Source organism: Camellia sinensis, chromosome 15, assembly GCF_055761805.1.
Source record: "Camellia sinensis isolate YWXY chromosome 15, ASM5576180v1, whole genome shotgun sequence".
Lineage (NCBI taxonomy): Eukaryota > Viridiplantae > Streptophyta > Magnoliopsida > Ericales > Theaceae > Camellia > Camellia sinensis.
Genome location: NC_138975.1, coordinates 143,051,319 through 143,123,407, shown reverse-complemented (window position 1 = coordinate 143,123,407; position 72,089 = coordinate 143,051,319). Strand labels below are relative to the sequence as shown.

General features: G+C 34.1%; 4 protein-coding genes, 2 long non-coding RNA genes and 1 pseudogene across 18 annotated transcripts in view; 3 read left to right on the top strand and 4 right to left on the bottom strand.

Annotated features, from left to right (window-relative positions):
* The window catches only part of LOC145812688 (uncharacterized), a 16,347-nt gene extending 5,332 nt beyond the window's left edge, over positions 1 to 11,015 (top strand). The window contains exons 2-5 of the mRNA XM_082907695.1: positions 9,343 to 9,485; positions 9,820 to 10,001; positions 10,414 to 10,527; positions 10,645 to 11,015. Of these exons, the coding sequence (XP_082763821.1) occupies positions 9,343 to 9,485; positions 9,820 to 10,001; positions 10,414 to 10,527; positions 10,645 to 10,772 (567 nt within the window). The 3' untranslated portion in view covers positions 10,773 to 11,015. The remainder of the gene's footprint in view (positions 1 to 9,342; positions 9,486 to 9,819; positions 10,002 to 10,413; positions 10,528 to 10,644) is intronic.
* Positions 11,016 to 11,259: 244 nt separating this feature from the next.
* LOC145812689 (NDR1/HIN1-like protein 6 pseudogene) lies at positions 11,260 to 12,412 on the top strand (annotated as a pseudogene).
* Positions 12,413 to 12,454: 42 nt separating this feature from the next.
* LOC145812687 (uncharacterized) lies at positions 12,455 to 16,940 on the bottom strand. Its single transcript, XM_082907694.1, has 3 exons — positions 15,547 to 16,940; positions 13,896 to 14,062; positions 12,455 to 12,846 (listed from the first exon to the last, which is right to left on the bottom strand). The coding sequence occupies exons 1-3, from the start codon at positions 16,822 to 16,824 to the stop codon at positions 12,639 to 12,641; spliced, it is 1,653 nt and encodes a 550-aa protein (XP_082763820.1). The 5' UTR covers positions 16,825 to 16,940; the 3' UTR covers positions 12,455 to 12,638.
* A 4,235-nt stretch (positions 16,941 to 21,175) lies between these two features.
* Positions 21,176 to 39,878, bottom strand: LOC145788573 (uncharacterized). Of its 12 annotated transcripts, none has more exons than XM_082907683.1 (13): positions 39,517 to 39,878; positions 38,732 to 38,786; positions 38,039 to 38,310; positions 37,886 to 37,960; positions 37,743 to 37,801; positions 37,499 to 37,634; positions 37,084 to 37,180; positions 36,920 to 36,986; positions 33,218 to 33,316; positions 28,420 to 28,509; positions 26,832 to 26,986; positions 22,601 to 22,702; positions 21,176 to 21,768 (listed from the first exon to the last, which is right to left on the bottom strand). In XM_082907683.1, exons 3-13 carry the CDS (start codon positions 38,289 to 38,291, stop codon positions 21,615 to 21,617), a joined length of 1,287 nt encoding a protein of 428 aa, XP_082763809.1. In that variant the 5' UTR covers positions 38,292 to 38,310; positions 38,732 to 38,786; positions 39,517 to 39,878; the 3' UTR covers positions 21,176 to 21,614. The 12 variants fall into 12 exon arrangements, with proteins under 12 accessions (XP_082763809.1, XP_082763810.1, XP_082763814.1 ...); XM_082907684.1 differs by having other exon boundaries at positions 38,737 to 38,786; positions 39,517 to 39,854; XM_082907688.1 differs by having other exon boundaries at positions 39,601 to 39,853.
* Positions 39,879 to 50,490: 10,612 nt separating this feature from the next.
* On the top strand, positions 50,491 to 52,210 carry LOC114316595 (uncharacterized). Its single transcript, XR_014356134.1, has 3 exons — positions 50,491 to 51,026; positions 51,757 to 51,882; positions 52,036 to 52,210. It is a non-coding gene; the product is annotated as an uncharacterized LOC114316595 (long non-coding RNA).
* A 2,973-nt stretch (positions 52,211 to 55,183) lies between these two features.
* Positions 55,184 to 60,617, bottom strand: LOC145813625 (uncharacterized). Its single transcript, XM_082909303.1, has 3 exons — positions 60,273 to 60,617; positions 56,995 to 57,105; positions 55,184 to 55,270 (listed from the first exon to the last, which is right to left on the bottom strand). The coding sequence occupies exons 1-3, from the start codon at positions 60,470 to 60,472 to the stop codon at positions 55,228 to 55,230; spliced, it is 354 nt and encodes a 117-aa protein (XP_082765429.1). The 5' UTR covers positions 60,473 to 60,617; the 3' UTR covers positions 55,184 to 55,227.
* A 1,162-nt stretch (positions 60,618 to 61,779) lies between these two features.
* Positions 61,780 to 65,066, bottom strand: LOC114316594 (uncharacterized). 2 transcript variants are annotated; one of them, XR_014356133.1, is made up of 3 exons: positions 65,049 to 65,066; positions 62,357 to 62,467; positions 61,780 to 62,093 (listed from the first exon to the last, which is right to left on the bottom strand). It is a non-coding gene; the product is annotated as an uncharacterized LOC114316594 (long non-coding RNA). The 2 variants fall into 2 exon arrangements; XR_014356132.1 differs by lacking the exon at positions 65,049 to 65,066 and having other exon boundaries at positions 62,357 to 62,485.
* Positions 65,067 to 72,089: the final 7,023 nt, after the last annotated feature.

Here is a 72,089-nt window from a genome sequence, read left to right as displayed (position 1 = left end):
TGAGAGATTTCACAAATATTATTTTTAATGCTTAATGGTTTTCTATTATAGAAAAATATGTTCATCAAGCAGTTTAGTTCTCTTTTTAATTTTGATATTTAATTTTAATTTGTAGGTTGGATCCTTTAACCATAATTATAAAAATAAAAAAATAAAAAATTATCAGCGTACCACAGCCGTACTTGTATCATACTTTTTTTTTGAGTTTTGCCGTATCGGCGTACCCGCACTTGTACCCCCACCATACTCTTATCCGCACCCCCCGTGCTTCATAGCTAGAGATGCATCGTTCTTTGAATATGTTTTCTAATAAAACTGGACAAGATATTAGTACTAGTCATGATCAAGAAAAAGATCAAGTACAAAAGCAAGAGATAGATCAAAATGAAGAAGAGGAACCTAGGCATAGTAAACGTGTTAGAACCTCAAAATCTTTTGATCCAAATTTTCTGACCTTTTTGTTAGAAAATGAGCCTTTAACTTTTAAAAAAGTTATGTCCAGTCCTAAGGCTCCTTTATAGAAAGAGGCTATAATCCATCTTGCAAAATCACATATAGGAATTAGTGGATTTGCCACCAGGTTGTAAACCTCTTGGATACGAGTGGATTTTCAAAAGGAAAATGAAAGCAAATGGATCAATTGACAAATATAAGGTAAGACTTGTGGTCAAAGGACATAGACAAAAAGAAAGTCTTGATTACTTTGACACATATTCACTAGTTGCTTGAACAACATCCATTAGAATATTAATTGCCATTGCATCTTTATACAAATTAGAAATTCATCAAATAGATGTGAAAATAACTTTCTTAAATGGTGAGTTACATGAAGAAATCTACATGGAACAATCAAAAGGATTTTCTGTTCTAGGGAAAGAAAAGAAAGTGTGTAAATTGGTTAAATCATTATATAATTTAAAACAAGAACCAAAGCAATGGCATGAGAAGTTTGACAAGACAATGATGTCAAATGGATTTAAAATTAATGAATGTGACAAATGTGTTTATGTAAAAAACACAAATGTTATGTTATAGTATGTCTTTATATTGATGATATGTTCATCATAGGTAATAATAACGACATAAAGAAAATGTTGAATGAACATTTTGACATGGACATGGGAATTGCTGAGGTAATTCTTGGTATGAAAATTACCAAAATATCAGAAGGATATGCTTTGTCACAGTCACATTACATTGAGAAAATACTTGACAAATTTAGCAAAGATGATAATCATCTTGCTAGAACACCTATGAATGTTAATTTGTTTCTTTCTAAGTATGTACAGGAAAGTATTTATCAGTTAGAGTATGCCCAAATTATTGGAAGCTTAATGTACTTGATGAACTGCACTCTCTCAAATATAGCTTATGCAATAAGTAAATTAAGTAGATATACGAGTAATCCAAGAGTAAAATACTAGAAAGCTATTATAAGGGTTCTAAGATATCTCAGATTTACTCGTACCATTGGGCTAAACCATACTAAATATTTAGCTGTACTTGAAGGATACTGTGATGCAAACTGGATATCGGATACTAGAGACTCAAAATCCACTGGTGGGTATGTCTTTACTCTTAAGTGGTGCGGCTGTATTTTGGAAATCTTCCAAACAGACTTACATTGCTAGGTCTACTATGGAATCAAAGTTTGGAGCATTAGATAAAGCTGGGAAAGAAGCAGAATGGCTTTGTCACTTCCTTGAAGATATTCTAATATGGCCAAAACCTGTGTCTGCTATATGTATACATTGTGATAGTCAATCGGCAATAGGTAGAGCACAAAGTCATATGTATAATGGTCAGTCACAACACATTCGTCGTCGACATAATACTGTGAGACAACTACTCTTTAATGGAATTATTTCTATTGAATATGTGAAGTCTGAAGATAGCATAGCGGATCCACTTACCAAAGCATTAGCAAGAGAGTTAGTTAAGAATTCATCGAGGGGAATGGGACTTAAGCCTATTTAATAAGAGTTACCACAACGGCAATTCAATCTAGTTGACTGGAGATCCCAAGACTAGGTTCAAAGGGACAACTGAGTTGTGTATGACTTATAAGGATCACCGGAGAGTCGAACTCTTACCATTTTTATGATGAAATAGTGATGTTTGCAGCGTGTGAGGATAAGCAATGTTTTTAATGATTCTTATATCTAGGAAAACCTAGTAGAGTATGACAGGATACTTTTCATAAAAATCACCTATATGAGTGTGAACTGGGCTGGTTCTATGAGTTTTGTAAGGGTTACAATTCTCTAGAGCACTCATGAAGTACCAGGTTGTTCAAGGCCAAAATGAACACAATCGTGAGAACCAAACTGTGTCTAGAAATATGTTGTGTGAGTTCTATTGTCTTGGTTTACACAAATAGTTGAACAGTTCAAGACATCACGTTCGTTGATTAGCTAGTAAATCCGATAGTCTCACAAGGGAAGGTTGAAAGTCAAAAGCTACCTATCCTTTGCAGAATATCTCCGATTTCTGTACTCTCTTTAGAAACATCATGTTGCATTTTCTCTCTGTCAATTCCATTCATGTGGGGGATTGTTGGAAATTTTGGTTTTGTAAGCTAATTTTGGGCCATCTTTGTGCCTAAATTTCAGTGGCGTCCACATGTCGTTTGAGGTGGGTCTAAGTGGTGACGTGTTCTTTGTCGCATGGCAAGTCACACGGTAAAGACGGATCGTCAAAACCATTTATGAGTGAATAGAAAGTTGACGTCGTTTCGATTTTGTGAAATGGAAAATTGAAGAGTCAAATGTGAGTTACCTTGTTTTGGGTGTCCCATGTAGAAACAATAAGAGAACTTATATGAGTATATAAGCTTTAAGTTGACATACTTGGGATGGGCCCTAAGAGGCACTCCAAGTTTTGTAAGGAGAGTAGTTATGGACAAAGCGAGTTTGACCCAAATCCACCACATGCACGCACCACCGCGTCCATCCAGCCGGGCTGGGCGGGGTTGCGGGTCGAGTCCTAGCTTTAATTTTTTGGACAAAATTCGTTTGACTTTTTTTAAAATTCTTGCGGGAAAATTTGAAATCTTAACAGATTAATTCAAACTGTTGCGTCAAAATTAGAATTCGAATTTTTTTGCTTCCCGGAACAGTGCCTCTCCGGTCGCCTCTCTTCATTCGGTAGTTCCAGGTTTCACACCTGTTTGAAGGTTTTTGCCCTTCCGAACAAACACCTCTTGGCCTATAAATACAGGATCCTCCAGCAGATTCAATTCATTCCATTGTTTCCTTTCCCATTTTCCTTATGTGCTGCATTATTCTTCATACTAGTTCTTAGAGGTTTAAGAGAGTTTCAGAACTCAGGTTCTGGTTCGCCAGAACAGATTGTTTGTAGTGCTACTACAATCTGTGTGAGTGATTATTGTATCCTGGGAGATAGACGCCGATAATCCGTAAACACCTGTGTGACGGCGAATCTATCTTAACAACAGAGTGTCACACACTCGACTTGATTGTATTTTGCTATTCTTTCCGATACAAGAACTTCCTGTAAGTAATTTATTTACTTTGTTTCAGTTTTTTATTTTTTACAAATAAGATTGTTCCAACAAAAAGCTATCCACTGCGCAAAGTCCATTAATGTCAATTAAGTCTTGCTCTAGTTTCTACACACTTTCATTATCAAGAAAATGAAATAATGTAAAAAATAAACTGATGTATTATTGATTGATATCTTATTGTTGTTATTAGTACAAATGTGAGAGGCTCCTTATATAGGAGATATAGGTGTAGTAGGTGAAGTGGAGGTGGTAGTGGTGTAGGTGAAGTGGAGGTGGTAGTGGTGTAGTGGGTTAGGTTTAGTGGAGTAGGTGAGGTGAAGGTAAATTCTAACAGCCCCCCGCAAACTCAAGGAGGATAGAAACTAACCAACTTGAGTTTGGAGAGAGGAATAAAACAAGAAAATGCATAAAAATAAAAAAGGATAGGAGACACTGTATGGTCGTGTCAGACCGTTGGTGAAGACACTGTATGGGGTGTCATAACGTTGTAGAGGACACTGTATGGTGGTGTCAGACCGATGTAGAAGACAGTTTATGGGGTCATGTCGGACCGTTGTAGAAGACAGTTTATGGGGTCATGTCGGACCGTTGTAGAAGACAGTTTATGGGGTCATGTCGGACCGTTGTAGAAGACAATGTTGTGACAGTTTACGGAGTCTTGCTGGACCCTTGTAGAAACTAACCGGAATCTATGTCGGGACAGTTTACAGAGTCTTGTCGGACCCATAAAGGAGCTAACCGGAATCAATGTCGGGACAGTTTACAGAGTCTTGTCGGACCCATAAAGGAGCTAACCGGAATCAATGTCGGGACAGTTTACAGAGTCTTGTCGGACCCATAAAAAGTTGCACCCTCAAAAGGTGTGCCCAATTTTGTCAAAAGGCGTGCCATCAAAAGGCGTGCCATCAAAAAGGCGTGTCCACTTTGTCAAAAGATGTGCCATGAAAAGGCGTGCCAGTTTGTCGGGCGGCAAGAGGCGCGCGATACGCGTGGCTGCCTCGGCTATTTAACCAAGACGAAGGCTGAGGCTGAGGCATATCATTCTGAAACCTCTGAAACCAACCCTTCGCTGAAAAAAACTCTGCCTCTGCGGAGAGAGAAACTGTGGAACTCTTTGTTGCCATTCTGTCACCAACCCTTCCGAACATTACCAGTCTGAAATTGCTATTTCGCTGAAACACTTAGCAATCCAAAAACATGGCCTCTTCTTCCCGTCCAGCTACCCAGAACCTGCTCACGCTCTTTCCAGAACTGAACGAGCCCACAAGAGAAATAACTGGTGCGGTGGCCAGTGAACCTCAACCAAACACCTCTGGTTTTGCTCCATTGAACTTTCCGATGCGGTCGGTGGAGCAAAAAATGGCGGTGCAAACTGATATTGAGGCTAATCAGTATACTCTGAAGTCATGCGTGGAAACCATGACGGCGGTCACAAATTTGTCGAACCGGCTGCAGAGTAGGACAAATGAGGTGCAGCATTTAAATTCCCAGCTGGCTCTGCTCCAACGCATGTATAAGGATGCGCGAGCAGAGATCAGTGTGCTAAAGGCAGAAAATAAGGAACTGAAGCGGAAGGCCACCGTGATGTTCCGATTTGGAGGGCCGCCATATGCTGCAGTGGAGGAGCAGGGAGTAGTTATCATGCCCAGTGGAGTGGGAAATATGGAGACAACACCGGCAAGGGCTGCACAGGACGGAGGCAAGAAGAAGAGACCTGCAGTAGAGTAGAGAGAAAAAATCCCACTGTTCCGATATGTGTTGGTTTTGATTGTTTGTTTGTTTTTTTTTTTTTTTTTTTTTTTGTGGGAAAATTGTGATCGGGGTTGATCCCTGAGATGAATAAAATATGGTGGTGTGCAAAGTTATATGGTATGAATGAAATTTGAAAAAAAAGTAAAAATAATGTGAAAGAAAAATAAAGAAAGAAATAATAAGAATAAAGTTGAAATCAAAACGAAAGATAGGGGAAATAAGGAAAGTGGTTCACGGGGTTTATTGGCCCAGTTTTTTTTTTTTTTTTTTATTTTTATTTTATTTTTATTTTTTTTTAATAAAAAATGGAAGAGAAAAAGAAAAGAAAAGAAAAGAGAACCAACTATTGATGATGAAAAAGTGAGAACCAACCACGTGAGTGCAAAAGGTGAAGATGGGTTTAAAAAATAAAAAAAAAAAATTAGTGGATGATGGCATGCTATCAAATTGCAGATTTATGAGAACCAACCCACGTGGGTGGCTTTGGTTTTTTTTTTTTTTTTTTTTTTTTTTTTAATAAAATAAAATAAAATAATAAAATAAAGAAAGTTTCATAAAAGGGATGCACATGGTTCTGAGGTGGTTCATAATAAGAATAAGAATAAACGGAAGTGGGAATAAAAGGGAAATATCGTGGGGGGCATGTGGGGGCATATGGGTTGATTATTAGAGAGAGAGAGAGAGAGACCAGAGAGTTTATTGGCCCAGTTTTTTTTTTTTATTTTTATTTTTATTTTATTTTTATTTTTTTTTTAATAAAAAATGGAAGAGAAAAAGAAAAGAAAAGAAAAGAGAACCAACTATTGATGATGAAAAAGTGAGAACCAACCACGTGAGTGCAAAAGGTGAAGATGGGTTTAAAAAATAAAAAAAAAAAATTAGTGGATGATGGCATGCTATCAAATTGCAGATTTATGAGAACCAACCCACGTGGGTGGCTTTGGTTTTTTTTTTTTTTTTTTTTTTTTTTTTTTTTTAATAAAATAAAATAAAATAATAAAATAAAGAAAGTTTCATAAAAGGGATGCACATGGTTCTGAGGTGGTTCATAATAAGAATAAGAATAAACGGAAGTGGGAATAAAAGGGAAATATCGTGGGGGGCATGTGGGGGCATATGGGTTGATTATTAGAGAGAGAGAGAGAGAGACCAGAGAAGACTTCTGCTTCATCTCCTTTCCCATCTGCCTCCACCTTTAGATTATCCTCAACTAAGCCATCCATTTCCCTCGTTCACAGCTCCTAATCGGAGGACCCTCTCAGACGAAGCTGAGACTCCCAAATGGAGACTGGAGTTGACGATGATTCCGGCGAGATTCTCCAAGACAAGTCCAGCAGAGGCGGGACGTGGGGGATGAAATGCCTCTCATCGGCAGGTAGAGTTGCGGCCCGGTGTCGTTGATCTTGTGATAAATCGACCTCCTCGGCAGTCCAGAACGATGCTGCGGCCTTCTTGTACATCTCCCAGATTTGTGGGTACTGGATTGGAAATATACAGAAGCGATCTGGGTTGGCTTTGAATGTGATCTTCAACATCTACAACAAAAAAAAAAAAAATACTAAATTCTTTTCCTTTTCCATGGCTTACTTCGACTCTATCTCTCGCTTGTGGATCTCTCATGATGTTGATCTCTTGGGCTACCAGACTAGCCGAAGCACCAAAGACTGATTTCGAGTTCTGGAAAACCCTCTTTCCTGTTGCTGTGGCGCATACAATTGGGCATGTGGCTGCGACAGTGAGTATTGCAGTGTCGTTTACTCACATCATCAAGAGTGGTGAGCCTGCTTTCAGTGTGTTGGTGTCGAGGTTTCTCTTGGGGGAGATTGTGCATCCAGAGGTACATGAAGACAGTGATGAGACCTAGGCCTCTCTGATTTCGATGTTGATGATTGGATCGGATCGGATCGGAATGAAAGATCAGACTTTAGGACAGAGAAGAGTGAAGGTATGTGTAGAAAATTTTAGTGGATTAGGTTGAGGTCCGGCGGGCGGCCAAGGTGAGGTTGCCGCCCGCCGGGAAGCGAAAATAGTAGGTTCTAAACCTGCTCTGATACCATGTAAAAAATAAACTGATGTATTATTGATTGATATCTTATTGTTGTTATTAGTACAAATGTGAGAGGCTCCTTATATAGGAGATATAGGTGTAGTAGGTGAAGTGGAGGTGGTAGTGGTGTAGGTGAAGTGGAGGTGGTAGTGGTGTAGTGGGTTAGGTTTAGTGGAGTAGGTGAGGTGAAGGTAAATTCTAACAAATAATAATAATTGTTCTCTAAGATTTTCAAATTTCTTTGCTTATGCTCCCTTCCATTTTTCTTTCATCTTCTAAATTTCTACCCATTGATCAACATGAAATGTTTTTCGAATTTGTTTAGTCATGGCCCTTTCCAATAATCTTTAATGGGTACTATTTGGGAGTTGTTTTTTTAGAAGCAACATAGGGTAGGGTTGCTATAGCAATTTTATATTATATCAATCAAGACGAAAGCTTAGCTTTGCTCTGTTCAAGTGATTTTGTCAAAGCCATAGAAAGGGGAAGTGCTTTTTCAGCAGGCTGATAAATGAATGTGAATGGCATCATGGAAAGTTATTTAAATTCTTCTTCCAAAGAATCTTTAATGGGCAACAAGTTAGATTTCAATTCTTTTAAAAATATACATATCTCATGAAATTATTGCCACTCGGTCATTTATTTATTTATTTATTTTGCTATTGCTAAATTACTTTTGCGTACGAGTCAACGTAGTAATTGTTTTAGAGTGTTTATAAATCATACCCTTCTTGTGAAAAAAAAATAATTTTTTCAATAAAAGATAATGCAATTCAGTGTCAGTAAAAACATGCTTAAACTGTAAAGCATAACAATAAAAATGCTTTTCATAGTTAAAGTGAAGCGCATGTACAAAAGTGAGTTTTTTTGTGTTCTTTTATTTTGTTTAATAAGATGTAATTTATTAGTTTTAATATAATAGTATTGAATGGGCCCTTGATAGTCATTATGCTAAAAAACTTGACAAAGCTTGACAAAAAGAGATTTCCAAGGATATTTTACTGGAATGGAAATACAAGCTTCATTACAATACTGCAACTAAGTCTCATCTGGAAAATAGCATCAAACATCAATTTCAATACTAATCTTAGCAAAACTGAGCCTTTTACTGAGGTCAGCATACAAAAGGGCTTCACGTTTTCCGTGCTGCATCACTCTTTTGTGAACTATAAATCCTATAATCCTTAGTTTTTGAGGGGAAAGATCTTAAAAGCATTTGGGAAATGATTTCTTTTGGCCTCTTTGATTGTACATGGCTCCTCCTTTTAGATGATTTTCTTTTTTAATTTTAATTTTCTAGGGAATGGAGAGCCTTGTGTAGAATGTGAATTTCTTTTTATTTGGATAGTTTTTCATGTTCTGTCCTTTTTTATTTTAATAAATTTATTTTGCGTTGTTTCCGATAAAAAAAAAGACGGTAAAATATGGGTCATAAATTCATAATGCTCTTACAGAAATGTGTTGTTACATGATTAATTCAAAAATAAATAAATAAATAAATAAAATAAATAAAAAAATCTGTGCTCTATTTGATGTCTAATTGTTAAAAACAAATTGCTCTAGAAATATCTTAAATTCTATTATTATAATCAATACAAGTCTACTCTTATCATAACATGTTCCTGGCCCATTCGATGGACTTGAACAATCCACGTTCCAAGTAATGTAGGTTTAAAGTCAAGAAACTTATACAAATACTGCTAGAGCTGCCAAGACTAAACTGCCAAGCATCCTGTATTGGCACCACCACCACTGAGTAATGGCTTTTTCTTTTTTATACTGTACAATTTTTTGTACCATTTGCTGATAAATAAGAATTTGCAGTGGGTGAAAGGATATTTGGGTTGACTGACCTATGGAGTTGAATGGTTATCAGAACTTTGTAAAGCAGCGATAGTTGATTTGGCTAATGGCTTCCTCATTTGGACCATCTTTTCACTTTGTTTATATTCTAGTTATGGTCATTTTTAGATCTTTGATTTTTTTTTTTTATTTGTTTTTCTTTTTATAACTTTAGGGAACTCCTGGAGTAACAGGATCAGTGCTTTGGGACAGTGGAGTTGTATTGGGGAAGTTCTTAGAGCATGCTGTGGAATCAGGGATGATGCTTCTTCAAGGCAAGAAGGTTGTTGAATTGGGATCTGGCTGTGGATTAGTTGGGTAATAATAACAACTATTTTTAAGTTCCATCTTTGTCATTATACCATACCATATGAACAAACTGAGTAAGTTTATTTTCCAGTTGGTGAAATGGCTTTCAAATGAGGGAAGCAAAAAAATAAAAATAAAATTACATGGTCAATAAACCTTATAAAATAGGACTTTTATTAGAATTCTAAGCTGATGAGATGGTAGACCATGTCTACGAATGATTAGTAAGTGCGTAGCATGAGGAGTGGAATTTTCACTCTGATTTTTTTATATTTATTTTGCTAATTTTATATGAAAGTAATTGCTTCTCTTAAATTATGATTTTCTTCTGTTGTGTTTCCAGCTGCATTGCTGCCCTTTTGGGTGCTGAAGTTATTCTTACTGATTTGCCAGATAGATTAAGGCTGCTGAGGAAGAACGTTGGAACTAATCTGTACGGAAATGTTCGTGGTTCTGCAGCAGTGAGTCAATTCGTTTGGGGAGAGGAGCCTGATTTAGAATTGATTCAACCATTACCTGATTATGGTACAAAGATCTTATATCTTCTCTTCCACATAACAAAGGTTTTAAAAATTGGTTGTTTCTATAACCAAGTAGGTGTAATGGGTGTTACAACTCCGTTAAGTGCCTGTTACGGTGCCGTTACAAATTTAATGGCTATTGTAATCAATTTTCCTAAGAACCAATACCAGCTCTTGGTTGTTGGATGTTGCACCCGGACCTTCCACATGGCGTGTCTTGACCTACGAATTTAGTCCCATGCTCCATATGCATTGTCATCAAATTACCAAGTATTCCTTTAATGCTTCTGGGCCAAGTTCTGATCTTTTATGAGTTGTTTTGGTGCTCATTTAAAGTTTCTGAATTTTAGAGTTTTTTTTTTCCCTTAATTTTATATAGTCTTATTGTGTTATTCTCTTATTTTGGATGAAAAAAGTGTTGGGGTCAGATGTAATTTATGGTGAGGATGCGGTGATGGATTTATTGGCCACACTACTAGAACTTTGTGGCACCCAAACAACAATTATTTTGGCTGGAGAACTTCGCAATGGTACAAAAAATTTTAAGTTTGCTTTGTTCTGCCCTATTGTTCTCTCTCTCTCTCTCTCTCTCTCTCTCTATATATATATATATATATATACATATAAATATTTGTTTTTCTGTGCAGATGCTATCCTTGAATACTTCTTAGAATCTGCATCAAAGGAGTTCATCATTGGGCGTGTGGACCAAACTCAGTGGCATCCAGAATATTGCAGCCCACGAGTAGTGATTTATGTCTTAGTGAAGAAGTGAAATAAGAGAAAATGATGATTATCATTCAGCAATGAGTCATTATGTCATGCATCACATTTGTTTTGTGCTATTTTTCTTGGATGGCAAGACATTTCCTTTGCCGTGACATGCTGCTGTTTGAAGCATGGAAATAATCTACTATGTTGGGGTGGGTCTTTGGCTGAAGATGTTTGATTGCTTTAAGGAATGGTCCTTTTTTAAATATATATATATATATATATATGACGAGACTTCATGAATTTAGTGCTATGTTGTTGACCTACTTCAAAGTTATATGTTGCTGACCTACTTTAATTGACTTTGATTTTGTATATTTTGCAATTAGGCGAGGATGGTGAGGATTTTCCAACCAAAAAATCCCCCTCCTCCAACAGACAAATCAGCACACTCGCAATGAGATTATACCATACACACAAGCTTACACTCACACAGCTGTCAGTCAAATAAGGAGGGCATCAGTTGGATCTTATATAAATGGTGTCTGTCCCTTCACTCAGTACTCTTTGCTTTTGCATTGATTGACTGATAGAAGAATCAGTTTAAGAGAGGTGTCCCAGCACCAATCTAGGGTTGCCATTCCACACACAGGTTAGAACAAATAAAGCTGAGATAAAAAAGATCCCATATTATGGCAGATCATCAGAAAAGTCATCCGGTCGTGGCGGATGGGGAAGCACAGCCAACACTGCCTAGAGTGGAAGCACAACCAACGACACTGCCTTTAGTGTCGCGTGGTTTATCAAATTCAGAAAAAGGAGATAATCCAGTAGTGCAGCATCCCCGTCCCCTTCCTCCATTCAATGTTCCAGTAGTACCAATCCACTCAAATAATCCACCAAAGAAGCCGAGAAGCAGCTGTTGTTGCTGCAAATGCTTGTGTTGGACGATTAGCCTTCTTGTCCTATTATTGATAGTTGTAGGAATCACCTGTGGCATCCTTTACCTTGTGTTCCGCCCAAAACTTCCCAACTATTCAGTTGATAGCCTGAGTATATCTGATTTACGGCTGATCAACTTTGGTATGAGCCTCTATGCCAAATTTGATGTGAAGATCACTGCCACGAACTCAAACAAGAAAATTGGAATCTATTATGAAAAAGGGAGTCAGCTAAGTGTGTGGTACTCTGACACCAATCTATGCCAAGGAACGCTCCCAAAATTCTACCAAGGTCACCAGAATACCACACACCTCGACGTGGCTCTAACCGGTCAAACCCAATATGCGAGCACTTTGATGACAGCATTGCAGCAGCAGCAGCAGACTGGAAGAATCCCTTTAGATCTCAAGATAGATGTGCCTGTCAGCGTTAAACTTGGCAAGTTGAAATTGAGGAAGGTAAGGGTTTTGGGCACTTGCCTCCTCGTAGTTGATAGCCTATCTGCCAACAGTTTGATCAGCATTAAAGCGAGCACTTGTAAGTTTGGGCTCAAGCTCTGAGACTTTGCCATCCTTGTACAAGCTCATAGTCATGGATCTCTCTTCTTCTTCTTCTTCTTCTTCTTCTTCTTCTTCTCGAATTATTATCATTATTATTTTTCATCGGTTTTGAAATTGAGCCGACGAGATTCTCTTTTCCCTTCACTTGTCACATTATCACTTTCATTTTTAATTATTATTATTATTATTATTATTATTATTATTTTTTGTTTTTCCATCACAAACGGTTTATACTCAGAATCCGTACAACTGTAACAGCAACAATTTGATGAATATTTGATGAGTGTACAAATAGATCCTGACCGTCTAACTAACTGGTAACAAAAAAGGGCTTCTATCAACAGTAATGCCGTCCATCTCCATGAAAACAGGAAAATTGACTAGACTGTACTGTATCAGTACCCATTAATTACACTATAAAGCACTAATCACTCACCAGTTAAAGCACGTGGCCTATGCTCTATTGTAAACAGAGACATTCCGGTTTGTGAAATAGCTCTCACAAAAGCCATGTTTGCAGTTAAAGTTGGAGCTCGCCATTGATCTCCTGTGCCAAAAACAACCTTGTTCTTGTAGGCCAACTTTCTGGTGGTTGGGAGACTCATCATGCGTGCTGACGGACTGTCACCCACAACCCTGCACCAATAATTACTTACTTCATAAGCATAAAGAAAATTCGATTAGAGTATGATCCACATTGAATCAATGTGCTTTCTAATATTACTATTTTTACAATATAAAATCAGTGATGACGCTAAAAAATTACTTACTTCATAAGCATAAAGAAAATTCAATTAGAGTATGATCCACATTGAATCAATGTGCTTTCTAATTTTACTATTTTTACAATATAAAATCAGTGGCGATGCTAGAAAATTAGTCTTGTGTTGTATAGTTTCCTTGCATATATATCCACATCAAATTTTACTTCTGTAAATTGTTGAAAACTGGAGGGAAAGGGGGAAAACAGAAAAGAAAGAAAAAACAAGAAAAACAAACAAACATTAAACAAAAGGGAAGGAAAAAAAAACGTTCCATATACCACTGGCACAGCCCTTGACTGGTTAGAGACCCATTTGGAAGCTTAAGGTGAAGACCATGGGTCCAATGCAAAGGCTCGGGCTTAATGGAATTGTTCAATTGCACAATTCTTTGGGTATTTTGGTTAGAAAGGAATGCAAGGAATGAGAATTTTTTAAGATAAGTTTGATGAATTGGGAGTCTTGTGGGATAGGATTTATTACCTATTTTCATTTTGGTAGTCAGTTTCTCCTCCTAAGGAGATCCTTTTATTTTAGATAGGTAGAGAGATTGGAAAGTAGTGTGCAATTTTCTACTTTTTGTTTCTCTTCTTTTCTTTTTTAATCTTCTTGGTGGATCTCTGGTCCTCCTCCTATTGTAATAGTTTTGCTTAATTAATTTTTTTTCCCTGTTGTTGATAAAAAAGAAAAAAAAAAAAGAAGAAGAAGAAGCATTGTTATGAACAACTCGCTGATAATAATCAAAGCAAAACCTAAATTGGATTCTATAATAATGCATATATGAATAGAAATTTGTTAACATTATCAGGTTATGTCATCCAGTCTAACATTTCTTTTAGTCATAAATAATAAACCATTTAAAAGGAAAATACGCAAATTAAACCTAGTTGTTGTAATAAAGGATAAACTGATCATAAAACTCACATGAGGCATTTTAGCAAGTGATCAGCCCTTGACTTCTCATTTGGCCCCCCACACATTGACACTAACTCTTTAAACTCCGAACAAACACTTTCACATATCATGCCTCTCTTTCCAAATAGCACACCACCAAGTTCCATGTGGATTGGATTCTGAATTTCAGACATTACCTGGCAAGATGTATAGATCAATTTCCATCACACATGGACATGGCGAGTATGATTAATGCATGAACACTTCAAAAATGCCACAAATATACCAGAGATTCCATGTGATAGTTATCCCCACGTAGAAAAGAGAACTGACGCCATTATTAAATGTGCAGTTGGACTTTGAAATCAATACTAAATAACTGAATGATCTCTAAGTATTACTAAAGTTTCGACAGATTAATACTATGAATGATTCCATTTTTTCTACAAAATTATTAAAATTGTAAGTTCCTTTTTTCATATTATGAAAGTCTTAATATATGTACAAAATAATACCTATTTGTATCAATAGATGCATGTTAAACAAATTATGTGTGTGTGTGGTTCAAAGTAACATTCTAATAAATGACATATCTTCAAGGAATGAAACTCTTAACCAATCAATTTCATTAGTAAATACCAATCCCATTCATATTTAAGCTAATAATAACCTTACTTGATAAAGATTAGGAGCTCTTTTGTTGACAAAATATGCAAATCTGTGAAAAATATCACCAATTTTATTTATTTTTTTGCTTTTTACTTTTTCGGGCTGAAGAAAGAACCACCATTAACAAACTTGAATAGTGTTTTTTGAACTAAAACCAAAAAGCTCCTCCGAGGTCTACTGCTAAATAGTAACTATGCAACCTATTCCTTTGGAATGACATACTTTCATCATGAAGCCTCATTGACCTGGATAATGAATACCTTTGTTCAATCTTGAAATCTCTATCTTGATCTTTATATTCTCATTGTTAAGGTTTAAAATTCTCCACATCTGAGTCCAATACAGCAATGAGACAAAATGCACAAGAAGAAATAATGAAGGGAGAAACAAACTTGTACGGGAAAGTGGACATAAACCAGCAACAATAGGAGAAGAAAAAAGGTGAATAAAAATACATAAGATTAAAGGATAGTGAAAGAAGTTGGTGATACAGAAAAGGAAAGGAAGATAAAGAGAGAACAGATGTACAATGAAATGCAAAGACACAGAAGAAGAAATCAGCCAAGATGAAAGAACCAGAAATGAATCAGAAATCAAGGCATAATTGAAAGAAAATGAACTAGCAGAAATCATAGGAGAGAGAGTTTCCTGTCATCATATATCCACAGTCAGCCTTTAGTTGCAAAAAAAATTTCCACTAGTAGTGTACACTGTACCCACAGTTGTTTAATATAAATTTAGCTGATGACAGTGTTCAATGCTAAAATGGAGGGGAAAAAAATATCCACTCAAACTATCCTAGGTCTCATAGCTAGCTATATTCAAGGAGATGCCTGAAATACAAGTAGCCAAAATTGGAAAGAATAAGCCTTCTTGATCAGCTTTATATGTTCACTGCACGTAGAATTGGCAGAAAAGATAACTAGTCTAATGCATACAATAAACACAGGATGATGCTCAAGATTATGATGTGGATGGCACAGCGCATGCACTTGAAATATAAAATATATACCTGGGCAATCACAAACTCATAGTTGCTCTTAAAGCGCTTCCTTAATTCGCTCTCGGATTTAGCCAGAATATTGTGTGTACTGCCATTACTGATTCCCGATATAAGAGCAATCAAAGCAGTAGTATCAAAATTTATGAGATCAGCTTGAAGCGACAAGTCCTTTTGTGGAGCAAATTCAGCGTCATTGACATTGACATCCAAGGGGCCTAATTTCATTCTAGAAATGAGAGAGAAGAAAGAGGTAGCCAAGTTGAAAGGAATGCAGTCTTCTCTGGTGGGGGTTGCAGCAGCAGCAGCAGACAGGAGCAGGAGTGAATCCTTTAACCCCCCACATTCTATCTGTGGAATGGGATCCCTATCCCTACCCCTTGAAAGATCAATCTTTATTTGAAGGACACACAGAGACGGAGGAGGAAGAGGAGGTGGAGGTGGATATATCCAGTCACCACCACCACCACCACCCTCTAATTCCTTAGAAAGATGGAAATGGGGAAAGTGGAAACCCAAGTCAGAGGAGGCTCCAAATTCATGTTCAAGCTTAGAGCGAATAGTGTCATCAAGTCCATTTGAGAAGAAAAGGATGATTGAACAAGGTTTAGTTGATGGGGGGGAGTGGGAAGCCGCATCAAGAAGTTGTTGAATTCGAGTTCTTAAAAAGAAGGTCTTCTTCTTCTTCTTCTTCTTCTTCTTCTTCAAGTTATTAGTATTAGTATTATTATTATTATTATTTGCACAAGAAGAGGCATTATAATTGTTATTATTCCAAAAGATATAGTTGGGATTTCTAGCAGAAACAAGGAACCAGACTGGGTTTCCATTGAGACTGCATACTATATCAACATGTATTTTTGAATTTTTATTGAGGAGATTCGAAGAAGAAGAAGAAGGAGGCAAAGGTGGGAGAGGAATGGGCTTACAAACACGAGACACCCCTTTCACAAATGGCTGCTGGAGGATGTGGACCACTGCCTCAAGATGACCAATGTTCAAACTGCGTGAATTCAAATTCAAATTCAAATTGGGAAGAATGGGTAAACGAGAAAGGAAAGAGAGCTCGGACTGGGCAAGTCTGAGAAGGGTTCGGTTGCAGGAGGAGGAGGAGGAAAGAGATGAGCATGAGGATGAGCTGAGTATTCGAATTCGATCTATAACAAGTCTGCATCTTTGCTTAGCCCTTTCTATTTCTATTCCTATTTCTATTTCATCTCCTCCGCTCAAACCCACCACCGCCTCCTCCCTCTCCATCTTTGTCTTCATCCTTGTCCCCCAATCCACCATTTTCTTTTTTATACTCCCTCATTTTATCCTTTATTTATTTTTATTTTTTTATATTTTGAGTTACATTTTTTTTAAGTGACAACAATACAAAATTAAATATTTGAAGCATTTACAAAAAAAAAAAAAAAAAAAAAAAAGAAAAAAAAAAAAGAAAGAAAGGTTGACTAAAAAATAATAAACTAACTTTTTAATACTTTTTCAATAAAATTTAATTTATTTTTGCTTGTAGTTACTTAAAGAACTTTTAACAGTGTCTAATACTCATTTGTATAAACATACTTAAAAAAAAAAAAAAAAAAAAAAAAAAAAAAAAAAAAAAAACTTACTTAAAGTTGAAAAAAGTCCAATAAATTTTGAGCCGTGAATGGCAACTTTGTTAGATAATGTCTCAATGGGACCACATAATTAAATGTGGTGTTATCATTTATAAGAAACCTACAATTTAAGTGATTCAATTTAGTTAATAGGTTTAAGGGTATATGTGTTATGGACCTAATGTGTAGATACTGGTTGTATAATTTCTATTTCTATGAGGGGCAGAAATAGAAATTAAAACATATTGGTTAAAGTTAGTTTTCATTCCTTTTGAACTTCCACAACCTTTCAGTTTTGAAAACCAATAAATAGAAATTAAAACCAATAATGGTTAAAGTTGGTTTTCATTCATTTTGAACTTCCACAACCTTTCAGTTTTGAAAACCAATTACAACCTTTAAGAGGTTATGGTCCCTATTCCTTCCCAAGTGGAAATAAGAACACTGCCATTTTTTTTCTAAATCCTCTCAAGGAAAAACATAAGGCACCAAAGGGGAAAGGATTAGAAGGCAATAACATAATCAATAACAAAGAGTTCATTGATAATCACGCTTCCGTTTAACCGTTCATCAATGGATTCAGGTATGTCATTTTATCTTGATTTCTTGATAATACACATGGTAAATGATCCAAAGTGTAAGGTTTATGTTCTGAAATTTATGTTAACAATTGGTATCAGAGCAGCATATCATGTGTCTTATCAAAATTGATATGCTTTATTCATTCTATTTAGTTTCCTAGAATCAGATTTGTAAAATTTTTTTTTTTGGACCCGTCAATTCTATTTATATATGTATATATATAATTGGAATTGCTTCAGATTATATAACATATACGGGGTCACAAATTTAGAAATCTTTAAATTTAATGTAATTTCATACAACGTCTACAGAAATTTAATTTTCTAACATTCTCAATATAAGTCAATTCAAACAAGATGTCACAAAAGTGATCTCTCTTGTCTAGATTGTTTTATATAGAATGTTTTGAAGTTCATGTCTGTGTATCTCATGCGGGTATTTATCGGTCCAAAGACATGATTAAGACTTGGCAAAATTACACACACATTTTGTGGTGATAAACATGTGCCAATTGTCAAGAAAACCTAATGTGAATAATAAATCCATCAAAAAATAGATTTGTTATTTGACATAACTTATTGTCAATGTTTGATCATTACAACAAGAATACCACTTACAGTTAATATCACTACCCAAAGGCTTGGTATTAATGTTGTGCTAGGTATCTTGAGATGTTGTCATTAAATTAATTTATTTAGAGATTATCTGTTTGGTAACTTAATGTGAGCATAATTGTTTATTCCTTTTATTTTCTTTTCTATTAAGCTTTAATGTCGACTACTTCAATCTCTGCCAACATGAACAATGTTCCAATGTTAAATGGAACAAACTTTAAGGACTGGAAAGAGAATACATTGATTGTTCTCGGCTGCATGGACATAGACTTGGCATTAAGGGTGCCAAAACCGAATGCTCTCACTGCACAAAATACTCCTAAGGAAACTGTGTACTTTGAAAAGTGGGATCGTTCTAACAGGCTAAGTCTTATGATCATGAAGCGTGGGATTCCAGAAGTTTTTCGGGGTGCAATAACAGAGGATGTTACCATTGCCGGTGAATTTCTTTCAGAAATTCAAAAGCGTTTTGCTAAAAACGATAAGGCTGAAACAAGCACGCTTTTAACAAGCTTGATTTCAATAAAGTTTGGGAACTTGTCTCATTACCAGTTGGTGCGAAACCCGTAGGTTGTAAATGGATATTTAAAACCAAAAGGGATTCAAATGGTAATGTGGAGAGGTATAAGGCACTGCAAGACCACTTAAGTTATATTGTGACAATAAGTCTGCAGTTTTATATTCCAATAACAACAGGAGCTCGACAAAATCAAAGCATATTGATATCAAGTTCCTAGTTGTAAAAGAAAGAGTGCAGAGTGGACAGATTTCCATAGAGCACATTGGGACAAACTCCATGATAGCGGATCCACTTACGAAGGGACTACCACCCAAGGTCTTTCATGAGCACACTGCTCAGATGGGTGTTGTTCTATTTGAGAACATTCTGGTTTAGTGGGAGTTTATATTTATATTACTGCTTTATGTCAGCCTTGAGTTTTATCTATGTAATTAGATTAATTTCTGCAGAAATGAAATATTCAGTTTATTACGCTCTGTTACGTATTGTGAAGTATTGATCTCAATAAAGTTAAGTAGGACCAGTTGGAAATAGGCATGTATGGATCACATCACATGTAATTTCCATGCTACGCATCCATGATTGATCTATGTCATTTAGCTGTATTAGTATACGTGACCATTGGTGGGTCGAGTTACGATTGATGTAACGAAGACCGCTTTGATCCTATATTAATATAGTTAATAGACAAGATTGTTTGGATACCCTCAAGTTATAATAACAAATTTCTGAGCTCACTAAAGTTAAGCACATTTTTCAAGATACATATGTGGTCCAGTGGGAGATTGTTAGATAATGTCTCAATGGGACCACATAATTAAATGTGGTGTTATCATTTATAAGAAGCCTACAATTTAAGTGATTCAATTTAGTTAATAGGCTTAAGGGTATATGTGTTATGGACCTAATGTGTAGATACTAGTTGTATAATTTCTATTTCTATGAGGGGCAGAAATAGAAATTAAAACATATTGGTTAAAGTTGGTTTTCATTCATTTTGAACTTCCACAACCTTTCAGTTTTGAAAACCAATAAATAGAAATTAAAACCAATAATGGTTAAAGTTGGTTTTCATTCATTTTGAACTTCCACAACCTTTCAGTTTTGAAAACCAATTACAACCTTTAAAAGGTTATGGTCCCTATTCCTTCCCAAGTGGAAATAAGAACACTGCCATTTTTTTTCTAAATCCTCTCAAGGAAAAACATAAGGCACCAAAGGGGAAAGGATTAGAAGGCAATAACATAATCAATAACAAAGAGTTCATTGATAATCACGCTTCCGTTTAACCGTTCATCAATAGATTCAGGTATGTCATTTTGTCTTGATTTCTTGATAATACACATGGTAAATGATCCAAAGTGTAAAGTTTATGTTCTGAAATTTATGTTAACAAACTTGCCTAAATTTACTACACTAATTTGATATGTAGTAAATTAATCATTTTGTAAATGAGAATGAGAAGGTGAATAAAGTGAGATTTTTTTCTCTCTAAGTCACAATAGTTAAGAGATACGTTTAATCAAAATAATCTCAAATTTATATGGTGCAACTTTATTGAATTGGAAAAAGTATACATTATTATGCTGTGTTTGGTTGGGAGATTTGAGGAGGGATTTGAAAATGAAAAGGGAAAAGGTGTGTGAAACTAGGTGAAATTTAGGCATGTTTTATTCACATTTCACCTACATTTTCTATTTCCCTTTCCAAATCCCTCCTCAAATCCTCCAACCAAACACAGCATTAGTGTATTTATCCATTGTAGGGTTTTTTTGTCCCTACATTATTAATTAACCTGTCAGTTTCAAAAGCCCAACACCATAAAATTTCATTTTCTTAAAACATTTAATATATGACATGGGATATTTCAGTATGATGTCATTAGGTCCTAAGTTTCTCCATTGACAACAAAATGAAATGAATGCTTTTGGTGACAAAATAAATAAATAAGTAGACACAAGTGAAAGAAGGATCAGATAGAGCCAACCACTTCCTAGTTCTGTACATTTTGGACTATTAGATAAAAAGAATGCTATTATGGTGTGGTGTGGGCATATACGCAGTCACTAATAAATCACTTTCAAACACTAATATCAATCATCATCTTCATTCCCAAGGCTCAAAGGCAAAGCTTATAAAAATCACCAATCTTATGTTGGCCTTGCCATCCTTTCCATGGCCAAAGAAATTATGTGAATGTTAAAAGCTCCATTGGCAAATGCCAACCAGCATATGCCCATGCATGCACAAACAAACATAGACACAAAATCAGAGAGAGAGAGAGACAGAGAGAAAGAGCATAATTTGCAGGAAAAAAGGAATACCGACCAAGAAAATTATCACGCCTTCATTTAAATAGTCAATTTTACACAACAGGACATGTGCAACGCTTTTCTATCAAACAAATGGACAATTGAGCTCGCTTCCATTTAATGAGAAGGAAAAAAAAAAAAATAAGAAGAAGAAAAAAGCACACATTAGTTGAGAATTGGAAGGATAAAATTATTCCTTTTCCTGGAATAGTAAGTTTACACACAACAGGGACTTGTACAAAGCTCTTTTACATGTGAGACAAGAACCTCTCAAGGAAAAAGGACCAAAAGATATCTGTAAAAAGAAAACAGCAATGTAGACCTTTTTGGTAAAACAGTAACTGAAGAATTATTTTCATTGTCGCAAGTCGCCAATTCCTTGCTTGCAATTATCCCATCCCTGTACGGCGGCGGCCACATACGACAGGAGAACGCTACCATAAATGGCTTATGTTCTATCACCCTTGAGCGTGTTTGAGCTGTTTTGCCCCTTACTACTTATGTTCTCATCATTCCAAGATACATGCACTGGGGGAAGTTGATAATCATCGGGTTTCAGGGCCAAAGCAAAATCAGGTAATGTAGGAGCTGTCTCCATGATTCTGTAATCAACAATTACGATGTAAGTAATTCTAGCAAAGAGGCAAATCCTGCTCAAATGTATTTTAATTATGCATGAGATCATCTGCAGTGCCATGCATATATACCAAATATAGCAATAATGGTAAAGACCAAGTGATGGCACAACTCTAAATTGGATAGAGGTCCATCATCAGATTTGGAAACCTAGGGTGAAGCCTGCGGGTCCATTGCATAGACTGAAAAGTTTTTGGTCTAATAAATGTAATTAGTAGATTATTATTATAAATATCTTAGTTAGGATTTAAATAATTATTAGTTAGGGTATTTTGATTATGTAATCAAATATTATTAGGGTTTTAATTTCCTATTTTTATTAGGATTATTACTTATTAGCCTACAAATTGAAATTTGGTTTAATAATATTGCGGGTGTTTATATGGTTGTAGCCTCTTGAGTGTTTCTTCGCTCTTTCTCCTACGACATTCTACACCACTTTTTTTTTTTTGTTTTGTTGGGGGGGAGGGGGTGGTGTTCTTTTTATTTAAAAGAGCAGCCTGAATGGAGATTCCTACTGCATTTTGCACAAATTGAAGCCCAGTATTGCCACTTAAGACTGAAGAGAACCCAGTCATAAAGTACAGTGCACAAAAGATATCTGTGCCAGTGACTGGGAATCCATGTGAATTGACCAAATATAAGAGCGCAAAAAAAGTTCATTGATGGAAACCCATGACGCTATTCTCCATGGGATAGTACTGATTATTTAATCATTATCCACATTACAATCAGTAACTGAAACTAGAAGGAATTGCAATCCGATATCAAGCTTAATACACAAAAGCAAAGACTTACTTCTCATAGGAATACAGATCCCGGTTTATTCGCACCTTACTTGATGTATCCTTTGGAATCTTCTCAGAGAGATACTTCATGGTTCCCCAAAGAGGGGGATTTCTGCACCAAAAATGGCAATTAGGAGGTTTGTATAATGCAATATCATCTACGGTACAAGGTGAAGCATTCCCATCTCCACCCTTGCTGGCGAAGTAAGTAGACAGTAAATGAGAACAATTACTTCTTCAGAAAGTAAATTTTGCATTGCAACGATCAAAAGGTTAAGTCAAATGACAGAGGTTCAATGAGCAGTAACAGCAAATTGACACAATACAGTAACAGCACGTTCAACATGTTAAGGTATCTGTGAGAGGGATTTACAATGTAAATTGACCAAAAACTGATTATGAAATTCTCTTTATATACCATCATAACATTGTTAAAACAACATCGGTACAGCGACTTAAATATATCACTTGTTTTTTCACCGTTTTATATCACCAGAATACATGTCAAGATATCATTTTCTTTCAGTAATTACTTAGTAATTATCTCAAAACAAGAGAACCAATCATGAGTACCCATGTGGGAGGTGATACAAATTGGTGACAAAAAATCAGTGACATAGCAATTCTCTACTGATCTTTGCTTCCAAACAGCAAGAAAAGAGCAATGTGCCACTTGCCGAACTTAAATACTAGATAGAATCTATGGATTTGACGCTCCCTTAGTGAAATAGAGGGGAAATCGTCGGATCATTGGCTGGGAGGCTAGTAGGATTTGAAATCGAACTCCGAATCCTAGAGTCCAGAGAAGTCAAGAAATTGCAACTAGGTTCATCTGATTATATCAGATCGCAAAGAAAATGAAACCACTGAAAAAATGGGGTTTCCTAAACTTCTAAAAGTAGAACAAGCAGGAGCTTTGCATGGTTTTCTCTAACTTGATTCAATGGTCTACAAGAAGGGAGTATAATTTTTTTGATATCAAAGAAAAGCAAAGTATACATCATCAGAATTAGTATTTAAGAAGATTACTAAATATTGTATTAAGAAAAAAAGGGATCTTGTGAACATATTCTAGTAAATCCAGAAGGCAAGAACAATTCTGAATTTAGCAGTGCTATTAATCAGGCCATGATTTAGGCACCAATTTCCAACTGTATTTCTCGTTCACAAAGAATGGCCTTAAAAGCCAAAGCTGACGGAGATGGTAAAGTAAAGTGTTATATTTTAAATTGTGAACACACCCCTTCACATGTCACGAAACTCCAGGACTGGGAGGTGTTGGGATTCAGAAGCAGGATCTGCATACTCCAGTATTATGTTAACAACCAACTGCTCCAAAAGTTTTAAGTGAATAGAAAGGATATACTTGCATGTTCTGCATACTCCAGTATTATGTTAACAACCAACTGCTCCAAAAGTTTTAAGTGCATAGAAAGGATATACTTGATGTCTTTTTATTTTTTATTTATTTATGTAAGGCTCATAAGCAAATCAGATTTCCTGACATCTTCAACACCCAAGATGTTGTTCTAACTGTATCTGTGAATCTGCAGAATGCATTTAAGGAACCAAAGAGGAAGGAAAACCATAACTGGAAAGACAAGAGCTTTCGCAAACATCATACCTAGAAACTTGTTCATCTGCCCGAATCCAAGTATTTCTAATAAAGCAGATAGCCACAAATGCCCAGTGGAGAAATACAAAGACAGATTCATAGCAGAGGGTTCCACTCCAATACATGGAACTTATTATGCAAAAAACTTTTTGACTGGCCTTTTGAAAAGTTTATATGTGCAGATGCTAAAGTTCGAACATGAAGATGTCCCCTGATTGGAATCTTTACACAAAATACAAATGTGAATTTGAACCTTGCTTGATGCCTGCAGAAGATGTCATCAAGGCAAAAAAAAGATCCATTATGGAGAAAATTCCAATTAGGATGTATGCTGGATGGAGGCAGGGTACCTAAGCCAGAATGAGCAGCAAAGAGGAGCTTTATGATGGCTGTGGAGTAGACATAGGGGGAAAAAAGAGACAAAGATCCTCTTCTTGTAGATATTGAAATCAGCTAATGTTGTTTGTTCCATTGGGAAGTACTACCACACTCATGGCAGCGGACATGAAGGTGGTCAACTCACTCATCAAGTCAGTGTTGTCTACACTAGTCCGTCCCTCTTTTTGGCTCCCTTCTAAGGGGTTAACTACTCTTGACAACTGGCAGTTAATATGTGATTTGAAAGCACAGGATGTTATCTCTTGGGGACATTTTATTTATTTATTTTTTTTTTTCTTTCCAGTGCAACACAGGAAAGCACCCTCTTTTTGTCATCCCTGCAGCTTTCCAGATTTGTATTGAACCCGTGGCGTAGCTAGGACCCTCATGTTTGAGCCTATGCTCAAACCCACCTTCTATTTGAGTAAGACTGGAAAGAATGCCCGCCAAATTCAAATAAGGAAATCCTTCCCCCAATCATTCAAGGAAAAGCTCGATGAAGGGAGGGAGATGCGGTGGGGTAAGAAAAATGCTTTTGGAAATCAAGATATGATTTGTTTACATAAAAAAATGAAGAAGGTCAAGTATGTCCTAGGGTGCGTGTTATCTAAAGGGCCATTTTGGCTTCTGCTTATATATATATATATATATATATATATATATGTATTTACTCAAATTTTGAAAATTGAACATAATTTTCCTTGTGTAGCTGTAACTTGTAAGTTTTATGTAGTGTTTACTTGAAGATATGAATTATATAATTTTAGTTTGTTTAATCAAATAAATGGATGGTTTTATTTTTATTATTTATTTATTTAACATATGTAACATGGAAGTTTGAAACACAACACTAATAACAGAATAAATAATAATAAAGTGATGTATTATGAATTTATGACACATGAAATCATTAAGAAAATTCCTTTTCAAAGCTACTTAAATATAGTACAAAATTTAGCACATATATTGGACCATGTAAAAATATACAAAATCCACAAAAATTTTGAAATAAAAATATTTGTATCAGTAAGTTTATGTGAAGTCATGTGGAAAAATAATTTCACAGCTCTGATTGCCACAACCATTATGCTACACCCATTACTTCCCTACTTTGTGTCACTGCCTCCATCATTATTGCAGATACCACAACCGTTACTTGAAACCTTGTTTCAAATGTAGGGACTAATTTAATAGCTAAAAGATGATTTTACGGCTGAAAATAGTGGCTTCTAAGATCTGGTCAGAGAATATGTTGGAAATTACTTGAAGAAGAAGAAGATGCGCTCTAAGGGGCTTACTCTCACAAGAGCTAAGAAAACCATATACATAACACACTAAATAATTCTCCAAAACTCAATTCTTATTGCATAGAAAGATTATACAGGTATATAGGGGATAGAGTCCAACTTACTCCAACCATGACTAGAACTTCAAAATAGGAAACCTTTGACTTTCTTGACTTCTAAAGTACTTTAGATCTAGCAAACCCATATATAACAACTCATTTAATAACTTGACCCAAAACAAGATCCACATATCCATATCACAACCCAAGTCCAACAAACATTTTTTGGAAATAAAACTGCCTCTCTCATTCAGGCCCCGGGAATCCCTTGCTTTTGGCGACGGTCTTTATTTACCTTTTTTTTACCACTCCCCCCTATCACAACAAGGCCGGAAGAAAGTTTTGATTTCCCAGAGTTATTTACCAAGCTTGGGACTAGTGGAACATTTTAGGAATTTGAGGTATCGCTTGAAGTAAGGATGAAGTCTCATTCATATAGTTATGTCCCTAGATTGCGCCCCAACATTTCACATATAAAATGTTGTAGTTATTTGAAAGTTAAGAGCATAATTGAAATTGAAGATGACACTCAAGCTGACCCCAGCAAATCATAACATACCGTGCTTCAAAAAACAAATCCCACACGTTGAGTGAAAACCACAATAGAAAATTGACCCATTGGTTTTGCCAACAGAAATTTCAACAGATAACATATGTAAAGTTACAACAAATATAGCAAAGGGAAAGGTGTTACATGTTCTATTTTGTCTGTCTCCATACTATGTTGCCTGACACAGTTTGTCTGAAGTGAGGGGGGCAAACAACCTCTTAAATTAACCCTAGTCCTATAGATTTCTCATCCAGCACTTTTCAAATAGTCTTCAATCATGAGGGGGAAAAAAGATAACTGATAAATAAAATTAATTCCCGGTAGCAAAGAAAATAGGGATTTCAGCAGATTACCGTGAAAGAGGAGGAACTGTGTTGAAAGCTTCAGATGCCTTCTTACTCTCTTTGAGATACTCATCTGCCGCTTGCAAAGCAGCTACAGCCATCCCATGGGATTTCTCTGTGTTTCCCTCATCAAGGATCAAACCGTGATAATAATATGCTGCAGCCTGGGGACAAAAGTATAAAAACTATGCATCACTCTAAACAAGAATAGCAAAAAATATATAATTAGGAATTGATGGAAATTCTAAATACTAAAAAACAAAATGAACAGAAGAGACCATGTTCTGTTATAAAGGTGCTCCAATTCCAAAGAATGCTGGTGGCCTTTTGTTTACCCATTCCCTATGCTACTGTGTGTCAATCTGCAACAACTAATGCCGGTGTGATTTGTACTCCCTTTGAGAGAACTGGAGATCAACTAGCAAACATCTCAACTAAAAGAGTATCTACTATCTACTATTCTGTTTTACCCAGTTCCTGACAAACTAGGTATTCAAAATATCTTTGTTCCAGCTTGAGGGAGGGAGGGTGGGTCGACTATGCTTTAACTTGCTTACCATTCCTCCTTGTATTAGTCAAGAGGGCATTTTAGTAATTTTGCCAGCTGGTATAAATACAAGGGATTAAGGCAGAGAACAGTAATTTTAGTTCTCTCCTTTTTCTCAACATGTGCCTATTCTCTCTATTTTCTTGTTTTTCCTCCATAATCAACTTAAGTTCCGTTTTGATTAAAGTTTTAGTATGATGTTCACGACCGAGCTACATTTTGATCAATTATGATTTGTCAAAAGACTTAATGCATTGATAGTTTGGGTTATCCATTGATGAGACCTATACTTGTTCTTTGTTGATTTTCTTGTGTTTCACTTCTTGAGTGATGAAATGGTTGTTGTTTGTGAGCCAATAATATATTTATATTTCTTAATCCCATCATTTCATAGTGGAAGATTGATTTGGAGTTTGACCAATGTAGTATGTAGGCCCATTGCCAAACCATGTAAATTTGGTGTCTTGTGCTTACTTTTATTTGCTTTGAATTTCAGCACCTTGTTGTTATTGGTATATTTGCTCGTTCTCTATTCACATAGAGGGAAAATATAGTAGTTTCTCCCTGTGGAGCGAAATCCCAAATTGCCTGAATACTAAAGTAATGTTAAGCATATAAGCGTGAGGGCACTCTCACCTCAATAGCTAGTTTTTGGAATTGAATTCTACCCAATACCATGTAACATGATATCAGAGCCAAAGTACTCAAGGATGGGTAAGGTGCACGTCTCTGACGTGCACGTGAGGGAGGGTGTGAAGCGAAGTCCCACATCTGAGTGCTAAAGTGATGTTAAGCATATAAGCGTAAGGGCGCCCTCACATCAACAGATAGCTTTTGAGGTTGAGCTCTACCTAATACCGTGTAACACTCCCAACATGACGGACTTGGCTCAAGCCCAATTGGGACAAGCCAGGCCAGGCAGCCAAATTTACATGCCTAGAGTCTACATACAGCTTCAACATACATAAACAAAGAAACTAGACTAATAACTGAAACTGAATGATAAAAAGAATAAACAACAAAGAAAGCAACAAAACAATCAAAAGATACCTTTGCTTCGATGTATTTCCACTTAACAAAGAGCCGATGCTTTTCTCCCCAACCATTTGATAGTGGAAGGTTCATTATGTTATCTTGAGCCTACAACATGAGAAGCAAAGACAAAGCAACACATGTTTTAGGTGCATCTCTATATTTGTCAACAGACAACATAAAAACAGTATGATTAATGCACAAGGTCCATGATGGATAATCAATAGCATGTACGTGTATGACAGACAAAAACAGGTTAATAACTTTGTTAAAATTGATGTATTATTGATTGATTGATTGTTGTATTTACAATGAGTCCTATATATAGAAGATTAGAGGAGGTAGGTATGTAATAGGTGGAGTAGTAGATGGAGTAGGTGAAGTGGGTGGAGTAGGTGTAGTGGTAGGTTTTGGTACATTTTAACAAACTTGTTGTTAGAGAAATTTTTTTGACAAATTAATGATGCCAGAACAAATAAAATCATTATTCCCTTTGTCCCAACCAATGTTTCCAGAACTGCACTCTTTGACCAACCCACAGATGGGATTGGTCACAAGCCAGCTATTCAATAGTCGGTTTGTGTGACAAACGCATGATATCATCCCATGAAAAGAAATAATAGAATTATGTACAATCCTAAATTTATGGAGAGTTTTGGTTTCTACAATTAGCTATAGCCTTCACTTGCCCATTTTCCTACCAGTTAAAGATCCCAAAAAGCCAAAACCTTATAAATCATCAGATCATTGACAGTAACACAATATGAGCATCCATACTTAAGAAAGACAAAATTGTGGGGCGCCATGCGCAAACCGCTCTTCAATCTCCTGGTGAGTTGGATGGGAACAAGACACAGTGGGTTATCTATGAAGCAAGAGATAGATAACGTGTGCAGCGGCGGTCAGCAAGATAGAAACGGCAGTATTTATCGAAAGGAGGTAGACTAATGTTGATTAAGAGTGTTCTATCCAACATTCTGACTTACTTTATGTCCGTCCATGTGATTCTGGTGGCAGTGGCAAAGCGGATTGAGAAATTGCAAAGGGATTTCTTGTGGGGTAGTGGGGGGGAGGGTTTTCATTATCACTTGGTGGCTTGGGATCGAATTTGTCATCCCAAGGTGAATGGGGGTTTGGGGATTCGAAGGTTGGTCTTGTTCAGTGTGGCCCTGTTAGGGAAGTGGTTGTGGCGTTTTGTGGAGGAGCGGGATCGTCTCTGGAGAAGGGTGGTGGTAGCGAAGTTTGGTGTAGAGAGGGGAGGGTGGTGTTCAGGGCGGGTGGGGCAATCTCATGGTCATGGTCTATAGAAAGGGATTTGGCTGGGATGGGAAAAGTTTTGGAAGAGAGTGAAGCTAAAGATAGGGGTGTGAGATAGAGTTCGGTTTTGGCATGATAGGTGGTGTCATGACCTCACTTTAGAATTGCGGTTCCCCTTGATTTTTGGTATTGCCAATGACACTGAGGTGATGTGGGTGTTGTGCGGTCTGGCCAAGGGGTTTCGACTGTTTGGAATGTGCGCCTGCACCGTAATGTACAGGATTGGGAGCAAGATTAGTTGGTGGAGCTATTGGGTTGTTTATATGAGTTACGAGTAGGGGAGGTTGGGCAGGATTCTTTAGGGTTGGTTTGGCATAAACTAAATAATACAAAAAGTTAAAAAGTCACTATCCTATTTAAATCACATCACCTCTCTAACACATCACATCAAACCCAACCCAAACCCAACCCATATAAGCCAATAAGTCAAAAAGTGTACTTTTTTAGAACATCCCAAACCAACCCTTAGTATGGGAATGTCCTGGGGACGTTTTCTGTATCTTCTTATTATGGTGTGCTTGCTCATGAGGAGGCGGTTGCTTTCCTTGGAAGTGTGTCTGGGTCTCGGGTACGCCATCTAAGGTGGCCTTTTTTGTGTGGATGGCCATGTTGGGGCATATCTTGACTATGGATAATTTAATTCGTCGGGGCCACATATCGGTTAATTGGTGTTGCTTGTGTTGTGGTGATGCGGAGTCGGTGAATCATTTGTTCGTTCATTGTCTGGTTACTTCTCGACTTTGGGTACTAGTTGTTGCGACTTTTGGATTGACTTGGGTGTAACCAAATTCGGTTAAGGCAGTCATGCAAAGCTGGGTGGGGGGTCAAGTTGGAAGGAGCCGTCAGAAGGCGTGGATGCTTAATTATCATTGTATTCTATGGTTGGTTTGGTTGGAACGGAATAGGCGTGTTTTTCAAGAGGTGTCCCATTCAGTCCCTTGGGATAGCTTCTTACAGTTTTACATAGTTGGGTGACAAGTTCAATTGATCCTGATGTTTTAGCTTTTGTAGATTTTGTGAAGGATTTGATTTGTTAGTCCGTTGAGCCTCTATGGCTTCCATTGTTGTATTCTTTGCATCATCTTGATGCCTTTTAATAAAGTGTGGTTCTTTATCCAAAAAAAAAAAGAAAAGAAAAAGGAGATAGATAAGTATAACGGAACTGGAAGCATAACAAAATATGATAAAAACAGGCTTACATCATAGCTTAAAGGGGCAGGATGTATGCTAGTTGTTAGAGTTGACTAATTGCTTTCACTATCTGTTTTGAAGAGCATGAAATGAACTGATATCCTGATCCGACCAAAGTGGATTCCAAAATCTAAACCTTCCTAAATCAGGAACTGTTTTCACACCATTGACCGAAATTGACTCATCTCAATCTTTAAGGAAGAGATCGACGATCCCAAGTTATTTTACTCCATTAAGTGAGTCCTTTCCACTAGACAAGTCCTAGGAGGTGAGAACCCTATCCGGCTCTTCACCTTATTCTAATTGATGAACACGGAGGTTGCGGTTTCTCGGGTTGAATAAGCCTTAAAGGAAGCAAATAGGTCTCAAAGGTTCCATTGAAAAGAAATGGTTTCTCAAAGGGGTCAAGTCAAGGAAGATCATAGTGGTCAAATGAAAATGAATTTTTTTGGGTCGAGTCAATCAATTTAGTTCTAAGATAGAAGAACGGAAAGGGATAACTGTGAAAAAATCAAGAGAGCAAGAGTATGGCATAGAAGTAAAAAGAGACAATCCGAAACTAGTTGGATTTGATATCAAGAGAGAGCATTACCTAAACCACTATATCCAAAAAATGAGGCTTGAAAGAGGATAATCAAATGGTTTTTTAGTGTGAATGCAGTCAGGTGGAATTATACATCAAAGCACACACAAAAACCCAGAAGGGTAGATTCATTTATAGGTGATGAGAGAGTGGAAACCTTCATATTAGAAATTGAATTGGGACAGCCCAGCAAACCTGCAATCGTTTCAAATGGACCATGGTTTAACCAATCCAATTGGAGAAATCTATTAAAAGAACACATTTTTTAAAAGGAAGAGATTTTGGAGATTATTCTGGACAGGTGACCAATTTCAGGTGTAGAACCAGAATTTTGAAACATAGGTCCCTATAATAAAGGATAGAACTCACAGGGCACAATAAAAATCGTGAAAACTGTGCAGTGTATTGTAAAGTAGGACAAAAACTAACTCATAAACTGACTAGCTACCAATTCAGAAAAGCTAAAGGGAGGGTTTGATATCTTTCAAATTAGAAATTGGAATTAGTTGGGGCCCCCGCAAGTGGACGGTGGGATTGGTCCCCAGGAATAGTCGGTCCAATGGGCTGGATACCAAGTTATCAAAAAAAATATTAGAAATCGAGTTGGGACTGTTCAGCAGACCCACAACAGTTTCAAATGGACAATGGTTTAACCAATCCATTTGGAGAAATCTATTAAAAGAACACATTTTTTAAAAGGAAAAGATTTGGAGATAAGATAACCTATTTTAGGATATTTCTTTGAGAATATATTTACATGATTGGGTTACAGATGAGCTGGTGAGCTTCTTGAGGTGCTTAATCATGCATCTAGCAAGATGTATTCGGAGAGGGGTAACAAGATGAGATGGAAATTATCAAGGTTAGACCATTGTGAGCTGAAATCTTTCTGTGGTCACTTGGTGGGATACCAAGAGGATTTTTTCCTTGAAGTCTCTTAAGGCCCCCTCCTAGTTGCTTTTTATGGATGGTATGAGACACATGGAAAGATTCTCACTATTGATAAGCTCTTCCCTAGATGATTGTTTATTGGTCATCTTCTTTTTTATTGCTCAATGGCTAGAGAGTCTTGGGTGTTGATCCTCCCTTTGTTTAGGTTGCATTGGGTGGTCCAAGGTCGAGGATGCGATATATAGTTGGAGAGGAGGTAGAGTGTGGAAGAAAGACAACAAACTTGGCTTTTGGCTCCTTTGTGCCTAATGGACTCATTTGCGGAGACCAGAACAGTAAATCATTTAAGGGAGTGGAGGTTCTTTTGTATAGGTTCAATAGTAATTTCCATCGTTTTGTATTAGTTCGGTCTTGGAACAGTCTCCCCTTCTCTTTAGCAATTTTTGAACTTTTGGCCTCCTTCATTATCGATGAAAAATAAATCAAATCTTGATCTCTAAAAGCATTATCATTATAGAGCACTTTGATATGGCAAGAGGTGTATATTGTGTCACTTTTGTTCCTTTGTGCCTCATAAATAATATTTATTTCACTCTTCAAAAAATATATATATTCATATAATTAGTAGTACAATAATAACTACCCTATTGATAATTGATCCCAAAAAAGAAAAAAAGAAAGAAAGAAAGAAAGAAAGAACAATCATATTATTCCCACAATGCAAGACAGCTGGAAGCCACAAAAAAGGCATGTTAAATTGATAATCACAACCCCAATGACTTATATCTGTAAGTAAGAGCTTAGAAACAACAGTGAAAGGTAATGCAGTAATACCTGCTGCCAGTACTTTACCATCTCACACGCTATTCTTCGCTTCACTGCAAGCGTGGCCTTGGTACTATCAATTGCTAATCCAAGTTGGATATCAACAACCTAAAACAGCCATTGAAAAAACATATTAAAAAATGATAAAACAGTGTAGTTCCCATGTAAAGTCAGTTTCCAGAATAAATTTAACAATGCAAGTACTCCATTCAACTTGAACCAGTTGACTTAATAATACGACCCACTAAACCAACAACAGGAAGTCGATTGCATATAAATCATCAGTGAGAAACTGGTAAGGATATGTCTGATATGTTCCCAATAATGCTGCTCATCATTTTAGAGTTTGTGAAAATAAATGAGATATGTAACATTTTGTAGATAATTTAAGTAAGAATATGAGGTTTTACTGGCCGTAAGAAGCTTTTCCGAAGAATAACTTGCATGAATTTGTGAAAAGCATTTGCGAGTACTAAAACGAGTAGTAGTCATAGAAGAAAATTGCAGAGACAAAAAAATAAAATAATAAAATAACTAACATTCGAGAGTTTAACCATCCAAAAATCTTGTTTTGTTGTAATCAACCCTACTTCATAAGAGTTTCAACCGATATCAAATTACAAATTCACTTCCATATCAGCAAGATTCAATACCAATATATATTACAACATACAAATCAATTAGAACTTAAAAGGTTATTGAATGCGACTTGTTATAAATATGAACCTTCGCTTACCATATTTTAATATATATCACCAATCCATATAATGACAGGCAATACTGGAACTTTATTGTTCTTTACCTTTAATTTTATTGTTTCGTAAATAGAATAAAGTGGCAATGAAAATATGATTCCTTGGGATAAGAAATCAAAAGGTTTGCTAGCTTTCAGTGATATGACCTGAATAGTTGAATACACTTTTTTATCAAATAAAATACAGAGCTCAATATTTTGGCCCCGTTTGGTAGAGCTGTGGGAAAGTGATTATAGATTATACCTTAACGGATTATACCTTATAGTTGTGATGTGAACATAAGCTGGTAACCTGTTTGGTGTAGCTGTAGGATTATAGATTTAAGCAACAGAATAGTGTTTAGTAAATAAGCTGTAAAATAGTTTTTTGCTCTATGTAATTGTCATTTTCGCCCTTATGAACATAAAAGTTGTTATTTTTTCATTTTCTTCAATTTTAATTTTAAAAAAAATTTATTTCATTAATGAAAGTTAATATAATTAGTATCAATTAATATAAAAATTGATATAATTCATTACAACAATTGTTATTTCATTTTTTTTTATTTCATTTAATAAAATTTATTTCATTTTTTTTCATTAATATCAATTAGCAACAAATTTTTTTTTATTACAATACCAAAGAATTTTATATCAATATAAAATTCTTTTAATAGAAGTTATTTAATTGAAATAAATTTATATCAATATTAATTGTGAAATAAATTTATATCAATCTTTTCTTTTTCTCCTTATTTTTTTTTTCTCTTCTTTTTTTTTCTTCTCTTCTTTCTTTGTTAATTTTGTTTAATTTATTAATTTATTAAAATTAATACCAATTAATATTCATGTTCTAATTTATATTAATGTTGTGATTTTTTTACATATTATTTGTTATTTAATATAAAAATGGTTATTTTATATATATTTCATTATATATTATTTGGTATTTTTAATATAAAAATTATTTTAGTGTGATTTAATATAAAAATTGTTATTTTATATATATATTTTTATATTAATGTTGGGTACAAGCCGGAGATGGCTCGCTGTCGCCGTTGAAACAACACTAGAGATGCGCGCGCGCAAGCGAGAGAGAGAGAGAGAGAGAGAGAGAGAGAGAGAGAGAGAGAGAGAGATCATGAAGAGAGGAGAGAAGAGAGAAGAGAGAGAGAGAGAGAGCGCTCTGGTTTGACCAGATCGCGACCAGAACCCTAGCCTGGTTGTCTGACCAGATCGCGAAGAGAGAGAGAGAGATAGCTCTGGTTTGTTGAGAGCTCTGGTTCTCTGACCAGATCGCAATGCTCTGGTTAGGGTTTCAAATCGCGATGGCGGTGGTGAAGGAGAGAGAGTTTCAGATCAAGAGAGAGAGATCGCGAAAAGAGAGAGAAGAGATATCGAAGAGAGAGAACTCTGATTTGCCTCCGCTGGAAATCACTCTCGTCAGAAATCTCTGCTGGAAATTGCCTCTGTCTCTCTCTCTCTCTCAAGTGAGCAATGAATAGTGTTTTGTGAAATGGGATTTATATAGTTGGGTTTTTGGTAATAGTTGAGTATTAACGAGAGCATTTAAGTAATTTTAGCCCCCCCCACACACACACCCAACACCAGCTGCACGCTTAAGTCGAAATCTAAAACACCCCCTAACCAGCTTTTGAAATAAGCTGAAAAATAGCATGATTTAAGGTATAAGCTAGCTAACTTAAGCTACACCAAACACAATATTTTAGCTTAAATTAAGCTAAAAGCTGAAATAAACAGCTTATAAGCCCTATCAAACAGGCCGTTTATATACGTATTAACTATGTATGGTTTTCTGATACTCTATGGTAATATTATTCTTACTATCTACAACCTGACAACAAAAGAGAAATGATTTAGAGCCAACAAAACTTTAATCGTTCAAAAAGTTAAACACATAAGATACACAATCCCAAGCTACCCCAACAATACAATTTTGACTATGCTTTGGCTCATGAGGCATACACCTACAGAGACCCTTTTATTTTTAAACCCCTCAAGGAATTGAGTATCAATTCCCCTTAAGACAAGTTTTGAATCAATCCATAGGACAACTTTCTACAACTATTTATTTAGTATGATAGATCATACAATATTATATGTAATAAACTTTAAGATCAGATTTTGTTCTGAATCATTTTGTTGCCTATTTCATTGTTTCAGCTATTATTTTCTATTTTGTTTTTTCATGTTGCTATTCTTTTATTCTTGAATTTTTGTCCATTTAAGACCACCAACCAATAAGTGCTATCTTGGGTCAACTTGGTGCTGACCTCCAGCTTTATTTAAAATCGAAAGCAAACTATATAAGCTCAAGATTAAACATGATACCCACAAATTGAACAAACCATGGGTATTGGTAATCCTTCATACCCTTCAGAAAGCAGCTAATTATGAAACTAGGAATTCACAATTTAATTATGGCCTAACAAATTTCAGCCTTTGAAAAAAAAAAATTTAAGTGCAAACAATGAAGTGTACAAAATCAGATTGAAGTTCTAGATTCCAGTTCATTTACATTGACAGGCTAAGTACATTCATTCAAATTATGACTGTCATGTGAGTAGAATTTGAAAAATGTCATTTTACATGTTGATAAAGCAAATAAAACAATTCAAAACTTTTTATCCTCTTTACAGCCATTGTGTCAATTTTATTTAACTTCTTAATTTAATCATCTCTGTGATAAACTGGCACATTAGTATTTGTATCATAAATCTGTGAAATAAAATTCCTCATGATTGCCTGTTGCAACTTGATTACTGCCAAAAGAAAGACAGATCATTTGTGGAATCAGTTGAATGATAGTCAAACCTAGAGCATGGTTAGAAACGTAGTAGTGTAAACAGATTATTTACAAGTAAGTATATTGGATTGTGTCCATGGGCATGCTCATCTGTTGGTATGAAACCTAAACAACTTAACAGTTTAACTAAAACCACCAAGACACCAAGTACCTGCCCTAATGCTTGAAGGCAAAGTGCTCGTAGAACTCCTTCAGCTAGGTCAACTGGTAGATCTCTCCTAAAATCAGAACAAGAGTCAAATGAGTAACCTTGCAGTGTATGAAAATTATTAAAATCGTACGCTAGTGAGTAAGCAAGTCTTTTCATATGCAGACCTGAGTTCAACAGGCAACAGCGGGAGTACTTGTTTGACAGAACAATCAAGGTATCCAGCTGCCTTTAATAATATGTCAATTGAAGCCCGCCTGCTCTCTGCCACATCAAAGAATAGAAAACAACACACTTACAGAAGAACCATCCGTAACAAGAAAAGCCAAGTCAGCATAATGGCAAAAATCAAAACAATAATTGGGCATGACTGCAATATTCTTAGCTCCTTACACTGAAGTATAAGGATTTTTAGCAATATTAATAGGCCACAACTACAATATTTTGTAATGATGAATCACTCAGCACATCTGAAATTTTGTCACCATGAAGAGCTATTTTGTCAAACTACAAACAATATATCCTTATTTGTTGCGGTACAAAGAAATCTGGAATGGGCACACTAATAACACTTAAGAGCACCTTCTGAAACTTTTGGTTGATAACCATCAGCAGATGTTCTTGGAAGAAGCAGCAAGTTAGCTTGTGATAATGATAGCACTGCCATCAAGTGCAGAACTGATAAAACCTCATACCAAGCATTAGACATTGCTGTTTCCTGAAAGATTGTTAATTCAGATTAAACAAGCCTTCATCTGAATAGAAAAAATATCGTGTCAAATAAAAAATAATATAGATAGAAGAAACAATCAGATTCTATTCTCACCTCTGCATCATCCTCCTGATTAATCCAAACAAACTGTACCATGTGTTGTAATAAGCTTCCTGCAAAATAGAGACAAGTAACAATCAGGACTACTCGTAAACATAGAAAATGTTCTAATGGGATCAGCACGGTTCGTGTTTTACCATCTTTAACTAATCCAAGAAGAACAGGCAAATAATCTTGAAGAGCCTGCTGAAGATCCGCCAAAGTTGAACCTCCTGAGAGACAATAACTGATGCATTACTATTTCCGATTACAAACAATTCCAGAAGACATCAGGCTACTATATGACTAACCGTGTTGAGTAGTAGTTTTTCTCCTTGTTCTTGTAATTGTTGGAGCTTCTTGGCCTGCCATTACAACTATTCGGGTTCTAAGAGCAGAAAGGCGTTCAACTAAAGTTCTAGGTAATTGATCACCAAGTGACTGAGAGAAGTCCACAGGTGTAGGAATCCGTAAGCCAGGAACAAAAACAGAAACTTCCCCAATGTTTGCTGGCCGCCTTCTGTTTCCTCCAGAGTCCTTTGGGGTCGATACCAGGCATCCCATGTCCAAAGATTTGCTGAATCTGCCAACCCAAATTATATAGAGTCAGGGAATTGAATACATGACACTGAACAAGAGAATCAGAAAAAAGGAATGGGAAACAAATGACCTCTCTTACAAGAATCAATGTTGATTAGAGAACAGAGTACACACACTTATTCTAATATATGGGGAAAAGAAGAAAAACTTAGAACTCAAAAATCGAAGTTCAAAGGATGTGGACAACGTTCACAAGAAATATAGAAAAATAGCAATAAAAAGGTCACAAAGAGGAAGTAATAAATGACCAACCAACAAAGTAGTGGGCTACTCACGGGCAGTGGCAGAGTGATTGTCACCAAAACTCTGTCTCTCTCTCTCTCTCTCTCTCTCTCTCTCTCTCTCTCTCTCTCCCCCATATGTAGTATAGGAAGTAATATACGTTAAAAGATAGACTTTATTACCTTGCCTTTTTTATCAGAAGAAGATCAAATGATGGGTCGGAACTTTTAGTAATTTCTGCATAAAGAATTTATAACTGCAAGTGAGGCCAAGAGGTATATATACAGAAATAAACAAAAGTAACAGAACTTCACAAGAATGGCATGACTAGTGACAGGTGTTGTGTCATTTTTCTGACTTTTCTTAATTTCATTATTTCTGAATGCCTTCTTTTCATATTTCCAACTAGAAAAAGGAATTTCCAAATAAAGAAATGGAAGACACCAACGGATCAAAAGCTTTAACTATTGTATGTATGTGCATGAGAAAGTATACATACATACGTACGTAGACATATACATATACATATATATATATATATATATATATATTAAAGAGCTTCAAATCGTTTTAGCTTGTGAATCAAGGATCATAAAACTGAGTTTGAATTATCACAAGAAGAAGCCATATGAATTTCTAAATTTGGATTGAATCTACCAAAAATCAAGAATCCAAACAAAAATTGGCAAAACAGAAGCTACAGAGCAGCAGGGGCGCCCAATAAGAGAAACTAAACAAACCCAAGAGGAAGAAAGAGAATTCTGAAGATTCTACCGAAACCCATTTGAATTCAGCAAAATTGAAGGAGTAAATACAGAGATCATTTCAACTGGAGAAGATGGAAACCAAGGCAACATACATGTATGTACCATGTCGTCTCTTGCATTTGAGATGAGAGACAGTCAAAAGTAACAGTGCTCAATAGTCAAATTCAATTGAAATAAAATCAAATCAAATTAAAACCAACCCTAGTACAGAAAGCTGAACATCGAATCGAACTGGTGAATTCCTCTCAGAGTAAGAATTTAAGAAAAGCTGACGACAACAACACCTACTACAACAGAGAGCAGCTGAGGATAGATCACGCCCTCACACAATTTCTTCTAACTTTCTAAATTCAGAATTCAACTTCTTCTTTTCCTTCCTTCTTGTTCCTTTACTTTATTGGAGAGAGAGAGAGAGAGAGAGAGAGAGGCGTGAGGGAGAGAGAGTGTCTTAGAAGGTTCAACTTAGAGGGGAATTGCCGATAAGTTCGCAGCAACTTATCAAGCAGGGGAGAGATTTTTTTGGGGAAAAATTACAAATAATAAAACTAGTAGAAAAATAAATAAATAAAACAAGATTTTTACCGATAATAACTAAAATCCTCCCCCTAAAAAAATTTTAAAAAAAATCCTCACCAACTTGGATATCTGTTTATAGGAAAATTTTATGGGTAATTATTCAGTAATTCTGAAATATAGACACGTAATATTTTATAATATTGTGATTGGTAGAGAAAGTGGGTAGATGAAGTATTATGTTGGGAGGCTCTATTTACACACCACTTTCTCGCTCAAGACAAACCACTTCTAAAGACACATCAAAAATAATTTATAAAATTAAATATTTTTCTCATCACACACCACAAATTTATATATTTACCCTTACTCACATATCCACCCACAACAATATATACACAAAGTTCCAACTTTGTCCCCACACAGCCACACACCCCACACCCACGATATTCATATCCCCCTTCATTCTCTATTTATACCGGTGAACACCATTGTTGAAAATACTCATCAAGACGTCGCCAGTGGTGTTGCTCAACACAGTTCTGGAAAATAAAAAAAAATTTATAACGGTTCGGCAGTACAGAGTTGAATTAAATGAAAAAGTTCGACCGTAGTGATCCGAACAAATTTCACTTGTTCGATTGTAGTCTGTTGGACATATGTAAGTTGTTCGATTGTAGTATGTTGAACAGATGTAATTTGTTCGATTGTAGTCTGTTGAACAGATATAATTTGTTCGATTGTAGTCTGTTGAACATATGTAATTTGTTCGATTGTAGTTTGTCGAACAATGATATATCATTCACCTCTAGTTAACCGAACAACGATTTACCACTCATAAACGAAAACGAAGACGAAAACAAAAAAAAAAAAAAAAAACATTTTCATTGCTCCATTGTTCCGAATGAGAATAGTCAGATGCATCCTTTATTGAATCCAATCAAAATCTTCAATTATATTATATTTTTTATTATTTGTTGAAGGGTTTTTTATTTTGGTTTTAGGATTTTTGAATTCTTGACAGAGAAGATACGTACAGAACAAGTTTGAAATTGATGATTTATATTATATTGATTCTTATCCTTTATGGTAAATACACAAAATGGGGTGTATCATAACTTGTCATTTATAGTCATTTCACTTAGGCAGTGGCTTTGGTCCAGTCCAAGATCGGACTGGACCGTGCTGTTGGGCCCGTGGGGGCCCACCACGGGTCCTGTTTTGATAATTCGAACCGTGCAATGTGTAGAACTTGTCGAGTACTATATGCCTGTAAAAAATCACGTTGATCGGATATCGATAGCTATATGAACAAAATAGTTTTTTATCAACCGTTAATTTTTTCACCGTCCATTTTTTTATACAAAACTGATTTGATCACATAGCTATTGATATCCGATCAACGTGATTTTTTACAGGCATGTAGTACTCGACGAGTTCTACACATTGAACGGTTCGAATTATCAAAACGGGCCCCAAAAAAGGGCCCTATGGGCCGAACTGGACGGGTCCAGTCTTGATCTCAACTTGAGACAAGCTGGACCCTTTCGCTTAAGGTTAAAATTGTAATAAAAAATTAATTAATGGTTTGTCTTGAGAGGAAAAGTGATGTGTAAATAGAATAACCCTATTATGTTGGGTGATTGGAAAATATAGGAGGCATATTGAATAATGATTGATAAGGAGTACAGACACATAGTAAATATTGAATAATTTCTCAAATTGTATTATGTACACTACATGCTCTATGTACTTTTACGCCAATTTTTTTAGTTATGATTAATTTTTTTTAGTTATAATATTATTTTAAGATATTGGTTTCGTTTGAGAAGTGAATTGACTTTTTGGTTATACCTATAACTAAAAAATCTTGTTTAGGTGGGACTTTTGACTTTTTTTTTACTTTTGTCTTATTAATTTTTTGGTCTATTTTATCTTTTTGTAACTATTTTATCTTAATAATCCCTCAACTAAGATGCCAAATGAGGGCATTTGATTATGATTTTTTTATATTTGATTATGATTTTTTTTTTTAATTATTCAAAAAATATAAAATTATGTCATTTTATTCTGTAATTATAATAGACAAATGGTATAACTTATTTACAAGACCAAAATCTCTTCAACATCAATTCATTTTCTTTTGTAATATGATGCCAATTTTAATTTCATTTTAACTCAATCACATCTCTTATCAATCATTCTAATTATTTATTTGAATTTTTTGTACCTATTTTTATTTAATTATTAAATTTTTTACCAATTAATATGAATGCGGCTTCCACATCTTATCTAGCTACACTATAAATTAAGGGGGGAATTAACCATTCAAGAGTGATTTTGAAAAATTATTACATATTCATGACGAAATTTATAATTTTAATTAGTAATATTTATGATATTATAATTATTTTTTCTTAGTACCAGAGTCAATTTCTCCTAAATTGAGATATAAAAGAACTTCTACCAATAATTGCATAAAAATAGAAATTTTCATGAATAATTATAAAAGAAATAATTACAATATAGATGAAAGCTAAACCTTAATTTTTGAAACTTGATAAAAGTATATACCCTTTCTTAATCATATTCCTCCATCTTCTTCCTAACCTTCTCTAACACTAGTGGCCTGTCCACATTTTTCCTGTCGTTTCCTCTTCTTCGCCCTTCATTCTCTTCTTTAACTGCTAATTGGCGACCTTTCCTCAACTCTGTCTCAACCTTCTCCGCTCAATCCCATTTTTGTCCACACTACAACAATTTTTGCAGCCCCTCCCTAGACCATTACGCCACCCACCCCCTTCGTTCTCTCTCCCTTTGCTCTCTCTCTCTCTCATCGTGATCTCTAAATGTAGCGGTAGGAGATGAACAAGGAATAAACAGAAGAAGTTGGAAGAAAATGATAGTTGGAAGAAAATGATAGTGGTGATGGTGAAGGCTAGTGGTGGGGAGGTTGTTGGCTAAGAAGCATAGGGAAATGGTCACCGATGGTAGAAAAGGTGAGAGCGGAAAGAGGAAAAGAGATAATAAGGGAAGAGATAGGGAATGGAAAGGAAGGGAGGGAAATGTACTTCTAGCTATGTTTTGGTAATTTATTTTTGGGCGCTCAGGCCAAAAGTCCAATTTTAAATTTTTATTGCTCAAAGATCTACACTTAGAATTACTTTGTCCACAAGGACATGCTTTTGCGTAATGACCAAACTGCTCTACATATATATATATATATATATATATATTTTTTGTTTCGAGAACAAAACCTTAGCCTCCGTTTAGAAAGTGGGTTGACTTTTTGACTTTTTTGACTATTTTAGTCTGGACTAAAAAGTTTGGTTTATGAAGGATTTTTTGGCTTTTTTGACTTTTTTTTTTTAGAAAAGAATGTAATGATTATGAGTTAGATGTGATATTTTATTTTTTGTGACTAAAATAATTTATTTTATCTTTTATGATTAAAATAGTCAAAAAAAGCCCCGTTTAACTCTTGCCAAACGGAGTCACTCTCAAACTTGCGCCTCCGTCTCTGTCTCTCTCTCTCTCTTCGGAGTCTCTCTCTCTCCCTTTCCGTAGCGCTTCTCCACTCCCTTACCACCGCCCAGATCTGCCACAGAGGGAGTTCCTGACTGGTAAGATGGCGTGATCGGCGATCTAGAGTTCAAAGGCGATCCAAATCTGAGAAGACAGTGAGAAGAAAAAGAGAGTAAGAGGGAGAAAAGAGAGGAAAAGAATATGAAAAGAAATTTTCTACGTTCGACGACGGCGCGACGGAGAGAGAGTAGAGAACCGAACCAAACGGCGGTGCGTAGATCTCAACGGAGACAACAATTTTCAAGAGAACTCTAGAGGCAACAGTGAAGAATGCTACAATGGTGAAGAGGTCGCCTTCTCGAAGGTCGAAGGTCGAAGGCCATCGGCGGAAGTGATTCAAAGAAGGCTCGGAGAAAGAGTTCACAAATCTACAGATCCACCCACCATTGCAAAAACCCTCCCTCCTCCTTCTTCCACCGTAGACACCGCCGAAGTTCTGATGATTGACAATCGTAGGTCAGCAGCTCAATTGCTAATGGCGAGCTGGTCAAGCACGTGTTGTTGTTTGTTTCCACCATGATCGTCTCTGACCAAATCCACCATGATCATCTTTGATCTCTCTTATCAGAACCATAGTTGGTTTCTGTTTGTTTCTTAGGAAAAATAAAATAAGAAGTGGTGATTTCCATGGATTTGGAAGTAGATTGAAGAACAAATTTGACTGTGTGTTGTCATATATATATATATATATATATATATATATATATATTCTACTATGTGTGTTGTTTTTAACCGTGTGCATGTCATATTTCAAACCTGGCATGACCAGTCGTAGCCTATAAGCCTTTAGTCCAAGGCACACGTAACCTAAACATGAATTTATAATCACATAGAATAAATGTAATAATAGTCTACAAATAAATAAATCAATCAAAACTCAACCCAATGATATGTCACAAGTATAAACGGCCAAAATCAACCCTAATTATTACCATCCAAACCAATGGGACACAAACAACCCACATAACAAAATAATCATAAATGAATCTCAACAAAAGGGTATGCACAAAATTGACTTAACAACCAAAAAAATAAAATAACAAATGAATGTCCTAGTGGTCCATGCAATTGAGTCTCCGCTATGTCATGTGTCCACTCTAAGTCCTATCACCTAGAAATGATAAATAATTAAGTCAGCTGTGTGAAAACCCACATTTAATTATTCTTAAAAAAAAATGCATCATAAGATGTGAAAATAAATTGATTTTATCTAGAGTCTATTTAAAATATATATTAGTATATAAGTTAGTTTTAAACCATTCCAATTTAGTCATTAACAAGAGCATTTTTAAAAATAATAATTTTGTGGGTATTCAATATTTATTGTTTATAATTTATTTTGATAAAGATTCAACTTAATAATTATTCTTACTAAATACCTTAGTTGGAAACCTTAATTAATTGATTGTAAGAAATCCATACAAATATACAAATATACAAAAATAAATAAATAAATAAATCATGTAAAATTCGGTGGCAGTATGAGGTGATTAATCACCCAACACTTGTAAGCATGCATGCAATAGTAGAGGGAGTAGGGTTATGATTAGTCTTGGATTTAGAAGAGTTGATGGGATATAATAGAATGATGGGAGAGACATTCGGTGGCACTGTGAGGTGATTAATTACCCAGCACTTGTAAGCATGTATGCAAGGGGGGAGGATTATGATTAGTCTGGGAGGGATTATGATTAGTCTGGGATTTAGAAGATTTGATGGGATGTAATAGAATGATGAGAGAGAGAGAGAGAAAGAGAGCCTCGGGTGTTTTGATGATGCTGCTATATATATCGGTTCCGATTGGTAGCTCGAATAACACGGCTCGAAATCTGGCTCGACACCAAAACGACGTCGTTTTGGTGTCGAGTTTTTTTTTTTTTTTTTTTTCTTTCTTTCTTCCCTGGTTTTGTTGCAGAACGAAGAAGAAGAAGAAGAAGAAGAAGAAGAAGAAGAAGAAGGGAGAAGAAGAGAAGGGAGAGGGAGGAGGAGGAGGAGGAGAGAGGGCCATAAAAATCGGTTGGAGGAGGAGGGGAGGCTGGGCAGACGACCGGGACTGGCAGACGACGGTGGTGCTGCAACGTCGGCGGGGCCGGGCGAGGCGACGGTCTGCTGCGGCGATCTACGGCGACGGCGGTGGCGAGGCTCTGCTTCTCCTCTGCTTCTTCCCTTCCTCCCCTCTTCTCTCCCTTTTTCTCCTCTGTTTCCTTTCTTCTCTCCCTCTTTCTCCATTTCGAGCCGTTTCGAGCCTTTAAAAGTCGAGCTACGAGGCATTTTCCTATATATATATAGCTTGCAATTCTCTTCTCAACTGATTGGAGAAGAATCTAATAAATAAAAAAAAAAAAAAATTGTGAGCAAAGTTGAGTCAAAATAAGAAGAAGAAGAGTAGAAGAACAAGGAAGCTTATAATTTTTCCTACTATTTCATTATCCCATTTTAATCCTACCCAGTAAAAAAATCCTCTCAACCCTCTCATTCTTTTTAATTGTTGAAACTTTTAGATTGTATTCATATGATAAAATGACTAAAATTGTAGATTGAATTTTATTTATAATTGTATGTAAATTTGTGATTTGTATATCAAATATTTGAAGGATATTTTTATATTAGTAGCCTTAAAATCATGATGTAATTTTAGAATTAAGTTTGCATGTATAGTTTGTGCCATTAAATAGATGATTAAAGATTTTATTTGATTTGGTTATATGACTCTTAAATTTATTAGAAACTTATATGAATTTTTAGACAATTTTATGCTCAAAATGTTGAGATGATTTCTTCTACAAAGTAGTTAAGAATGATGTCTAGTTCATCCAGGAATTTTTGTAACAATTATTCTAGTTTTGTATGAATTTATACAAAATTTTAATTAAATCTGAAGCTGTAGACAGATTTTACTACATGTTTGAAAAATCATTAAAAATCCTATATTAAACCAAATCTGATAATTTCTAAATTAAAAAATGAAATTTGAGAAGTCTAGTATCATAACAAATTTTATATTACGGACTTGATTTATAAATTTTAAGTGTGGAATTATTTCAAGAAAATGTGATGAATATGTGTCATGGAATTTTTTGAAATTTTATAGAATTATTTATAACTTATTTTTGGGAATTTCTTCCTGAAAAATTACCATAACATGTTTTTTGAATATTCCATGTATTTCCATGAATTTTAGAATTGTATAAATAGTTTATTTATAATTTTAATTACGAAAAATATGTTCTAAAATTTTCTGGGCAGATTGAGAAGGAACCAAGATTATTACTTCAATTATCTATTAGCACTAAAAATAAATATTGTGCTGGTCTAATTAATTAAATCATGTAAATTAGTATTCCATGCATGTGTGTGGTTGTGGTTGTGGTTCACTTTTAAGTATCTAAAATTATCATTCATGCCATGGTTTAATTTAACTGTTTATTATAATTTTGTATATTGTTTGATTATTTTATAACATATGAGTAATATTTTATGTTGGGAATTTTAATGAAATGGTATAACACTTGTGGTGATTGAAATTTGTAATTATTTGTGATTAATATAAAAACTAACTAAAATGATTAACGACATGTACAAAATTAATGATTAAAGGTTAACACCGGTAATTCAGGGTGAGCCCTAGTTTTTGATAATTTTTACATAATTGTGTTGTGAAACCCTAGGATGGCACGTGACTTATTTGAACCCTTATTGGTATTTGGTGTTGAGATAAGGGTGGATATGCGAGTGGCAAGCAGGGAGGTTACGTACCCCTGACAGACTCCCTTGGGACAGACCATGGATGTCACGGCTTGGGTATATAACTCTGGGTATAGGCATCATTGGTAATTATAGTTGGTAACACTTGAATATTTGACCAACTGAGGGTTTTCAAATTAACCGTGGACATAACTTAGTGGTTGGTTAGAAAATCTCTTTAGTGAGATTTTGAGTGTCACCCAAACTATTAAAATTATTAAAATTGTTTTAATGGTTATTATATTGTTATCCTAATAATTTCGTTATTTTCTCTTAATTGCCACGATTATTAATCTGATTATTTTCTCTTAAAAAGAATGGTAAGTTTGTTATGTTTTCTTACTATGTTGCAAAACTCATGACATATGTTTTGTTGCTGTCACAACCCAAACCCGCCCCAATAGGTTTTGTGTCATAACTGGCCAGTAATATGTGATTACCAGAGGCCTAACTGAACAAACAAACGAATGAGGCTAGCGGAAGCTAATACATAAGAAAGGAAAACGTCCAACGAGCTATGAACTTACATGAGACAAAAGGCATTGCTATATATACATATATACATATGTACATCAAGGTATCACAAGCTTGACAAAATACAACCAAAAGAGGAAAGTCATTCCCATCAACAACAAATATAATGCCAGTGACAACCAACTATAACACGTGAGTGAGTTCTAAAAAGGTGATCACTGGGTCACCCAGCGCTCCAACAGATGGGAACCTCGACGTGAGGCACAAAAGGGTACTTAACAAAACTGAGGCAAAATCGTCGTCACTATGTCCTCTCCTGAACTGGATCACTTACAATATATATATCAAAACGTGAGTTAGAGCCTAGTGAATAACAGTTGTGTAAAGGTGTTCTGAATGATGATCATAATGTAAGGCAAATCACAAATTGAACAGATTCTTATCTTCTACAGAAAGCATAAAAGTATACGTGGTACATCCCATAGAAAGCTGATACAGAAGGTCTAGCAGACCGAACAGGCGGTCATAAAGACCGGTACTTAGATATGATGGCCATTAACATAATAAACAGGAGTTCCAAGAATTGAAAATAAGACAACATACATATATATACCTTGTCGTCTCTTGCATTTGAGATGAGAGACGGTCAAAGGTAGTAGTGCTCAATAGTCAAATTCAATTGAAATAAAATCAAATCAAATTAAAACCAACCCTAGTACAGAAAGATGAACATCGAATCGAACTGGTGAATTCCTTTCAGAGTAAGAATTTAAGAAAAGCTAACGACAACAACACCTACTACAACAGAGAGCAGCTGAGGATAGATCACGCCCTCACACAATTTCTTCTAACTTTCTAAATTCAGAATTCAACTTCTTCTTTTCGTTCCTTCTTGTTCCTTTACTTTATTGGAGAGAGAGAGAGAGAGAGACGTGAGGGAGAGAAAGTGTCTTAGAAGGTTCAACTTAGAGTGGAATTGTCGATAAGGTCGCAGCAACTTATCAAGCAGATGAGAGATTTTTTTGGGGAAAAATTACAAATAATAAAACTAGTAGTAAAATAAATAAATAAAACAAGATTTTTACTGATAATAACTAAAATCCTCCCCCTAAAAAAAATTTTAAAAAAAATCCTCACCTAAGTTAGTTCTGATTCAAACTTGGATATCTGTTTATAGAAAAATTCTATGGATAATTATTCAGTAATTTCGGAATATAAACACGTGGTATTTTATAATATTGTGATTGGTAGAGAATGTGAGTAAGTGGAGTATTATGTTGAGTGATTGCAGAATATAAGAAGAATATTGAATAATGATTGATAAGGAGTACAGATACATAGTAAATATTGAATAATTTCTCAAATTGTATTATGTACACTACATGCTTTATGTACCTTTACGCCAATTTTTTTAGTTATAATTAATTTTTTTTAGTTATAATATTATTTTAAGATATTGGCTTCGTTTGAGAACTGGGTTGACTTTTTAGCTATACTTATAACTAAAAAGTCTTGTTTGGGTGGAACTTTTTGACTTTTTTTTTACTTTTGTCTTATTAATTTTTTAGTCTATTTTATCTTTTTGTAACTATTTTAGATTAATAATTCCCCAACTAAGATGCCAACCGAGGGCATTTGATTATGATTTTTTTATGTTTGATTATGATTTTTTTTATATTTTTATTTTAATTATTCAAAAAATATAAAATTATGTCATTTTATTATGTAATTATAATAAACAAATGGTATAACTTATTTACAAGACCAAAATCTCTTCAATATCAATTCATTTTCTTTTGTAATCTGATGCCAATTTTAATTTCATTTTAACTCCATCACATCTCTTATCAGTCATTCTAATTATTTATTTGAATTTTTTGTACAAATTTTTATTTAATTATTAAATTTTTTATCAATTAATATGAATGTGGCTTCCACATCTTATCTAGCTACACTATAAATTAAGGGGGGAATTAACCATTCATGGGTGATTTTGAAAGATTATTACATATTCACAATAAAATTTATAATTTTAATTAGTAATATTTATGATATTATAATTATTTTTTCTTAGTACCACAGTCAATTTCTCCTAAATTGAGATATAAAAGAACTTCTACCAATAATTGCATAACAATAGAAATTTCAATGAATAATTATAAAAGAAATAATTACAATATAGACGAAAGCTAAAACTTAATTTTTGAAGCTTGATAAAAGAATATACCCTTTCTTAATCATTTTCCTCCATCTTCTTCCTAACCTTCTCTAACACTAGTGGCCTGCCCACATTTTTCCTGCCGTTTCCCCTCCTTCGCTCTCCATTATCTTCTTTAACTGCTAATTGGTGACATTTCCTCAACTCTGTCTCAACCTCCTCCGCTCAACCCCATTTTTGTCCACACTATTACAATTTTTGCAACCCCTCCCTAGAACACTACACCATCCATCCCCTTCATTCTCTCTCTCTCTCATCGCGATCTTTAAATGTAGCGGTAGGAGATGAACAAGGAATAAGAAGTTGGAAGAAAGTGATAGTGGTGATGATGAAGGCTAGTGGTGGGGAGGTTGCTGGCTAAGAAGCATAGGGAAATGGTCACCGATGGTAGAGAAGATGGGAGCGAAAAAACGAAAAAAAGAATAAGGGAAGAGATAGGGAATGAGAAGGAAGTGAAGGAAATGTACTTCTAGCTATGTTTTGGTAATTTATTTTTGGGTGCGTAGGCCAAAAGTTCAATTTTGAATTTTTATTGCTCAAAGATCTACGCTTAGAATTACTTTGTCTATAAGGACATGTTTTTGCGTAATGACCAAACTACCCTCTATATATATATATATTGTTTCGAGATCAAAACCTTAGTCACTCTCAAACTTTGTGCCCCTCTCTCTCTCTCTTTCCGTAGCGCCTCTCTACTCCCTTACCACCGCCCAGATCTGCCACAGAGAGAGTTCTTAACTGGTAAGATGGCGTGATCAGCGATCTAGAGCTCAAAGGCGATCCAGATCTGAGAAGACAGTGAGAAGAAAGAGAGAGTAAGAGAGAGAAAAGAGAGGAAAAGAATATGAAAAGAAATTTTCTACGTTCGACGACGGCGTGACGGAGAGAGAGTAGAGAACTGAACCCAACGGCGGTACGTGGATCTCAACGGAGACGACGATTTTCAAGAGAACTCGAGCGGCGACAGTGAAGAATGCTACAATGACGAAGAGGTCGCCTTCTCGAAGGTCGAAGGCCATCAGCGGAGGCGATTCAAAAAAGGCTCGGAGAAAGAGTTTACAAATCTACAGATCCACTCGCCATTGCAGAAACCTTCCTCCTCCTTCTCCTTCCACCGTAGACACCACCAAAGATCTGATGATTGACGATAGTAGGTCAGCGGCTCAGTCGCTAATGGTGAGCTGGTGAAGCACATGTTTGTTGTTGTTTGTTTCCACCATGATCGTCTCTGACCAAATCCACCACGATCATCTTTGATCTCTCTCATCAGAACCATAGTTGGTTTCTGTTTGTTTTTTAGGAAAAATAAAGTAAGAAGTGGTGATTTCAATGGATTTGGCAGTAGATTGAAGAACAAATTTGACGGTGTGTTGTTATATATATATACTAGCGTATACCCGTGCCTTTAGGCACGGTGTAAATAATATTAAGATTAAAATGTAGTTATAAAAATATATTTAACAGACTATACTCTACAATTCCAAACAAATCAAACCTAACACTATAAAATGAAAATAAATCATGACTGGTGAAACTGAATGTGCATGCCCAAGCTTGATATTGAATTTTTATTACGTGTGATTGGGATGAATATGTTTTCCATGTTTTTCTAGGCAGCCTACAGGAACCTAAAAATTTAATGTCAAACTTGGACATGAAATGTCCTCCAGGTCTTTCTAGGCATTATATATTGTAATGAAAAACATTAACAGTAAGAATATGTGAATCGTAAGTGTATATTATTGTAAATATTGCTTTTACTGTAAAGATATTGTTAAGACCTTCCTAGTGCACCCAAGCAATGAGCTGAGATTTGCCATCCAATTACGATACTTGTTCTAAAGTTTATCAAATTTCTAATTATTTATTTGTAATAAAAAAGATTGATATTCAAGTGTATCTGCAGGGAAGGTCTTGAAGTCACTGATGATGTATCTATTGTGGAGCACCTAAAACATCCCGTATACATAACTGAAGGATCTTACACCAATGTCAAGGAAGTGAAATTTGCTCTATGATCTTGAGGGGAAAGGTGGACTATTTAATAATTGAACACAGAACTGTTAGCTTATGGATTCATACATGCAATTTAGACTCAGATTCATTTTTTTCTCATTGTCTTGAACATGACCATGTTTTACTTTTCATTTATGAACTAATATTCGAAATCTTTTATGATCTGTAGGTTACGACCCCTGATGATTTATTACTTGCAGAAAGGATATTGATTATCAGCTCTTCAGAGACATCGTTGTAAAATTCACTCTTTTTGGCCCCTTTTTTTTCCCCCTCTTTGGGCAGATCTAGGCTGGAAAACACATTTTTAGTTCATAAATGAAAAGTAAAACATGTTATAAAAATTTTGGCCCCTATATACATCATATCATATCATTATTACCATCATCATTACCTACTTTATGAAAATAACTTTTTTATTTTTAAAATTTTTAAACCTGGGAAATATAAAAATACATATTATAAAAATTTTGAAAAAGAGAAATGATAGTAACTAACACACAACAACAAATATGTTACTGGAATATTTAAAGTTTCTTCCTCTTTCATTGTTGATGGAAATGAGGCAACTTCCTGGAAATGCTCATCCTGATCCATCTCCAAGCTGTTCCTTGGTGCCTCTACCCCTGCATTTGCACAATACCCATAACTCAAATCTTATTTTTCTTGCTCTGAGAGAGAGAGAGAGAGAGAGAGAGAGACTTACCTTCGAGGAGAGTGGGTTCTTTAGGAAGAAAAGCTTCAAGATCAGGGTTAAAAGGGGGGTACTTGTTGGTGCAATGCAAACTGAAACTGATGGAAATCAAAGAGTTGAAAAACAACACTCATGTACCCAGACCCAGACGCTGTGTCTCTCTCTCTCTCTCTCTCCTCCTCCTCCTCCTAATCACACCAATCAAACCCAAATCACACCGATTTGACGATTCACATGCGACAGATCCATCAGTTTGGGCACAGAAGGGGGGGACGGTGCAATGAAGAACGGCGAAGGCGGAGGAGGAGCAAGAAAAGAGGCAGCAATTACTCCAAGTGAACACCAACATCAAATAAATTCCTTATCGAGGTTTTTAACCTTTTTAAAGCGATAATCATGATTTACCAACATATAAATTACTCCAAATCAAAATACACTAACAGCATAACAAAATAGATGGATAACAGCATAACAAAATAGATGGATAAAAGCATAATGAAGACATAATATGCTCATAACAAACACTTGAACCAAGGGTGACAAATCTGATGAGCAAGGAACTCATTGCTATGAAAAAAATTAGTTCATACCTTTCCAGTAATCATGGTACACATATTGAGAACATCCATGACTGTTGACTCAAAGTGAGTTGTCGAATCATAACTCTGTCGAACACAGTGAGATAAATAAGCAAAATTACCAAATGAAAACAGGTCCAAGGATGGAATTTGACAAAACCCACCGCCGATATAAAACAATTGTCCAGCGAAGGCTCATTAACAATATGGGTCTTGTGTGCACTATTTTATTGGCAGCAATGTATAGTTTTTACCTAGCTTTCAAGCAGAAAATCAGAAATTGAAGTCATACAAACCAAGAAAAATAACAGAAATATTAAATCATTGTTAACTGTACCATCACTATGTCAAAAAGCCCAATACATTAAGCTGAAAGCTACATAAAAATTGAGGAACACAACAACAACAACAACAACAACAAAAAGAATTGAAAAACCCAGAATTGATACTTGATATTATGAGCAGATAACTGAACAGAACACAACATCACTTGGGCATTTATATTTGTCTATAATCTTTTTTGACTTCTAGAAACAAAACTTAATCTAGACATTGAACAAAGACAGACAGATTCAACAAATTGAAGGTTACTACAATGAACAGCCACCATGACACCAAATCCCTAATGTTGTGTTACTGTTCATTTTCCATCTAGATTCCATTTAGTTGTTATCAAAAGGGTAAGGGAAAAAAAATTCAAATCTCAAGTTTTTACATCATCTACGACCCGAGGAAACAAACAAAAAAACCCAACTGACCCAAATAAAATTTGTTCTTATTATTTATCCCAATAAATAAATAAATAAAAGGCGACTTTGTTCTTCATTTGGAAACCAAAACAATGTCAAACGATACAGGTTAGTATTGTAAATTCGTCCTTCAAAGTTTCTTCTTTTTCCAAAAAGAGGGAAAACTAAATTTGAAACTGTGCCAACGTTTCAGAATCAGCTACAATGTGAAAATCTCAAAAATTGTTAAATAATTGTCAACACTGATCTATGCAATGTCATAACAAAAAAAAAAAAAATTCTAACCTAGACAAAAATTTCAACTTTGAATACAAAACCAAACCAATCATTAGAAAATAGAGGGGGGGAAAAGGTACTTGAGAGCCATTTTTCGATAAGCGCTAGGGATGACCCGTGCCTGAAGGCACTTTCAACAATTTTTTTGGTATCACGTGCTATAAAACTCAATGGTAATAAATCAATTCAAAATGGTAATATCACTCCGACTTAAAACTTCACAAATAAGAAACTGAAATTGCTTCTACACATTGAATTAGCGAAAGCATTTATAAATTTCCAATAGCAAATTTCAAAATGAAAGTCCAAAAAATGAATTATATATTTGAATGTAGCATATGCAAAGAATCTAGAAATATTTGCTAAACTTAAAGTCTAAATAGCAAATTTTAGATTTTTATCCACGTCAAAATGACACATCTATACACTATAGCAAGTTAGAATGGGATAACTTCCAATAAAAGAATGTTATTGAATTAGTATCATAACTGGTAACCCTTTCACTTTATCAGGTTTAAATTCCTTCAAATAAAACTCAATGAACATTTTGATACAAAAGAATCATCCTAGCTAACCCAAAAATAAATAAATAAATAATTTAACATGAGAGAGCCAACCAATGACACACCGGTAGAAGCAACGTAACCCAATGTTTTCAATATGGATCAATGACCTACAACAAAATCACTCGCTTAAATTCGTTTTAAAAAACCAATAGCTATGAAAAATCACATCAAAATCATATGAGAAATCGGAAGAAATTGTAATGAAGAATAATTGCATCAAAAGAAACTGTAGTATAAAAAATAGCATCAAAATACATATGAGAAATATGAAAATCAATAGTTATGAATTAAGAAGAATTGAATATAACTATTATGGTCAATTGAATTATGTCATTCAATGGTGAAGTGAAAATAGACATATGTATGCTTTACTAAAGTAAACAAATGAATAGAAAAACAAATAATAATATAGATAGATCAATTATTGACAAATCCATCAATGGAAGGCAAACCAATTACCTAATCAACCATTGTGGCAAACAAAATCACAACAACTTTTTATGAGCTAATCAAACACTCCTTCAAGCCAAGGCATATGTACCTGAAACAAAAGGAAGAATAGAAAATATAAGCAAGCAAGCTCCATTATCCAAAATCAACCCCTTAAAAATTGCCCATTGTTTGTTGTTAAAAATAAGATCCAACTCCCACTGTTTGATTCACCAATTTGAATATACATGTTTTTATAGAGGAGCCAATTTGAGAGAGAATAGACAAATGCATGCTCTTTACAACTATCAATTAGTAACCAAATAAATGTGACATTTCAATCCACAAATGTGAGTGCCAAAAAGCATGAAAAATCATTTCTATGAACATATGAAGAAGCAAACCAAGCTGAAGGTAGTAAATAGCAATTAAGCACAATCATTGTTTTTGAAGAAGCAAACCATACCGAGTGACAATTTTTGAACATGAAAGTCCATTCATAAAAAAAGACCTATCTCATCATAGAAACTCATTTTTATTGAAAAAGACTTATGTCATCTCATAGTAACCTATTTCATATTCATATAAATGAAATCAAAACCATAAAGAAACACAAACAATTATGCCCAACTTCTCTACACTCCTCTTTCAGTTATCCATAAAGAAATTGAAGGAATCTGTTAAATTTAATCAACACTACATCAACAAACCTGCTATAAGAAATGAGTAAATTTAACAATAGTAGAAATGAGTAAAATTATTTCAGTAACTTACAAATAACAATATTAAATTTTTTAAAAAAATCATAAACTAAAAACAGATTGAACAATTTAATTCCCAATGAAAGCCAAGCATCCTATTAAATAATTAGGATACCTTTAATGAGATAACATGGTGCATTAAAATGCTAAGAACAGCAGTTGCAAAATAAATAAATAAATAAATAAATAAAACAATCAAATAGCTCAAACTATTGAAATCCGCCCATAAGCAAAATATGAAACCAACCTTTTGAATCTATTTAATTTGCTTAAGGGAAGCAGCCAACCCATTGCCATACACAGAAAGAAAGAAAAAAAAAAAAAAACTGATTCCCAATAGAAGCCATTGAAACCATCACATACTGTCAAAGACACACACTCACACACATCACATAACATAACAGATTCCTAGGCAAAGACACACACACACACACACACAACATCACATAACATAACAGGAGGACTGCAACCTCTTCCCTAAGAAGAGCAGTTGCAAAATAAATAAATAAATAAATAAAACAATCAAATAGCTCAAACTATTCAAATCCACCCATAAGCAAAATGTGAAACCAACTGCAATGCCTTTAATCGAAAGAAATTTAAATGAAAAAAAAAAATTACAACAGGAACCACTGCAATCAAAAGCAACACTATTAAACATGATTATACTATTTAATCAAAAACAAAACTATGTTATGTACTCTTGGAAATGCAAATTCAGAAACACCAGAAGTTTGCTTTTAAGCTACCTTAAAAATCCAGAGCCAAAAAAAAAAAAAAAAAAAAAATGAAAAGGTATAGTCACTGACTCTCTTCTTCTTTTTTTTTTTTTTTTTTTTTTTCTTCTTCTGTTTCTTTCTTTTATTATTTTTCAACCAAGGTTGATCTGTTGAAGAACAAATTTGGGTTTGATGAAGCTTTTAACTATAAAGAGGAGGACTTGGAAGTAGCTTTGAAAAGGTGAGCATTTCATGTTCTTGTATAGAAATACATCACAACACTAAAAGATTTAGAGCCTGAGTACATTGCTGGATAGAATGGATGCTACTATGGATAGAAGGGAAAAAAAATTTACCTTCTAAATGACCCAAAGAGAGGTTGCAACTCTTTAAAACTGGCAAAGGTTTGTGATTGTCTAGAGGAATCAAAGGCCCCTGTTTGAACTTGTAGCTGCAAAAAATATCGGCTGCAGGGCAAAGATGAATGCATATAAGCAAAAGATCTTACAATAAATATATCATTTCAATACCCATATCACATTATTCAACAAATCCACAATTACTTTTCATCTCAGAAATCCCAATTCACATTTAACTAAAACTAAGCAGATACAAAATCTTCAAAAATCAATTCCCTATTTTAAAAAAAAAATGGAAGAACATATCTCAACAAAGGTAGCAAATCCCTAATCGTGTCAATCAGTAATCGATGTCAAACCAATGTAAGAAACTATAAAGTGATTCAAATTGATAATCAAAACAACAAAATTAAATAAATAAATAAATTCAAGAACGCCACTTTCACCGACAAAATCATAGATTGCAGATGAATTCAAATCCAAATTCCGATCAGATAAAACCTTTACAAACAAAAGATTAAGTCTTGAAGAACAAATTGCAAATAAACTGGGTTTGAATTTGTAAAGGGTTCAAACAAAAATTAAAATGGAAAGATCATACACAATAAACTAAATCAAAATTAAAATGAAAATAATTTATGATTAAGGAACATTAGGCAAACTGGATATATATGTTACTACTTGATAGCCTCACATATTAGATGAAATAGGATATTAAGACTCGACCTAAGTTCTTCATGGGTGAAGAAGTGATCCTTACGTAGGAAAATTACCTTCCTCAGAAAATTGATTTACTATGTAAGTCTAAATTGACTTCTAAATGCTTGAGGGAATATGTCCTTAGCATTGTAAGTTTATTTTAATTAATGCAATCACAATATAAATCAAATATAACATATAATTAATTCAAATAAATCAAGACAGTTGTGATTACAAATTCAATAAATCTGGATTCAATGACATCACCCACTTTTGATGTTGAGCAAACTTTAGATCCAATTTCATAGCTCTCATCTAATTCTGATGTTAGGAAAGTGACAATAGAAAGCTATATATATATATATATATAAATTAGAAAATGGACTTAAAAATCTAATGGGTAACAACTCCCCCTGAACAAACACCTCTACAATCAGCCAAAAATCTGCCGGTGTGAATCAACCATTGTACACAAAAGATGCAGGAAAAAATGAAGTCATGATTGATACAGGTGTTGTTTACAAAAGATGCACACAACCATTGCACACAAAAGATGCACACAAAAAATGAAGTCATTATTGGAAAATTTAGTTTGATTGATAATTAAGGTTTAAAAATCTAGCAGTCACCTCTGTTGAAAAGAAAAAAATTAAATCCAAAAGAGTTCAAATAAAAAATTAAAAGAATTTACCTTCTAAATGACCCAAAAAATCTAGGCTTGATTTGTAATTTTTCAAGAATGTTGTAGGTCTTACAGGAGAAAAGGCCCCTGCTTTTCCCTTTTGGATTGTTGAGAGAAGTTTGTTTTTATAAAATCACTAAAAAAATCTATTACCAGACGGCCCCTTAGAACACTGATTGTCGTTGAATCAATTAAAAAAAAAATTAAAACTAATAATACAATTCAATATGAGAAACCAGAAATCTACAGGCATAAGAAACATACAGATGCTGTAGTTTCAAATTGTGAAACTGAAATCAAAATACAGAAGAGAAAAAATGATGAGGTGTGGACATAAACAATATATTTTGACCGATGTCAATTAAAAAAAATATTAAAACTAATAATACAATTCAATATGAGAAATCAGAAATCTACAGGCATAAGAAACATAAGTATTGAAAATTTTAAAATCAAAATAACAAATCGTAATTGAGAGAGATAGTTGAGATGAGATGAAATGAACATAGAGATGAGACTCACAGTGTAGTTTCAAATTGTGAAACTGAAATCAAAATACAGAAGGAAAAAAAAATGATGAGGTATGGACAGAAATAATATATTCTGTCCACAAAATCACATTTTTTCACTCCACAAAATCACATATTTTTTCAATACACCTTCTTTAATTTACTTGGGATTCTGAACCCATTTGGTATCATTTGCCATGTTTATTAATTAATTGTGAAAAAAAAAAGAAGCAAAGGCCATGTTTTTTCAACATTCCTTATTTACTTGATAATCTGAACCCATTTTGTATCATGTTTATTAATCAATTTTTTTCTACATTGAATGGGGAAAAAGGAGCAAAACGGAAACAAAATCATAAACCCATAACAGCAGAAAAATCAGAAACAAAATCACACCACAAAAACATTCACACCATAACCAGATGTGAAAAAAAAAAAAAGAAAAAAGCAAAGGCCATTTGATTTCTAAATCAACTCATGACCATTCACATGGCAGAAATCAAATCAGCCGAGAAATAACAAACATTGAATGGGAATAATTCACTAAACCCAACGGTATAAAATTTGGAACAACAAAATAATTCACTCCACAATCAAATTTTTTTCAACATTCCTTAATTTACTTGATAATCTGAACCCATTTTGTATCATGTTTATTAATCAATTTTTTTCTACATTGAATGGGGAAAAAGGAGCAAAATGGAAAGAAAATCATAAACCCATAACAGTGAAGAAATACCAAGTGACTGTTTTATAAGGAAAATCAGGTTTCCTTTCATTCACTGTTTTATAAGGAAAATCCACATGTTCTTCAAACCCACAAAATCAAGTGAAACCCATTTATACACTTGACTATACATACATGTATATATACACTGGACTACACAAAATCAAGTGAAACCCATTTATACACAATGTAGTAGAGAACAATGTCTCCATTTCAATATTCACCAGAAAAATGAAACCCATTTCAGACCCAAAAAATTTAAATTTAAATCCATTTAAGAAATCAAAAATCAGAAAAAGAAGATCAATCCATTTAAGTTGGAAGATCAATCCATGTAGGTTGATTATTCTGTCCTGTCACTGACTATATGCAAGCTCCCGACCCTGTTTGGTTGCTGAGAAAACGAAGGGAAAAAAATGAAATTCGGTTTCAAGATTAACAAAGATATACAGCATAGTGGTATTGCACTCTACTCATTCAAATGGAATTTTTTTGGCATTCTTGATCCAAACAACGAAGAATGAAACAGCTAATTTTTGGCATTCTTCTAATTTTCCTAATTTTCTTCTAACAAACAGAAGTAAAATAAATAAAAAGAAAACACACATTCAAACAATCAAAAGCGAGAAACAGATCTACAAAGAAGCAAGAAATTAACCTTTGCATTCCAAGAAGAAGAAGCTCGTTGATAGATGAATCCAAACCCTCCCGATCTTCCTTCTTAGCCAATAACTTGACCTCCTGAACCACATGCCTTATCGCATCATCAATCGCATTTCTCTCCTCACCGCTCACAACAGATCCAAGATCTTCCATAAATCTCTTCACCGTCCTCCGCCGTAGATCTCCGGCGTCCATGATCTCCGCCGTCAATCGCAATTCCCGTCGGCCTTGACTTCTCCGCTATGACTCAGCCGGAACACCCATTATGGTAGAGAGAGAGGATGACACAATGAGGAGAGGTGGTTGGTCTGTGGTCGTCGCACGGTAGAGAGAGAGAGAGAGAGAGTTCAAAAATTGAAATGAGAGAGAGAGAAGATGAGTACCTGTGATAGAGGAGAGTTTTGGACCATTACATTTTGGACCGTTGATGCTCAAAGACATCCTAACCATTGAGATTTAGATGGAGTAATTTAAACCATTGGATCAAAATGTATCTCACATACATTTTGATACATTTTTAAAATCCTCTTGCCTTATTATATAGATATATATTCTACTATGTGTGTTGTTTTTAACTGTGTGTATGTCATACCCCAAACCTGGCATGACCAGTCGTAGCCTATAAGGCCTTAGTCCAAGGCATACGTTACATAGAATAAATGTAACAATAGTCTACAAATAAATGAATCAATCAAAACTTAACTCAATGATATGTCACAAGTATAAACAGCTAAAACCAACGCTAATTATTACCATTCAAACCAATGGGACACAAACAACCCACATAACAAAATAATTATAAATGAATCTCAATGAAAGGGCATGCACAAAATTGACTTAACAACCAAAAAAATAAAATAACAAATGAATGCCCTAGTAGTTCATGCAATTGAGTTCCTGCTACGTTATGAGTCCACTCTAAGTCCTATCACCTAGAAATGATAAACAATTAAGTAAGTTGTGTGAAAACTCACATTTAATTATTCTTAAAAAAATAAAATGTGAAAAATAAATTGATTTTATCTAGAGTCTATTTAAAATATATATTAGTATATAAGTTAGTTTTAAACCATTCCAATTTAGTCACTAACAAGAACATTTTTAAAAATAATAATTTTGTGGGTATTCATTATTTATTGTTTATAATTTATTTTGATAAAGATTCAACTTAATAATTATTCTTACTAAATACCTTACTTAGAAACCTTAATTAATTGATTTTAAGAAACCCATACATACAAAAATAAATAAATAAATAAATCATATAAAATTCGGTGGCAGTGTGAGGTGATTAATCACCCAACACTTGTAAGCATGCATGCAATAGTAGGGGGAGTAAGATTATGATTAGTCTTAGATTTAGAAGATTTGATGGGATGTAATAGAATGATGGTGTCACGATCCAAACCTGCCCCTACAGGCTCAACATCGTAACCGGCCAGTAATCCTAGGATTACCGAAGGTCTCTGAGACAAATTAACATAATATTAGGGGCTAGCAGAAGCAAATAACAATATACAACGTCTATTGAGCTGTGCAGACTTATATAAGACAAAAAAATTTGAAACTTTGTATATACATATATACACATCATCCCTACGTCATAATATATATACATATCAGACAAAAAGGACTTAGCACCTTTTTGAAAATACACAAGACTGGTTTAACCAAACAAGAAAACAGAATTTAAAATTTAACTCACATAGCGATAATCACTTGACATATCTGGGACCTCCACGGGAGGCACATAGGTTGGCTGACAAAAACAGAAATGAAGGCCGTCAACTCTGGCCCTGATCACGCACCGACTCACCTACATACATAACATAAACTGTAAGCGAAAGCTCAGTGAACAATAACATAGTAAAGGGGGTTTTATGAATGATGTCCAGCACAAGTTAGGATCCAGTATTTAAATCAGAACATATTTAGACTTCAAAACAGAAATACATATATATGCATCATCCCTACATCATAATATATATACAGATCAGACAAAAAAGACTTAGCACCTTTTTGAAAATACACAAGACTGGTTTAACCAAACAAGAAAACAGAATTTAAACTTTAACTCACATAGCGATAATCACTTGACATATCCGGGACCTCCACGGGAGGCACATAGGTTGGCTGACAAAAACAGAAATGAAGGCCGCCAACTCTGGCCCTGATCACGCGCCGACTCACCTACATACATAATATAAACTGTGAGCGAAAGCTCAGTGAACAATAAGAGAGTAAAGGGGGTTTTATGAATGATGTCCAACACAAGTTAGGATCCAGTATTTAAATCAGAACATATTCAAACTTCAAAACAGAAATATATTTAGATACACACTCATGTTCATAATCAGATTTTGTATAAAATTATACGTGGTACACCCATTAGCTATCAGATCAATTTGGTCCAGAGACCCACATACATAGTTGGTACCAACGACCATAAAGGTCCATATCTTGCGCACAAGTAGCCATGGTATTGTTACCTCCAAGCAAGGGCGACGTGCAGATTGGCCGTGGTATTGTTACCCCCGAGCGAGGGCCACATGAACTAAGGGTACCACAAATACTTTTCAGAAAATTGGACATCCATTCATAATTCGTAAGATAGCATTTTAGAAAACAGATCATACCATACCAGTCAGAAAATACTTAAGTTAAACATAACTTTACAGAGTTATTACTCACAGATGGCTGTAGAAGCAAATCAGACAGACTGGACATATCAGATAAATTAGGCAGACAATGGCACGTGACCCACACAAGCACATAACATATACACGTTGAAATACAATATTACTCCCTTGATCAAACTTGACTTTCCTAGTCTTTTTCCGTCTAAACAGTCCGAAGTTCTGCTATGCTTATTCTTTCTCATTCAAATAAACCGGGTTCTTATTTCACATATTCTTTCATTACTAAGCCCTTCTTTTCCCAATAGATTGATCTTTTACTTGGCTTCTTAAACAACTACCACTAGATCAATGATTCATTCTTCAACTAACTAATCTATGTTGATTGGTAGCTTATTAATCTTTATTGAGTCATAAATCATGTCTAGAATGCCTTGGAAAGAGATGAGAATAAAAATATGAATTAAATGCAATTTTTCAAAATATGCTGAAAATGGGTCTCCGCTCCGCTCGAGTGCCACTTTGGTCACTCGAGCGGACTGCAAAATTTGAAAAAACTACTGGGAGCTCGATTTTCACGCTCGAGCGAGACTTTCCTCGCTCGAGCAGACAACACAAATTTTGAAATTTCCAAAATTATAATTGAAGTTCATATTTGATATTCAAAACCTCAAAACATGTATTTTTGATACACAAAAATGGAGAACCATTGGATAATTTAGTAAACACTTTCAATTAGAAATCATTCATTCAAAATCATGCTCCAATGGTCTAAATCTAGTTTTAACTCATCTTCTTTACATCAACCCACAATTCTAAAATATAAATTAGACTTCCCAACCTCTTGAAATTCCATAACGTATGTAATACAAATAGATCCCATTTTATTATTAATAACAAAATCAACTTAACTATGAATTACACAAATCAATTTCTTAGAAATTCAACTTAACTCAATTTCTAACCAAAAACTTAATTTATAATCATGGGTGTTCTAAAATGTATCTAAATTGAATATAATTCTTAAATTACATCACATGCATGGATTAAATAAAAATCTAATTATAAAATCAAAACTTTAGGATTAATTCTAAATTTCCATAAACTTGGTTTTTTTAAAACATTTTCTTTGTCTCTTCAAAATAACAAGAAAATACTACAAGATCAAATCAAAACAATTAATTTTCCAAATTAATTTCCACAACTATGAGTCTACTTAATTTCTTACTTAAAACCTTATTTCTTAAAAAATCCATGAGACTGATTCCATGACTTTCTTAATTCATGATGGATGTAAAGATGAAGTCCAAATTCATGAGGAATAACACAAATTTAACTTACTTGATAAATTTTCCCAAACTCATTTCCTTAATCTCAAGCTTAACTCAATTTATTTTAACCTCAATTTAATTCATAGTCATAGATGTTTCAAAATATGTTTAATTTGAGTCGAACTCTTAGATTACATTTCGTGCATGGGTTAATAATTAAAATCAAAACCCATATTTATTCTTTAATTTTTCCAAATTACATGCGTGTAGAAATAAGGCCCAAATTCATGCAAGATTACAAAAATTAAATGCAAAATAATTAATTTCTAAATTGATTTCCATAATCATTAACCTAATTCATTTGTATGGCCAAATCTTTAATAAACTCTTATTACATGTAATTTATAGAAACCAATTTATGAATGATTATCAAAATTAAACTCAAACATAACAAATTTAAAGAACCATAACTCATATTTTCAACCTAACTTGATTAAACATGCAAGACCCAATTTCTATGAGTTTATATAATTAATCCTCAACTTTCTATTTTAATTCTCTCAAATCCACCCTCAATCAATTTATAATTTGACTTCTTAATTTATATCACAATTTAATCTCAAGCTCATAACCTTTAAAATATGAATTAAATTCTAAAATCTTGAAAATTCACAATGCATGTAAGGATAAACTAAAAATATGTGAAGGATGAAGAAAATCAAACCCAAATATTAAATCACAACATCAATTTCTTAATTATTAAACTTAACTCAAATCTTTTACATTCTTTTCTTATGTCATGAAATTAAACCCAATTACTCCTTGATTTCAATTGCTATAAGAATCAAACTTAAACTTTCTTACCTAAAACTTTAATTTGTTCCCCGTTTGTTTCGTTGGATATAAAATGGAGGATATAATATGATGTGGGATTTAGTCAGGATATATAATGAATAGGATATAAGTATTGGATAGTATATCCCCCAAGTCATGTTTGTTGACTTGATATATAAGATTGGATATATGTTATGCATGTTTGTTTTACAAAATATATTGTGGGATATAACAAGTAATTTCCAAGATTGCCCTCATAATATTATATTATATTAAATAATATTATATTATATTAAATTCAAAATTTATATTAAATTAAATTCAATAATATTATATTAAATTAAATTAAATTAAATAATATTATATTATATTAAATTCAAAATTTGGTTTAAATTAAATAATATTATATTAAATTAAATTAAATTCAATAATATTTATATTAAATTAAATTCAATAATTATATTATATTAAATTAAATTCAATAATATTTATATTAAATTAAATTCAATAATTATATTATATTAAATTCAAAATTTTATATTAAATTATATTATATTAAATTCAATTCAATAATATTATATTAACTTAAATTAAATTAAATAATATTATATTATATTATATTATATTATATTCAAAATTTGTATTAAATTAAATAATATTATATTAAAGTAAATTAAATTCAATAATATTTATATTAAATTAAATAATATTATATTATATTAAATTCAAAATTTTATATTAAATTATATTATATTAAATTAAATTCAATAATATTATATTATATTAAATTCAAAATTTGTATTAAATTATATTATATTAAATTAAATTAAATAATATTATATTATATTATATTAAATTCAATAATATTTATATTATATTAAATTCAATAATATTAAATTAAATTCAATAATTATATTATATTAAATTCAAAAAAATATATTAAATTATATTATGTTAGATAGAAAAAAGGGTAAATTGGACTTTTTACATCATATCCCCACCAAAGGGATATGATATAATGGGGGGTGTGGTATTGTATATCCTCCACTTTTGGGGGGATATACAATCCCACCGGATATTATATCCCCTTCAAAAAAAAATTGCAAACATGAAATATATAAACCCCACCGAATATAATATCGAATCCCAATCTTTATATCCCCCAATCAAACAGGCCTTAAGTTCTTCCTTCAATTTCAGCACAAAACTTGAATTCTTTTTCTTCTCTCCTTCTCACGGTTTTCTCCCTCTCTCTCTTGTTTCTCTCTTTATCAGAATGTCAAGGAGTTGGATAGGAGTGTCAAATAATTGAATAGGCTCCAGCAAAGGGATATACGGTGCACGCACGCGCGCGCGCGCACACACACACCACTTTCTCAATTCTTCTAGAACACTCCCAATTTGGCTCCATCAAGTTAATTGAGTAGGAATAATTGAGTACATAAATCACATTCTAATTTAATTAAGCATCATTTATTCTTATTAAATCTTGGTTGGCCCATGATTAAATTAATTATAATCAATCATAAATTTTACATAATTTAATTAATTTAATTGATTTCTATTATAGCCCAATTAATTATATTAAATTTATTAATTCGAATCATATTTTTAGTCAGATTCCCAAAAGGCTCTAAATATTCAATAAAATTTATTATCATTATCAATTTTGATCCCTCAAATCATCTAAGCCTTCAATTTCTTATCAGACTCAAATTTCTATCAATAAATTACATATTTAAATTGGCCACATCATAATTGAATTTAATTTATAATAACCACAATCCTCAATCCTCATGACTTAATCAACTCCAATTAGGACCTAATTAATCGAATCTCAATTTTACTAAACTAAATCGAATATTTAATTAAACTCCTAAATGGGCCCGTAATTAAAATTAGATTGATTCAACTTCTTAACTTCACTTCCTTAAACTATTTGGACCCTTAATTTCTAATTTTAAAATAACTCTTTAATAGAATCATATACGAGTTAAATCCCACAATCCTCATAAATTCTAAATTAAATTATGATACTCGATAATTAAATTTTAAATCTTTATAATTAATCAAGTACTAATCATTATATGTGATGGCATCATTCCAGGTAGAAGAGAAATTCGGTGACACTGTGAGGTGATTAATCACACAACACTTAAAAGCATACATGCAATAGTGGGGGGAGTGAGATTATGATTCGTCTTGGATTTAGAAGATTTGATGGGATGTAATAGAATGATGGGAGAGAGAAAGAGAGCCTCAGGTGTTTTAATGATGCTGCTATATATATATGGGTTGCAATTCTCAACTCAACCGATTGGAGAAGAATTTAATAAATAAATAAATAAATAATTGTGAGCAAAGCTAAGTCAAAATAAGAAGAAGAGTAGAAGAATAAGGAAGGTTATAATTTTCCCTATAATTTTATCATTTCATTTCAATCTTATCATTAAATAAGAAGATTCTTTCAACCCTCTCATTCTTTTTAATTGTTGAAACTTTTAGATTGTATTCATATGATAAAATGACTAAAATTGTAGATAGAATTTTATTTATAATTGTATGTAAATTTGTGATTTGTATATCAAATATTTAAAGGATATTTTTATATTAGTAGCCTTCAAATCATGATATAATTTTAGAATTAGGCTTGCATGTGTAGTTTGTGCCATTAAATAGATGATTAAAGATTTTATTTAATTTGGTTATATGACTGTTAAATTTGTCAGAAACTTATACGAATTTTTAGACAATTTTATGCTCAAAATGTTGAGATGATTTCTTTTACAAGGTTGTTAAGAATAATGTCTAGTTCATCCAGAAATTTTTGTAACAATTATTCTAGTTTTGTATGAATTTATACAAAATTTTAATTAAATCTGAAACTGTAGACAGATTTTACTGCATGTTTAAAAAATCATTAAAAATCCTATATTAAACCAAATCTGGTAATTTCTAAATTAAAAAATTAAATTTGAAAAGTCTAGTATCATAACAAATTTTAGATTATGGAATTGATTTATAAATTTTAAGTGTGAAATTATTTTAAGAAAATGTGATGAATATGTGTCAAGGAATTTTTTGAAATTTTACAGAATTATTTATAACTTAGTTTTGGGAATTTTTTCCTGGAAAATGATCATAACATGTTTTTTTGAATATTCCATGTATTCCCATGAATTTTAGAATTGTATAAATAATTTATTTATAATTTTAATTACGAAAAGTATGCTCTGAAATTTTCTGGGCAGATTGAGAAGGAACCAAGATTATTACTTCAATTATCTCACTACAACAAAAACATACTTTAGTGGCACTACACTAGTGGCATATTTTTAGAAAATGCCACAAAAAATGATATTTAGTGACACGTTTTTGAAAAATGCCACAAAACGACAAACATAAAAGGCTCTAATGACATTTCAATAAACAAGTGTCACAAAACTACAACAAAAACATACTTTAGTGGCACTACACTAGTGGCATATTTTTAGAAAATGCCACAAAAATGATATTTAGTGGCACGTTTTTGAAAAATGCCACAAAACGATAAACATAAAAGGCTCTAGTGACATTTCAATGAACAAATGTCACAAAACTATAACAAAAACACACTTTAGTGACACTATACTAGTGGCATGTTTTTAGAAAATGCCACAAAAATAATATTTGGTGACACATTTAGATAAATGCCACAAAGCCACAAACATATAAAGCTCTAGTGGCATTTCAATAAAGAAATGTCACATCAATTTTATGGCATTTTATAAAATAATGACACAAAAAATTATGTTCGTGACATTTACCAACAGATACCACTAAACTTTAGTAGCAATGGCATTTTTTAAAAAATGCCAGGACACTAGGTAGGTGCAAATTACTTTTTATGGCACTTAGGTGAAAAATTTCATAAACAAATATTTTATAACATTTTGAGAAATGCCACTAAGTCAAAAACTTTCCAAGCTTATAATGGCATTTTTGAAAAAATAAAAAATGCCAATATATTTTTAAAATTTTTACAATGCAGTAAATGATTAAAAATAAATAAATTAAACTCAATATACACTACAGGAAAAAGCATATTCGGCGACTAAATTTCCTGACCAAAAAAAATTTGGTCGCTGATAGTATAGCTTTCAGTAACCAAAACAACATTAGTAGTCAAAAGTAAAGGTTTTTGGCGACTAAACAATTTTAATAGCCAAAAGTCTACAATTGGCGACCAAAACTAAGTTTGGTCGCTGATTATTTGGGTTTTAGTGAAAAAAAAAATTTAGTAGCCCAAAGTAAAGCTTTTTGGCAACTAAAAAAATTTAGTAGCCAAAAGTCTACAATTGGCGACTAAAAATAAGTTCGGTCACTGATTATATGGGTTTTACCAACTAAAAAAAATTTAGTAGCCAAAAGTAAAGCTTTTTGGTGACTAAAAAAATTTTAGTACCCAAAAGTCTATAATTGGTGACTAAAAAATAAGTTTAGTCGCCAAAAGTGGTTATTTTTAGCGCGGGAGAACTAAAATCCTAAGGCGGAAATTAAATTTTTTGGCGACCAAAATTTTGGTAGCTGAAAGTGCATCTTCGGTGACCAAATCCGATTTTGGTTGGCAAAAGTTAAGTCTTTTAGCAACTAAAAATAATTAGTAGCCAAAAGTATAGAATTGGCGACTAAAAAATATTTTGTCGCCAAAAGTGGTCTTTTTTTATTTTACTAGTAAATAGTTTATTTTACATAATTTATGTTCAATAAAATAATTATGTTTATACATATACTTTTATATTAATATAAATGTATGTACTATATAAATAATATATGTTGCATATATAATTATATGGTGCTATAGAGGTGTAGTGGGAAGAGTGTGGTGTATAAGGTTTATGGTGCGGGAGGTTGGCGGTTCGAGTCTCTGCAAGAGCAGATCAAATTGTTCTACAACGAATTATCGTCACGAATGACACTTGACAGCGTCACGAATAGTGCCTACCATGACATTAAAGTGTCACTGAAAAGTTTTAGTCTTGATGGTGTAATGACACTTATAAGTGTCACTAACTCTTTTTTTAATGGCGCTTGATAGTGCCACAAATAATATCTACCATGACATTAAAATGTCATTGAAAGTTTTTAGTCATGATGGTGCAGTGACACTTGCAAGTATCTATCGTGGCACTCGTATCTACTGTGGCACCGATAGAAGTGACACTTGTTCAAAATGCCACAAAACCAAAAAATGTCATTAGAAGAATAGTTTTGTGGCACTTTCAAATGTCACTAAACTAAGAAAATGTTGTAGTGTCTATTAGGACTAAAAATAAATATTGTGCTGGTCTAATTAATTAAATCATGTAAATTGGTATTCCATGCATGTGTGTGGTTGTGGTTCACTTTTAAGTATTCATGCCATGGTTTAATTTAACTGTTTATTATAATTTTGTATATTGTTTGATTATTTTATAACATATGAGTAATATTTTCTGTTAGGAATTTTAATGAAATGGTATAACACTTGTGGTGATTGAAATTTGTAATTATTTGTGATTAATATAAAAACTAACTCAAATGATTAACGGCATGTACAAAATTAACGATTAAAGGTTAATACCGGTAATTCAGGGTGAGCCCTGATTTTTGATAATTTTTACATAATTGTGTCGTAAAACCCTAAGATGGCACGTGACTTATTTGAACTCTTATCGGTATTTGATATTGAGATAAGGGTGGATGTGCGAGTGGTAAGCAGGGATGTTACGTATCACTGGCAGACCGTTCCCTTAGGACAGGCTTGGGTATATAACTTTGGGTTTGGGCATCCTTGGTAATTACAGTTGGTAACACTTGAATATTTGACCAACTGAGAGTTTTCAAATTAACCGTGGCCATGATTTAGTGGTTGGTAAGAAAATCTCTTTAGTGAGATTTTGAATGTCACCCAAACTATTAAAATTGTTAAAATTATTTTAATGGTCATTATATTGTTATCCTAATAATTTCATTATTTTCTCTTAATTGTCGCGATTATTAATCTGATTATTTTCTCTTAAAATGAATGGTAAGTTTGTTATGTTTTCTTACTGTGTTGCAAAACTCATGGCATATGTTTGTTGCTGTCACGATCCAAACCTACCCTTATAGGTTTAGTGTCGTAACTGGCCAGTAATATGTGATTACCAGAGGCCTAACTGAACAAACAAACGAACGAGGCTAGCAGAAGCTAATACATAAGAAAGGAAAATGTCCAACGAGCTGTGAACTTACATGAGACAAAAGGCATTGCTATATATATATATACATATGTACATCAAGGTATCATAAGTTTGTCAAAATACAACCAAAAGAGGGAAGTCATTCCCATCAACAACAAATATAATGCCAGTGACAACCGACTATAACACGTGAGTGAGTTCTAAAAAAGTGATCACTGGGTCACCCAGCGCTCCAACAGATAGGAACCTTGACGTGAGGCATAAAAGGGTACTTAACAAAACTGAGGCAAAACCGTCGCCACTATGTCCCCTCCTGAACTGGATCACCTACAATATATATATCAAAACGTGAGTTAGAGCCCAGTGAATAACAATTGTGTAAAGGTGTTCTGAATGATGATCATAATGTAAGGCAAATCACAAATTGAACAGATTCTTATCTTCTACAAAAAGCATAAAAGTATACGTGGTACATCCCATAGCAAGCTGATACAGGCGGTCTAGAAGACCGAACAAGCGGTCATAAAGGCCGGTACTTAGATATGATGGCCATCAACATAATAAACAGGAGTTCCAAGAATTGGAACTAACAGAGATCTCTGTAACAATACGGGCAGGTGCCAACGACGCCACGAAATCTAGTGTAGGAAAATAGGATCATCATTCATTAAGCATAAAATAAACACGTCAAAACAGAGAATTATATAAAGCAGAAAAGAGATACTTTAAATTTAAACATATCTTTACAACAGTGTTACTCATAGTTGGCGTCACAAATTACGTGGTCAGGATGTGGCGTTTGACCTACACGGACAGATATAAGCATAGCACATTTAATTAGTTGCAACTAACTAACCGTTTTCATCGT

Coding starts and splice junctions, on each gene's coding strand:
- LOC145812687 (XM_082907694.1), bottom strand. CDS start 16,824: ATGGTGGATTGGGGGACAAGGATGAAGACAAAGATGGAGAGGGAGGAG. Junction 14,063..15,546: donor ATGAGTTTGTGATTGCCCAG/GTATATATTTTA, acceptor ACATCTTGCCAG/GTAATGTCTGAAATTCAGAA. Junction 12,847..13,895: donor CACTTGCTAAAATGCCTCAT/GTGAGTTTTATG, acceptor TTATTGGTGCAG/GGTTGTGGGTGACAGTCCGT.
- LOC145788573 (XM_082907683.1), bottom strand. CDS start 38,291: ATGGGATGCCTGGTATCGACCCCAAAGGACTCTGGAGGAAACAGAAGG. Junction 28,510..33,217: donor TGGTAAAGTACTGGCAGCAG/GTATTACTGCAT, acceptor CTCATGTTGTAG/GCTCAAGATAACATAATGAA. Junction 26,987..28,419: donor GGAAATACATCGAAGCAAAG/GTATCTTTTGAT, acceptor TTTTGTCCCCAG/GCTGCAGCATATTATTATCA.
- LOC145813625 (XM_082909303.1), bottom strand. CDS start 60,472: ATGGACGCCGGAGATCTACGGCGGAGGACGGTGAAGAGATTTATGGAA. Junction 57,106..60,272: donor CTTCTTCTTGGAATGCAAAG/GTTAATTTCTTG, acceptor TTTGCCCTGCAG/CCGATATTTTTTGCAGCTAC. Junction 55,271..56,994: donor CTCTTTGGGTCATTTAGAAG/GTAAATTTTTTT, acceptor CTTTTGTTTCAG/GTACATATGCCTTGGCTTGA.